Source organism: Lygodium microphyllum, chromosome 16 (assembly GCF_053477565.2).
Source record: "Lygodium microphyllum isolate KBCC chromosome 16, Lygodium_microphyllum_v1.1.10, whole genome shotgun sequence".
Lineage (NCBI taxonomy): Eukaryota > Viridiplantae > Streptophyta > Polypodiopsida > Schizaeales > Lygodiaceae > Lygodium > Lygodium microphyllum.
This window is the reverse complement of record NC_141150.1, coordinates 114,123,940-114,196,028: the sequence shown is the minus strand read 5'-3', so window position 1 is coordinate 114,196,028 and position 72,089 is coordinate 114,123,940. Positions and strand designations below refer to the sequence as shown.

Genomic DNA, 72,089 nt, shown 5'->3' with positions numbered 1-72,089 from the left:
AGCCCCAGGACCAGCATTTACAGTTGGCGGAATCACATAGCCCTCCCATATGTGTCTTCAGCATTGACAGTCACAACAGCAGCTCTCCCCCTCCATTGGCACTTGGAAAGGCTCCATTTTGGGCATATGAACATGCTTTGATGCTTGGTTTTGATGGTTGATGTGTTGGCATATCATTTGGACTGATTTAACACTATTTTGGGACTGTCATAACAGTCCACAGGTAGTTTATGATAGTGTTACACTGACATTTGATGCTACAACTTGTTTGGCATTGTCATTTGATGCCCGGTTGGTCCCATTTGATGCCTAGATGTTAGGGGAATGTATGCCTATTGTTTGGCAACCATTTGGAGCTGATTTTGGTGCTGAAATTCTCAGTTTTCAACAATAAATCACTAATGTACACAATTGGGATGAAGTCATTTCACTCATGTATACTTATGCCTATGCTTTTCGGGTTATGTTTCGGGCATATATGGTGATGTATTGACACTTGGGGCTCGAGATAGAGCTTGGTTTTGATTCAGGATCATTGGTTGAGCTTGAGCTCGCTTTGCAAAGCAATTGGATGCTCTGTCTTGGATGTACTTATGGCATGTATGTTGCTTATGTCTGACCGGTCTTGACATGCTTAGCCTATGCCATTACTACATGCTAGTTACATTGTTTGGAGGCTATTGCTACTGGAGCTCGGTCTTGGCTTGACCTTGGATTCTTAGAGATTACTTGAGCTATTTATTGGCTTGCCAGAGTTGTATCTTGGGATGTACTTGATGTCTTACATGCTTATAGATGCTACATACGGATGCTCTACCGCCTACATGTTCGAGATGTACTATTAATGTATTGTCTTGGACTTATGTCATTGGCACTGTGTCTTGCCTTGACTTGAGCTCTTGAGCTCGTACATATGGATTTTGTACCAGTGGGAGCATTCTTGAATGCTTATCAGACATTGAGCAGGTGGTACTTTTATGCATTGAGCTGTTATATGCTATTGAGTAGTTACAAACACTTGAAACTTTGGGACTTCTTACCTTTTGGGATGATACATCATATGTCTTGGTTCATTGTATGCTTATGAGCTAAGTCTCAGTTTTGGATCCGTACCTTTGTGAACTGACACCTACTTGTGTCAAGTTTTGGTAGTGGCAGGAACACTTTGCCCCGTTGCCTGGGGGGTGTGCCTACTCACTGGCAGATATTTGTATGACATACTTGGGTGTTGGATTCATGCTTATCGACCGTCATATGCTTATGCTATGCCCGCATGATGCCGGCTTTGGTCTTGGCAGTATCTGATTGCCTTGGGATCCGATTTTGACACTGTTAGCTCTCTTTTACTGAAATTTAAAATTTATTACATCAAGCATATATGTATGGACTGACATGGATTTTTCATGCTGAAACACTCTGAAATGATGTACTTTCTCTAGTACTTGGTGGGCAGTAGCTTTGGTTCCACTCTCTTCTCCATTTTTCCTCGATTTTGGTGATTTTTTTGTCATTTTCTGCAGTAAACAGCAAGCAGTTTTGAACTGTCTACAGTCTTCCTGTTTGCATTATGGCGAGTTCGTCCACTGATCATGCTATTTTCAACATCACTAAGCTTGATGGTACGAATTACTCTTATTGGAAGAGCCAGATTTGGCAGATGTTGGTGCAGAAATCGCAGATCAAACCTTTATGGTTAAGCGGGCATCCGCCTGCAACTATGCCAGATGAGGAATGGCTTGAGCTTGATGAGTTATGCAAGTCCACTATTATATTGTCTCTCATAGAATAGGTTCATTATAATGTCTTTGAGGAAGAACAAAGTGCATGGCAATTGTGAAAAAAGATAAAAAAATCTCTATGACAAGAAAAGTCCAGCGAGTGAGATGTATTGGCTGAAGCAGCTTATGGATCTGCACATGAAGGAGAATGTGACTATGTCTACTCACTTAAGCCACTTCCATGCTATACTCAAGAACTTGACTTCGCAGGACATCACTTTTGCAGAGGATGTCACTCCTCTTTTCTTGCTTGGTACTCTTAATGAGTCATGGGATGTATTCTGCACTGCATTATGTGCCTCTACTGCTACCTTAAAATTATCTGATGTTGAGAGTGCTCTTCTGCAAGAAGAGGTTAACCGTAAGAATTTGGATGCCTCTCGTGTGTCTCATGCTATGACAGTTAGAGGCAGGAATGATGGATATGGAAAGCATGGCAGTGGTAGTGGCCATGGATGGGATTCTCAGAAATTTCGGTCCAAGTCTCGTGGGAAGTCATGTAGCAAATCTCGTGGTAGGAACTTGTCACCATTGTGGGAAAAAGGGCCATATTAGGCCACAATGCCATGAATCGCGCAATGAAAGGCGCAAAGATAAGGGGAAAGACAAAGTGCAGGATAAGTCTTCTGATCGTAGCATAGTACCTGCAAAGTCCAGTGTTAAAATTGAAGAGATCAATGTTATGCAGCCTGAGAATGTTGATGATGATGATTATATCCTAATAGCTTCTTCTAGTGCTTCGCAGATGACAGAGATACACTCTATGTATGCATAGTGTTGTCCCTTGGACTGAGGTGCGCCCTTTCATGTGACACCTTGCCAAGAGTGGTTTCATTCATATCGTACTGTTTCGGGTTCTGTGCGCTTGGGTGATGACAGCTCTCTTGATACTGTGGGCACTGGTGATGTTAGGCTGCAGATTCCTTCTAGCAGCAGTTTTGTTATGTAGGACGTATGTCATGTACCTGCTTTGACACGCAGTCTCATGTCAGATGGACAACTTGATGATGCAGGATATCATGTATGTTTTGGAGACTCTGCATGGAAGATCACTCGTGGCAGATTTGTGATTGTGAGAGGTGCCAAGGCTGGCAGTCTCTACCCCTTGATTGTATCAGCTTTTTCCCTTGATTATGTTTTGTCTATGGGTTCTATCCCACATGTATCTCTTTGGCATGCCTGTTTGGGCCATATGTCTTTGAAGGGAATGAAAATGCTTTCTGGTTTGCAGTACTTTTACTGCCCCTTGATTATGCATGTTTTGATTCATGTGAGCATTGTCTTTATGGCAGACAGACTAGGTCTACACATAAGAAGTCTGGTAGGCCACGCATGAGTGAGCCCTTCGCATTAGTACATTCGGATGTTTGTGGGCCCATGCCTTGTCAGTCTATGGGTGGTGCAAAGTATTTTGTTACGTTCATAGATGATTTTTCACAGAAAGTTTGGGCTTATTCCATTAAGCTGAAATCCGCCGATGTCTTGGTTGTGTTTTAGAGATGGCTTGCATTGGTTGAGAACTAGTCTAGGTATAGGCTAAAATGCCTAAGGACAGATAATGGGGGTGAGTATGTCTCACGTGCTTTTGAGCAGTTATGTGATGAGAGGGGTATTAAGCATCAGTTGATCACCCCCTACACCCCCCTAGAATAGTTTGGCTGAGCGGATGAATAGAACCTTCTAGGAGCGTGTACGCAGTATGCTTAGCCATGCAGGCCTACCAAAGAGCTTTTGGGCTGAGGCAGTTAGTACAGCTGTGCATGTCATAAACAGATCACCCTCTAGTGCTTTGGATTTCCAGGTTGCAAAGGAGGTATGGACTGGAAAACCTCCCTCTTATGCGCATCTCCATGTCTTTGGATGTGAGGCATTTTTCCATGTGCCCACGGACAAGAGAAGTACGCTGGATCCCAAGAGTGTCAAATGCATTTTCATTGGTCATGGGGATGCAAGTGAGATGGGTTACCGTCTTTGGGATCCGCATGCATGGAAAGTCATCCGCAGTCATGATGTAGTCTTCCATGAAGACAAAATGCATAGGCAACCTGAGAGAGTTGTTGAGATCCGCAGGGTCATATTTCAGTAGGAGCCGAGAGCTCCCGCACAGCCAATTGGACAGCCTACAGCTGTAGCAGATGCTCATGGTCAGGGTGTTGGACAGGTAGTTGGGCAGGTAGCAGATCTTGTTGTGAGATGGTCTACTAGAGACAGACGTCCACCTGATAGATTTCAGCCCTTGATGCATTATGTCTTGGTTACAGATGCAGGAGAGCCTTTCACCTATGATGAGGCTATGCGTAGGGGTGACAGTCACTCCTAGGAGAGGGCTATGCAATCTGAGATAGACTCCCTGCATAAGAATGACACTTAGGATTTGGTTTCCTTGCCTACGGGCAAGAAGGCTCTGCCATGCAAGTGAGCATCCACGAACAAATTCCAACTCTTTTCTTTCTTGTTTTTATGAACCTCCATTGACCACAACTCTTGAAGCTTCTTCATGATCTCCCACTTGATGATGTCTCAAAAGCTATCAATGAATGCTGAATCTCCCATGGATAATCATTCTCTCTATTTTTGCACTTCAGTTTGTTCCCAAACAGTTTGCTACCAAGATGCATGTCTATGTTGCTTCAACATGGAGAGGAAATAGTCCACCATATAGAGCTTGCATCATGATGGTAATATGTTTGTGCCATTGTGGGATGAACTTCTTGTGGGAAGTGGTTTTGGCAACGAGAATATCCAATTCGTTAGTGGTCGAAGGAACTTTGCAAACTCCCATTGAATTCTTCTCCTCTTGGCAATGCCATTTCCTTCATTTTCATCTTGTTCTAATGCTTGTTTATGGTAGTTTTCCCTGGCTATGCACAAAAAACATGGAGCCCTAAAAGGAACACCAGGGAAATAGGGTTTCTATTATAAGAAAGTCTATCTTGTATCATCAACAACCATCTCTTTCATATTTTATATGTCCACAACAAAGAAAACAACACCAGGGAACAAGAAATCTTCACATAACATTATAGAAATAATTCTCCCACCACTTTAACTTTAACAAAATCCATCATTCTCTTCATATTCTTCATAGAATTCATTGATAGATATTGAAAACACAAAAGAATATTCCACTTTGAACGGAAAGATATCACATATGATTCATCTTCAAAGTTTCCATAGTTTTCTCTCATAATCTCTCATAGGTAGATAATTATTTACATAGAATTGGCTATCTTTGTCTCTCTCTCTCTCTCTCTCTATCAATAGTACATCATCTCCTCACTAAAATACTCAATAATCACTCATAATAAACCTTCTTTGGCCGTGGATCTCCCAAGAGGTGTGTCTGATATGAAAGGTCACCATAGCCACTACAATGACTCTTTGCAGCTCATCACTGTCACTTTACTCCAGTCTTCTCTTGAGTCTTCACTGTCACTTTACTCCAGTCTTCTCTTGAGTCTTCAGCAACTAATTCTTCCACTTCCTTGAGCTCTTTTGAACTTGCATTCACCTCTTTCCAAGGCTAGAAAACTTTCCCAAAATACACCCTCATCCAACAGAACACGTACAGAGGCATACAGAACATAACATAACAGAACAAGAATAGAGGCTCTACAGAGGGTTACAAAAGGTCAACATAAAGCATCAGGACCACATAAATCATAGTAAAATCATTCCAACATATCAAAAGCCATTCAATGGGCTTTCAAACAACCTCAAATTTTATTAATCATTAATCTATGCTTCATATAGAAGAAAAACATAACAAAACAGAAGCTAAACAGAACCTCAACAGAACCTATTAGAACATCACAAAGCCTCATATCTCTACTATAAAACATTATGAGCTTTCAAAACATAACCAACATCATCCAAAACACTCTCAAACACTTCCAAAACAACTAAAAATAATTCAACATCCATAAAAAATCAATCATTTAGGCCTCAAATATAACAAAATCAACCAAAAAAACAAGTAATTTCAGCATTCAACAGATACAATAAACAATATATGATTTTCAATAAATCAGGCTATAGGAGTCCTCACCTAGTAGGAGTTCCTAGTTTAGTTATCCTAGGTTAGGTAGGTAGGTCAAACCACCACTTAAGATTAGGTCTTTGATAGTTCTTTAGTCAGACTATGTTGGAACAGTTAGTTAGATACTAGTTTTTGACTTCTTTATTAAACTATGCTTAATCTATCCCTTGTGAACTTCAAGCCTTGATTTTGTCAGGGGATATTGTGAAGACTGTGTTATGATCTATTGTGTATTTTTATTTGAAGCAACTTGATACTTTTTATGGTTTATATTCGTGTAGATCTATTCATGGGTTTGATAGGCCTAAGTTGCCCTATCCTGTGGTTGCCAATGAGAGCTGAATTTTAGAGTCGAATTTAAAGCGCAAAAGTGGCTTGGGATCTATAAAATAGGTGTTTTTGGCGAAAAATGGAACAATCATGGATCAAGGAGCTAGAGCTTTCTTAGATGCATTTTGACACCAGGAATCCAAGGCAGGTTTTAATTTTTTGATCAGATCCCCCATTTAGTGGCCGCAAGGTTTGCCATTATAAAGTAGCTAGTGGATCGGGAAGCCGGAAAGCAAGTGACGAAGGCTAGGGTAATAGATTTCGATGCCAGGAAGCCGTTCGTTTAGTCAAATTGTGTGTCTAAGGGCTCATTTGCCCCTCCATTTGACCCAAAACCACTTGGAAATAGTGTGAATAAAAGAAAGTGAACCAGTTATTTTAAAGATTAAATAGTAATGATGCTTAACAGAAGCATAATCACCAAAAACTCAACGAATAGGGGGGGCTCCATTGTTTTCGACGATCCCTCAATCCATTAAAATTTTGCATTTTGTGACTGTTGGAATTAGGCTTCATCCTCCTAGAACTAAGATGAAGATTTTCCACGCTTTGATTTGCTCCAGATAGCAAGCAATTTGACATAGTGAATGAAAAGATAGAAATTCAATCTTTCTCTCTCGTCTTTCTCTCTTGCCATAAACACTATTCATATGGGTTGAGAGAATGAGGGAAAATGGGTGCTGGTTCCTAATGAGATGCGAGGGATGGAATAAGAAAACACAAAGGAGCATCAACAGCTATAAAAGAGCATTAATGGCTTCTCATTTTTTAAGTACGATGCGTGCGTATGCCGATTCTAACGTAAGTGGTCTTTTATTGAATTTTATGATGAATCTTTCATTCTTATCATGAAAAATGATTGAGTATGCTTGAACATGTTTGAAATTATAGAACAATTAGTAATTTTCAGCAATTCACATAATGTAAATCAAAACCGTAGAACTCACATGCAAAATTTAGTAGAAAAATGATAATTTCATGATTTTTATGATTCAAATGGTGTTCCTATGGAGTGATATTGATTGTAATGGTGAATCACAATCCACATAAGTTTCATAAATTTGAAAATAAAAAACTAATAATTAATATTAAAATAAATGATAAAAATCATTAAAAATGAGTTTTGATGAAAATATTTAGTTTTCATGCGTAAAAAATTATAATAAATTAGTTATATGTGTGTGTGTGAAGGTAGGGCATGGGGATTTTCCTTAGTCTACCTCTATCTTTATGTTGAAAGTGTTGTTTATCACTTTTTCACATGAAGAAATGACATGAAATACCCTTTTAAACTAGTGCACGATTGCAAAACCTAAACGGTAGGGTGAAACGGGTTGTGGAGAGTTTAGTATCAATTAAAATTTGATTTCCATGCATATCATGATATATAGGACTTTCTTCATTTAAGTTTAAAGGGACAATAGCACACAGATTAGTCCAGTGTTGTTTCTAAGCAATGAAGCAATACATTAGAAAGGAAACCATTGAAAAAGGTTTTTTCGCACAATATGTTGGTTGATTTGTGGTTCATTCGTTTGAGTACTATATGGCATTACACATTGCATTTGCATTATTACATATGGTATCAAGAAAGAGGAAGTCTCTTGGATGCATTGCAATTGGTTGCCAAAACTATATTTTGGGGACTGATTATATGAGGAACAAAAATACCTCTTAGAATGTGCAGCTTGGAAAAAAAGTAGAAATTGTTATGATTGTGTTTCATGTTTGAGACAACGCATCTTGGGGCTAATCCTTGGGATGTAGGAGAGCCGTTAGAGCCATAATGATCAACTAGGGTGTAATATTCTCGCCACAACACTTCAGTTTTAAAAATTACTCATCGAGCTATCACATAAGTGATCGCATGTAATTTTCTTGATATCAAGTTTAGCATTAAATCAATTCCGCAATCCAACATGAGAAGATGTCTCAATGTTCTCAGTCAACAAAAAGTAAAGACACCTCGTAAATAATATTACAATGGCTTGATCATATAATGTTTTCCACATTATATTTGATTTGGCATTCTCAATTCCATTTAATGCATCAAGAATTGCATTGATTTTGTAACCACAAGACAATTTGCAAAAGCTTAAATCGGTAGATGAAGAATGCACAAGAACGAGCATGATATTAAGTAAGTTAAGTATCAAAGAGTATGACATGACTTTATATATTAGATAAGTCATGAATCAACTAGGCCAAAAACTACCAGATGAAGTCATTTTGAAGAAAAAAAGATATTTTTGAAAAAATAGGCCAAAATACATGACGTTTTTTATGCCTAGAGGGAGAGAAAGCATTAAAAGATCATCCCCATGCCACCATCCAATAGGTAGGCAATCAAAATGTATATTTAACAAAGCTCAATTGCTCTTGACAAGTAGCCAAAAGAATCAGTTGACTGCATGCTCCCCCTCATGCCTATAAATACATCCCCTCTCCTTCACAAAAAAAGTAAGAAGGAAGACCTCTTGATGATGGAAAATTTTCTCTACTTCTCTTATCCATTGAAGCTTAAGTCTTGAAAGAACAAAATATCCCCATTCTACCTCATTTTCATTTTCTCTACCCCCTGTTATGCCTTCGTCCCATACGACCATATCACTAAGTGAAACATTGGCAATAGTTTTCTGGACAACCATCAACTCTCCCTGAACTACCACGTCAATTTCGCCTATCATCCATGGCTCCGCGAGGTCGCAGAAATTCAAAAAACACATTTGAAGGAAGAGAAGCAAGAAATGCAACCGATGGAGAAAATAATGCGGTCAGAATTGGCAAGACCCCCATTACAACAAACTTGAGAGAGGTAACATCTTGTCAGTTTGGAAAAATTAAATGTTTTATAAGCTTATTGCTTTATTTCACTTTAAACTATTATAAATGCATTCTAATGAAAATGCATATGAACTGTCACTTAGGAAAATAACCTAAGTAATATATTAATTAACTATTCAGTGAAAAGATATGCCTGTCATTTAGAAAATATCTTAATTATGGTTTATTTTATGATATTTATTGTTATTTCATTAATGACGCATATGATTATAAGAATAGAAAAATGGTAGACATTGTTAAAGAATGGAATATTTTATACTTTTTTCCTGAAAGTGACTATATCCATTTTATTTTTCTAATGATAAAAAATGCATATAAATTTTATAATAATTTATAAAAATAATTTAGATAATATCATGAAATAATCAATGCATTAAATCAACATAAAATTGTATAGAAAAATATATACTAGACGGGCATAAATTATGTGCATGAAAATATAATTGGATGCTTAAAAGATGAAGTAAAAATTACACTTATTATTTTTGCATTTCTTGGAATAAATTTTGAGAAAAATAATAAGCATTGCACTTAGGGCATAGCTAAAAGAAAATTGATCTTTCTAGATAACATTGAAAGTTTGGAAAATGGTTAGACATCGTCGATTAAACCATAGAATATGAGTAAAATCAAATAAAATAAAATATCTTACTAAAAACACACACAATGTTAATATTAATGATTATATTAGCGAGAGTGTCAATATCATGAGTTGAACCACATATGAATCACTGAGAAAACCTAACCTAAAATATCAAGAATGTTGAAGCGAAAACAACTATGAAATACTTGACAACCCTAAAACTATCAGTATGAGGAAATTAAATAAATATTGGAAGTCTATAGGACCTGTTGGACATTGATAATAATTTATCGATACAAATCCTAAACTCCAAATAGACTTGGAAAAGCATTTGAAATTCTACTAAGTGTGGGTTAGGGCAGTGCAACACATGAATTGCCTGCCCTAGGCATAAATGCCCATATTATCTTTTAGGGTGTAAATAATTTTTTTTTCATAGGGATAAAAAAGACTTCTCATAATTAATCATATTCACAAAATAACTTGCGGATCTCGAAAAAGAGTTGCAAGTAGGAAGCAAAACCCTAAGAATAATGTGGAACCTTAAAAGAGATACCCTAGATTTGGGTGGGACTGCTTCCTATGCTAAAGACACTTGCTACTATTTCTTTTTTATTTGTGCACACATTGATGGTTGCACAAGAAGATTGATTGTGCTTGCAGGAGTTAGATTTGATTGTAAATATATAATCGGAATAATAAGAGGAAAGATCACGCTATGCCTTTGTAAGAAATGGAAAATAGGGTACATAGGGTAGGTATAAAAGGTGAAGATAGTAATCATTCTGTAACCAGTTTTGACATAATAATACATCCTTTTCCTTCATCTCTCTCTATCTTCTCTTGTCCTTTCATGGCTTTTAGCCATCTCTCTTCTTTTTTTCAATCTTTCTCTCTCCTCATCACTCTATTTCTCTCTCTTCTACACTCTTTCTTCTATCTCTTTTGCAGTCTTCTCTCTCCTCTTTCTCTCTCTCTAGTTCACTTCTTGATAAGTGGTATTAGAGCATTGGTCTTTGATCCATTTTTCCTTCTATTTTAGTCTAATTTTTCTTCATAAAAACCAAGTTCAGATAAGTACTACAGGTATGTGACAAAGCAGACTAGCAGAGGTTTGCAAACTATCTACAGTTAGCAGGAGACTATATCTGAGATTTTCAAGATCAAATATGGCGGTGGAAGGCTAAAATAGTAAGTCGCTATCAAATTTTCATGCAACCTGGGGATAACTAGGTTAAATGGGAGTTAAGCAGTCTTAGTTGGAAGATAAATTGTGGTTATTTTTCAAGAGAGGCTTCTCTTTCCTCTTTCTTTAAGCTTTGGTCAAGCTTCTATGGAGTTCCCAGCCAAGATCTCTTCCGACCACACAAATCTGTGCTCATAGACTTCATCCAAGCTGAGAATCAGTTGCTTCAGCTCTCCAGCTTCAAGTCAATAATCATTGTGAAGGATCATTGTTGCCCATACAGGTCAAAACAATCCCAAAAATTGCGGCGCATGAATTAATTTCTTGGCACCCTCCAAAGTGCCCTCGGTTCTATTTGTGAGTATTCAAGGTTCAACAAGGTCAGAGTTGGATCTATAGACCTCTTACAGACTCATTCAAAACAGGATAGGCTGTAGACAGTTTCAGTCAACCAACTTTGGGCTATCATATATTTTTTGGACCTGCTTTAAAATTTACTATTAAGTGCTCTATTCAAAGAGGAAAGTGTTAGCTTCAATTTGAATCAAAAAGTTTGCCGATTAGAGCTTTCAGTCAAAAGTTATGGCTGATTTAGTACCTGTAGGTACTATAGGACTGCACTTTCCACAGACAGGGAAACATAGTTTATGGGTCTAATTAGAAATGTTGGTTCTAATAGGTTGGATATTCCTTTGGTAGAAATTATGGGTACCTTGGCACATGATTTTATGGTTTATGATGACTCTCAAATGGCATCAAAAGTAATAGATGTGAGTTTGGTTGAGCAAGTACTTATTCATCAGTTGCAACCACATACCTCTCAGTTGGTTCAGCAAAGTGTAATGTAGGCTCTTATCAATCTCTGTGATAACAGTATCTTACAAGGATGTATATGTAATGTTGAAGCTAAATGCATGTTGTTGGGATTACTAACCATGGAGAAATTGGAGCCTCTCAAGCTGATTTGTGGGCATCAATGAAGTATTTTTGCAGCAGTGGTACTACTCTTTTGCAATCTTTTCAAGGCAAGGATGCATTACATTGGTTGATATCATTACTTAATAAAAAATATCATCAATAGTTAGAATATGAATTGGTATTGCTTTCTACTATCTTTGCTGAGATTGATGCTAATCAGTGGGCTACGATGGTTCATACACCTCCATTGCTTGGTAGTAGGAGATTAGAGAATTCATTGGAAGGACAGCTAGCATGGGGAATCTTGGATGTTGGTATGGATTCATTGGTCAAACTTCTTGGAAAATGTTCTACCAAGATAGAGGAATATTTTTCTTTCATCTTGATTCGTATCTATATTTACCATGAGGAAATTTTCTATTGTGTAAAGATGACTATTAATATTTTGTTGAACATGCTTCATGGAAAAAGAAAATGCTTGCACCAATTGCTACTTGGTGCAATGACTTCAAGGATAGTTCTCTGCCTACTCTACAAGATGTGATTATTCCTTTAGAATACTTTGATGCTCCTCTTATGTCTAAATTTGTAGAAGTAAATCATGGACAACAAGTATACTTTGTACAAAGCCAGGATGAAGAGGACTATTCCATAGATCTTGGACATCAAATCAATGGGAATCAACCAACTATAGTGTTGAATTATTTGTCTCTTCAAGGTAATGATGATGCTAAAGTGGAAAATGGGTTCTATGATGGGAAAGAGGAAGAGCATGAAGAGGCTAATGACCAAGATGAAGATCAACCATATGAAGAAGACCAAGCTGATCAGCAAGTTGATGCTATAGCAGATGCCAATGTATATGAAGATCACTTGGTAAGTGATAAGCCTTTTGGACCATTTGAGGAGGACTATGCAAATGATGAAAATGAAGACTCTAAAGTTCTTGATCATGCTTATGATGGATTAGTTGAGGATATGCATCAGTTCACACTCAATCAAGAATTACATCAACTAGAAGAGGAGTTGGATGTATATGATCATGTTTATGACAACTTGGATAATGATTTTGATGATTGGTATGCTCATAATGAGGATGTACATGAGATTCATGATGCTTATAATATGATGGATGATGGATATGCTTATGGTGATGATTATGGGGATCTTTCTTCCTACCCATTTGACCTGGGTGGTCAAGATTATGAGTTTGATGACAAATCTTCTTCTCTTGATCATTATTATGATGGTATACCTTTTGATCCAAGGGTTTTTGGGCAGGATCTTACACCTTCATTAGGCAATATCCATATTGGGGTTCAAAATCTTTATCTTTCAGAGGTTTATTTGGCTAAAAACTAGTCATTTTATCTCTTGTTCTACTATAGACAGTTTATGGACAACTTACTATTTTGGCTTGGTTTCAATTTTGATTTGATTATAGAGGAGCATTACCTATATGGGCTGAAAGTATATTCAATGAGCTTTCTTTTGACTCATAGCACACTTGATTTGGATTTGCCCATAAAAAAATATCTCAATTTTACTATAGTAGGGTCTGTAGTAGATAGCAAGCTGCCTATTGTTTGCAAGTATCTTTTCTTGGAGTTATGGTGGTTTAGTTTTCAATTTTATCATTTCAAATGGATGTCCATATGGCCTATTCACTTTTCCACTTCCGATTCCATCCATTACTTAGTACATATTAGTGCTTTTTGTATTTTTGTAGCTACTTGTACTAGAGTAGTACTCTGATTTCCTTTACATTCAGCCATTGTAAATTGTCCATCAATATTTTTGAGGACACACATGGCCTAGAATCGCTTCAATATTTTTGGGAACATACACATATGTCCTACATGCAGTGAATGAAATCTACTTAGCATGCTATTGAACATGGTTGTTATGACATATGTCTAGAGATGTTTGCCATGTTTTTGAGTTGATAAATAATTGATTTTTGCAATCAACTTAATGTCATAAATCTAAAGGCTGAAACTATCATGTGTAAAGTGTATTTGGTTTGCACGGAGTCAGGTATTGTCTATTTCAGATTGCATTGAATACATAGAGTTGCAAAGATGGCAAATGCAGAGAGAACTGATAACATAACTCAAATAGTGGGTGAAATTAGACAACAACAACTATGCTATCTGGAAGTTCAGGATGGAGAATTTCCTCATTGGCAAGGGCTACTAGGATTTGGTCACAAGTGTGGAAGTTGATGAACCTAAGCTTCCTGAAAAGGCTCAACCAACTATTGATTAGCTTAGGGCTCATTGTGCATGGACTAAAAGATCCTAAAGAGTGTTACATTGGCTATCTTTATGTATCTCTAATGTAATGGTCATGCAAAATAATGAATTGCAAACCACCTAAGGATGCTTGGATTATTTTGATGAGATACTATGGCACGACTACCAATGCACACAAAATTTAGTTAAAGAAAAAGTTTAATGCAATGGACAAGAAAGGACAGTCCATTGAAGATTATGTGACCAAGATAAAGACTATTGCAAATCAGTTAACTCTTATAGGAGCTCAGGTAGATAATGATGATGTGATGGTTGTGAGCTTGAATGGTCTAGGGCCAGAATATAAGTCCTTTGATATGTCAATTTTTGGTCAGGGCTGTAATGCCTAACTTTAATGAACTTGTATCCTTGCTTATCCATGAAGAAGTGAAATTGGGTTTGGCCACAAGCTCGAGTAGCTCTAAAAACAAAGATGTAGCTCTGTACTCTAATCAAAGAGGCTGTGGTCATCATGGCAGAGGTTCTAGTCGTGGTAGGGGAACCCTGTAGCATGCATCTCAACATGGGTAGAGTTAGCAGGGATTTGCTGGTAGAGGTGGTGGATACTCCAATGTGAGGGGGAGATCTCAGTTTAGGGGTAGAGAATCCTGGCACACTCAATCTCCTCATGAAAATTCAAACAAGGATAAAGATTGCCATTACTGTGACAAGCATGGCCACATTGCAAAAGAGTATTGGAAGAAGCAAGCTAATTAGAAGGATAGACAGTAATGACACTATGCATCTTCTAGTCATGCAAAGCCTGAGACTGGTGAGAGACTCTCTGCTATGACTCATGTATGCAACAAGGGCAAGCAACCAGAAAATTCTATTGATGTATGGTATATAGATTATGGTGCCTCAAACCACATGACACCACATGGTGAGTGGTTTGATGAGCTGAAAACAAGTGTTAATGGCTATCTATATACTAGAGATGATTCTTATCATGACATAGCACACAAAAGGATTGTTCCTATGGTTGCCTAATGGCAGAAAAAAGCATTTGTATGATGTATTGCATGTTCCATCAATCACCAAGAATCTATTATCTGTAGGTTAGATGGTTGAGCAGAACCTGCAGGTACGATTTAATAGAGATGGTTGCTTCATAGCAGAGTATGGTAAAGGATGTAGATTGGTTGCTAAGAGACATGGCAAGATGCTAACAGTGGATGTAAACATACTTGAATTGAATGTTGTTATATTTGCTCATGATGGTGCAAGTATTCGAGACATTGATATTGGGAATAAGCAGATTAGACATATGTCCAAAAGTTGAAAAATATGCAGTATAAGGAGGTTGTTATAGGGCTACCAAGGTTTAAGTATGTTGATTTGGGATATGCATCCTCAACATGTCAATTTGGAAAGCAAGCCAAGTTTCCATTTTCCAATAATACATGGAATAGCAGCAAGCCTTTATAGCTTGTGCACTTAAATGTGTGGGGACCTACACATAATGCATCACTTGGTGGATCTTGATACTATGTGACCTTTGTGGATGACTATAGTAGATACACATGGATATACATCTTAAAGCATAAAGATGAGGTGTTGGACAACTTTACGGATTTTAAATCTTGTGCTAAAAAAGAGTTTAACTGTTATGTCTCATGCTTATGGTATGATGGTGGTGGAGAGTATGTCACAAAGGAGATTGACAAATACTTAGCAAAGCATGGGATCATGAGGCTATTGACTTGTAGCTATACTCCATAGCAAAATGGCGTTGTTGAAAGAAAAAGCAAGGTAATTTGGAGGCAGCCAAGGCCATGTTAAATGAGAAGGATGCCTTTGCATTATTAGGCTGAAGCAACACTTACAATTGTTTATGTGATGAATAGAATACTTACTGTAGGAATATATGAAAAGACACCTTATGAGTAGCTATATGGCTACAAGCTTGATATCTGACATTTAAAATTATTTGGTAGTATTGCATATGTCCATGTTCTTGATGACAAATGGAAGAAACTCGACCGTAAAGCAATGAAGTGTGTTTTCATTGGACACTCATAGGAAAGGAAGGCAAATAAGTGCATTGTTCCGACTACACAAGAGATATTGCTCAATCGTGATGTTGTATTTGATGAGTTGGCATTTTGGTATGGTGCTAAGCACACTGTAGTATATGATGACAATTCACAGGGCACATATACCAAAAATGGACACCAAGGCACTATTTCTATCAGTGGACCTGCTCAAGATGCATCTGGTAGTGTAAGTCCTTGGACAAGAAGGCTCCACAACCATGGGTCTCCATGTGCTGACATGGATATGTCAGTGAGGGGGAGAAATATAGGAAAAGAGAAGGGTTCTTATGATGTTGCAGCTCCATTGACTTTAGGATATGACTCTAGTGAGAGTTTGGATAGTGAGTTTGGCATTTTTGCAATGGTTATACCTAGAGTTAAGCAAAGATATATATTGCCTCATGAGAGACCAACATCTATTTCACCTTAGTTTGCGGAGATTGCAGAGAGAAAGGAAGCCTATGGATAGGCTTACCTACTATGGATACTCAGTGAGACATTATGCATACATGACACAAGTGCAGCAATAAGGATGAGAATTGTGCAAGGCTATGGATGATGAATATGAGGCTTTGTTGAAAAATAGAACATGGGATTTGGTTGAGTTACTTGAGGGTAAAATGCCTATTGGATGCAAGTGAGTCTATAAAGTAAAATGTAAGTCTGATGGCTCACTAGAGAGGTAAGCTAGATTGGTAATGAAAGGATATGCCTAGCAGTATGGGCAGGATTATGAGAAAATCTTAAGTGTGGTTGCTAAGATGGCAACTATATGGATTGTTATTGCATTGGTTGCATCCAAAGGCTAGAATCTTTATCAAATGGACATTAAAAATGCTTTCTTAACTGGTGATTTGGTAGAACAAGTTTATATGGATTAGATAGAGGACTATATGCATCTTGACTATCTATCATATGTATGTAGATTGAAGAAAGCATTGTATGGCTTAAAGTAAGCCCCACATGCATGGAATGCTAGGATTACTTCCTGCTTGTTGCAGGCACTTGGATTTCAGCTAGGTAAAGCAGATCACAACATATTTACAAGGAAAATAAAGACAATATATGTGATTTTGGTACTCTATGTAGATTATTTAGTCACAGGTGATGACATACAGGGCATTGATTAAATAAAAGCTATGTTGCAAAAACAATTTTAGATTACAAACTTGGGAGAGTTGAAATATTTCTTAGGGATTGAAGTTATGCATACATCTCATGGGATATGGATGATACAAAAACAATATGCATAGTATATGTTGGAGAAGTATGGCATGCTGGAATGCAAACCCATGGACACACCACTGGAATAGAATGTAAAGATGGCTGTTGATACAAGGAATGTGATAGAGAATGTGACTATGTATAGATAGATGGTTGGAAGTCTGATCTATCTCACTATCACTAGACTAGACTTGAGTTATGCAATTGGTTTGATCAGCCAGTTTATGCAACATCCAAGAAAACCTCACCTAGATGTTGTAAGGAGGATTTTGAGATATGTGAAGGGTACATTGTCTTATGGGTTGTTCTATGAGCATGGTAAGCATGTTGAGCTTATAGGTTATAGTGATGTGGATTGGGCTGGTTATATGTATAATAGAAGATCAACCAATGGGTATGCATTTGGTCTTAGAAGTAGCGTGGTCAGTTGGAGTAGTAAAAAACAACCTACTCTGGCTCTCTCAAGTACAAAAGTGGAATACAGGGTGCATCATTGGCTACATGTGATATTTCTTGGTTGGTTAAGTTGATGGATGACTTGGGGATTCATTGGATAAACCACTCAAGTTGTATTATGATAACATGAGCAATATGCTTCTGGCAAGGAATCCAATTTATCACGTGAGGTCAAAGCACATAGATGTACATTACCATTCATCAAGGAAATGGTGCTTGGAGGTAGGATAGACCTCATACATGTGAATATTGAAGACCAAGTGGCAAACATCTTTACCAAATCACTTGGTAGAGATATGTTCACTCATTTTAGATCGTTGCTTTGGGATACATGAAGTGGCTTGAGCTTGAGGGGGACTGTTGAGATATACAAGCTCAATCAATACTTCTACTAACTCTATCTAGCAATAGATTAGCTAGATGACATATGTTTGTAATACAGTCAATTAGACTTAGCTAGTACAGTTAGACTAAGTCTCTTTACACAACTTGTTGACTTATGTTGTAGAACATCGTACTTTGGGTTACTCAGTTAAAGTAAGTGTGATGAATAATGAAGAAGGAAAATACTGAGAGTTGATTGCTCTCTGTTGCCCCTATCTCTCTCTGATCTTTCTAACATTGTAAAAAAACCTCGGGACCATAGTTAAGAAATACACCTTCAACAAATGCATAATTAGCTAGGGAGTCTATAAAGTGGTTCCATTGGTGGAAAATATGTGGCAAGTCACTGCCTTAAATACCTCAAGGGTGTCCAAGGTTGCATGATGGTACATCCTTAGAATGGGATCTCTCACATTATAGGTCCCATTCAATCGGTTGATCACTAACTACAAGTCACCTTTCACCAATAACTGACAAATACTACCACATTTGTCTAGATTTAACCCCATAAGTAGGGCCTTGTATTCCACTACATTATTCGTAAAAGTTATTCCTAAATACACTCCCATTTTTAAAACTAGTCAACAACGGGGATCTTTAATGACCCCGACACTTGCATACTTAGTAGGTCCTCAAGAAGCTCCAACAAAATATAATGTGTACACCACAGCTTCATTGATATAACTTGCAATTGTAATCAACCTATTTGTACTTATGATAGTCGAAATCTAATCGAGAGAGGGGTGTAAGACAAGCTCAATTCATTCTTCCTCACTTAACTCAATAGGGATGCTAGTAAGAACCCCATAATAATGGTGGCAATAGACTGTAATATCCCATGTGAAAGATCCATCTTTGCCACTTAGTGATGTGATAACCCTTACTCAACCAAATCACTTTGCATTGGTGGTAACACTGCTCTAAATATGGATGCTCAAGATAAGGAATGAGTTCCTCCATCCAATAATCTTGGTACCCTTTGCAAGTTTAAACTGAATCCTAAAGGACCTGCAAAGGCACCAAGTCTAACATGTGTCCCTACACATAATAGGGCTTTAGTTTATTGAATTTTACTTTAGTTTTGAACTCTATCCCTTGCAAATTTTCTAAAAGGACTATAGAGTTATTCTTTCCTATATGAACAATCTTATAAGAACCATCCCATTTGGGTTTCAACTTGCCTAGGAAAAGCACATGATGGGCATTATAATATAGGACCAATTGACCCTTAGCAATTTTATACTTCTTAGCTTGAAGGTTCTGAAGCATTTTCATCCACTTCTTCCCTACTTCCTAATATAACAAGGCTTGCAACCAAATAACGTCAAGATGTGCAAGGAAAGTGAGCCTTTCTTGCAATGCTTTCTCTTCACCCAAAGACTGTGGTTTAGAGAAAACCTTACTATAGGCAGCTCAATCTCCAAAGGTAAAACACACTCTTCCCCATATACTAATTTAAAAGGGATATGGCATGTAGCTCTCTTTAATGTCATATTATAAGCCCAAATAGCCACATGCAACTTTTTGTTCAAATCACACTTACCTTCAAATATAGTCTTAGATAAAATCTCCACAAGCTACTTATTGGTACTCTTTACTTGCCCATTAGATTGGGGGTTATAAGGTATGGTCCTATTATGTTTAATCTTCAGAGCTTCCATGAAAGCATCAATCACTTTATTCCAAAAAAAAAATCCACAATCAAACACAAGCTCCTTAGGTGGACCAAAATGGTAAACAATCTATTCTAAAATAAAACTAGTCGTTTCCTTAGCATTATCCTTCATCGTAGCATGGGCTTCAAACCACTTCGTGAAATAGTCTATCACCACAATGATGTAATGCTTTTTCATAGTTAATGAAGGATGTATAGGACCAACAAAATCAATGCTCACTTCTCAAATGGTAGTATAGCTATGATAGAAGTCAGTGGGTGCTTTGTATTCTCCCTATTGTCATGTCTCTAACATGTCACATCCCTTGATATACGTAAATGAGTTTTAGAAAATGGATGGCCACTAATATTTAGCTCTCAAAGCTTTTTGTGTAGTTAACCATCCAGCAAAGTTCCCTTCACAAGCAAGTCATGACACTCTTCCAAGACAAATGTGACCTCATCAGGCATGACACATTGGTGATAAACATCATTGACTCCTTGTTGATATAGTGTTCTTGCAATCAAGGTAAATTTCAAGGTTTGTTGCATAATTTTTCTCTTTTCAACCTTCAACAAAGTGACTCCAACCTCTCTTGTGGATAGATAGTGCATTGTTATGGAAGCATATCACTATGGAATGGAGGCCATATCGATTTTGAATAGACCCTTGAGGTCACTACCTTCAGGCAAGACTTCCTTCGGCTCCCCAAAATCCACAAGACATTCAACAATGCTTTCCAACTTTTTGGTGGCTTACTCCTAATTTCATAATCAAACTCATGCAAAGTGGTTAGCCACTTTGCTAGGTGGTCAGACGGCTACAAATTATTCAACAATAGCCTCATCCCCTATGCCTTCATATAAAATACTACCTTTTCATACATGATGTAATGCCTAAATTTCTTTGTTGCAAAGACCATCCCAAGGCACAATTTCTCCATATATGCATAATTAATCTTGAATATCCCCAATTTTTGATTGGTAAATACAATTAGATGGTACCACTTCTTCTCCCAAATTTGGGCTAAACAACAGCTGATACTATACATCGTAGCCACTAAAAATATATAAAATATATCAACCCTTTAAGGTGCTTTCAAGAGTGGCGCTTTTGCCAATTTCTACTTCACATCCTCAAATAATACTTGACACGGATGACTCCAAACAAATAGATAGTTCAACGATAATAGATTCATCAATGGCAATGTCCTCTCAGCCAATGCATTAATAAAACATTGATAATATCCAACTGACGACAAAAAGTTATGCACTTATTTAGGAGTATGTGACAGACTCATAATGACAATAACCTTTATCTTTGTAGGATCGAGATCGCAATACCAATCGAGCTAATAACATGGCTCAACAATAATCCATAGGGCACTCCAAAGATGCATTTCCTTGGATTGAGAGTAATGCAGAATTACTTGTAATGCTCGAAACATTTTCTCAAAATAATCATCTATCTCTCCCTTGTGGTGGCTGCCCCCAGGTCATCCATAAAGACTTTTAGCTCCTTTGGAAAAATATCACCGAAATTTTCATCATCCATACATTGCCAAGACCCTGATTGCATAATCTAAAAGCCATAACATAATACACAAAGGTGCTAAATATAGTGATAAATGTTCTTTTCAATTTGTCTTCCTCTATGATAGCTATTTGGTTATAACCAGTGAAGAAGTCCATAAATGAATAGATATCTCTATCCGCTAACTAATCTAGAATCTCATCAATAAATGGCAACGGATGGTAATCTTTAACCATTTGTTTATTAAGCTCCCTAAATTTGGATTTGATTATTTTTCTTTTTCCTAATAACTACGGGCAAACACCACTCCATGTGTTGTATAGGAAATATTAAGCCAGTCTTACTCAATTTTGGTAGCTCCTCAAATAGTCCATTCCTTAGCTCAAAAGGCATATACCTCACTTTTCATCAAACATGACAGCTACCCTCCTTCAAGGGAATAGTATGCACAGCTAAACTAGGAGTAATACCCCTTAGCTCATCATACCTCCAAACAAAAATATCACGGAATTCTTGGATCTAGGACACGTAATCCTTCCTCTCTTTCCAACTAAGCATAGATCCTAATTTAGTTGTTGTGGCTCATCCAATGTGTCGAGATCTAGCTTAATCACATCTACATCCCTGATTCTTTCTTGAGCTTCTATTGGCTCATTTAGAGTCATATGGGGCACATCTTTTGTAGTGGATCCCTCTCTTGATTCATCGCTTGATGAAGTCTCACTGCTAGAAGGATCCTCTAATGCATCTAATTTTGTCAAAGATAAGGGTACTCTCTCACTTTGAGGAGATTCAGGATATGCATCCACTATTACGCATCTGGCACCTCTGCCAAAAATCAAACAGTCACCAATGGGTACATCAACTTGATAGTTGAATTGCAAGATCCATGACCTTCCTAATAATACTTGATAGCTTGGCTACCCTAAAAATCTAATAACCCTAAAGTCCAAAATGCATTCCACATTAGCAACTGTCATATGGACTTTGGTAATGCATCCTTTTGGTTGTCTTAAGTTGTCATCATCCATCTAGAGAATTGTGGAGGCGCCCTTTTGTATTTCCAATCCCAGTCTTTTCATCAATTATGAACTCATGATGTTGATAAAAGAGGATCTCGTATCCATAATGGCATGATCCACTAATATGCCATCAACATATGCTCCCACCCTTGGGCAATGCTTTTTAGCATGTTCAGACCAATCATCTCCCACATGGGCTATTCCCAAGGATTTGATGACATACCTAGTGTGAATGATATTTTTAAACTATTTACACATTCCTACAGATAATTGATCAACTGCAGGAGATTCACATCAGGCTTTACCTCCTAAAGAGATTTGGCTAGGTCAAATTCATGATAATTAGCAATGGTTCTCTTCTCCCCCCAGACCATTCTTTCTCTTGGTATCTCAATAAGCTTACGTGCCTCTTTCTTGGCTTTTGCCTTCCTTTTTAGGAGCTCCTTATTGAAATCAACTTTGCCATCAATAGCTTTTAGAGAACCAGCTTTCACATAATGGTTAAGGACTTGCATCTCCTTATCATCCCATTTAGGGTTTGCCTCAATAGGTTTTACATTATCCCTATCACCTTCTTTAATATTCTGTCCTCTTATAATGGCTTGTAAATTGAAATCTTGAGTGCTATTGGCACACACAGCTTTGATAAGGCTGACACCACTACCACTAGGCAACTCTTTTACGATACCTTTTCATCTCTATAATATTTGCTTTGGTCCCTCATCCTACTCAAGGTTATTTCCTCGTGCTTGATGATTAATTAGACTTGGCTACCTACTCCCTTTGCTGAAGAGAGTTGATCTTACTCCAACAAATACTAGATAGATGGTCAAACTTTCCACATATGTTGCATTTGACATTAGGGCAGTTTCTCAAAAAGTGTTGACCACCACACCGCTTACGACTAAATCTTGTGGACCACCCTCTTTAGGATGCCAACTCCCTATCAAGTTTTGCTACTTCTTTAGTAAATTAATATCTACAACTATTTGTCTATATTGGTCCATTATCATATATGTATAATGCTCCATCATGTTCATGACTTCACCAAGAACATTTGACGCACTAGACTCATAAATGTGATCATCTGCTTGTTGCCGATCAGCTGGCCTAACAACTTGATTAGAAATTTGCTGCTGATTAGTTGGCATGACATTAGGGTTCATCATTTGGCTTACATTATTTAGTGGAACCATTTGGCTAGCCATTGGCATAGCAATATTAAGAGGAGCCAATAGCATGGGTACGTTTTCCATTATGTTTCCTCTTCCATTCAAATTGATCATAGGTGTACTAGTCGCATTTTGACTTCCACTTATCAATGCCAAATTATTTCCAGGATGACTTAGACTCAAATTTAGGTTAGCTCTAGATGCATAGACTGCTTGTAAGTGCAACTCTACCTCCTCTGCTCATTTAATAGTAGTGTCTATATCAACAAGGGCAACACTACTCAACTGCACTTGGATATTGAAGTCTAATCCATGTAAAAAGTATTACATTTGGGTAGTAGGTGGAATAGGAATGGAGGTTTGCAATTTGCAAAACACCTCTTTCAATTTCTTGGTGTATGCTTGAGCATTCTTATGGGGCTCTTGACATGTCACATTCTTATGGGTCGTCCCAGCTTCCAAGCCTTGATACCACATTACAGCTCTTCCTTTTAGAGTCATGTTGAAAAACATCATGACATGTCCTTCATCCTAAATTTAGTAATTGAACATTAATTTTTGGAACTCATTGATGTGGAGCTCTGCATCTTCCTCTGGTAACCCATTAAAAATGGGTAGAGAAAAACCTAGGGCTAGCAAATCTAGCGTTCTTGCAAGTAGGGGCATCATCATCATCTTTTCTCCGAAATGAATGGTCAGGGCGATAGGAGCCACTGATGAACTTAATTTTTATGCCTTTGATCCATTGCTTATGCTGATTTTGCATATTTTGTGGTCCATTGGTCAACCCAAATGGAACCATGGTCATTCCCTCCAACACCCCGAGATCTTCGGCCTCTGAGGTCTCTGTAGGGACATCAACAAGATCATCCGTTGTCATAGGATCTTCTTCAACTGCACTTTCATAACCTGCTTTGTTTTCTTCCTCATCATTTTCATCCTCTTCCTCTGGCGGCTCTATCTCTGCTTCTGTAGAGGCTCTGTAGGGGAAGAACAGATATTTTGCCTCTGTGTCTGCTTGTGCTTCTGCTTCTATCTCTGGCTCTGTCTCTGCAACTACTATGTAACAGGGAGAGCAGTACATCCATGCTTCTATCTCGCTGTCAGAGGTGATTTCAAAAGTCAATTCTGGTTGAGGCAGGAGGTATTCTCCCATAAACAAAGACTTGGCTTCCTTTGGTAGTTGGCTTACAGTGCCCACTGTTAGGGACTATGCCTCTGTTTTCTTGGGAAAGATCTATTTAACACCCTCTTCGTCTCCTAATGTACCATCTGTTACTTCATTGTAGGAGTCAGTTATAATCTCAATGGGTGTGTATCCATTGCCTTTTTGCGATCCATACAATTTCAACACCACTTTGTTGGGTCCTGTGCCTAGGGTTAGGGTTCCTTTGAACCAATCCATCCTGGCTCTCGCTTCAAAAATCCAAGGTCTTCCCAACAGCAGAGGGTATGAGGTCCCATAAGAATTTGGTTTAACCATCAAATAGGTTAGCCAATAATCTTTTCTTGCAAGGGTTGTTTTTACGTATGGGAGGATGACCAATGGTTTAATTTTGCTTTGGTCTGCCAATCTGATAAGCCACTGTGTAGGTTAAATTCCTTGCAACCCTAAGTCCTTCATTGTCACATCCATCATTATGTTTACTGATGAGCCTCCATCAATCAATGCATGTGAAATAAAGCATCCTTCGATCCATACACTAATATCTCGGGTTCCAGGATCTAGGAAGGCATTAGCCACATCTACTTTCTTTACAGGCTCCGGGTCCTTAGTGGTCTTGGTCGTTGTTAAAGGAGCAAGTCTTAGTCTACGTCTTTTTATCAAGATGCTTTTGAATTTCTTTCGATAGCTGGGAGACAACATTAGCAACTTTTGGAATGTTAAGTTTGGTTTAAAAGTGTCTAGGTTTTTTACCAACTCATATTCTTTGATAGCATCCACGGGCTTTTCCAGCCTGCTGGGGAATGGGGCTACACCCATTTTCATCTTTCCTTTTTCTTATAGTAATGGCAGCATCGGCACTTCCTCTATTTCTGGAGGTACTCCTGTATCATCTATCTCCTGGACCTCTGGTCTTGTTTCTGGGATTGTCTCTGTGACTCTCTGTGGCACTGCAGTGCTATGTACTGCATTGTTTTGTCCTGTGCTCTATCCCTCTGTTGGCAGGTTGAACTTCACCGTCTTGGCAGGGAAATTATTCTCATTCTAGACAACTGGTTCCTTCTTCTTGGCACGTGTGATAGTGGCAACTTCCAACTCTACCAAATTAGAGGCAGGCTCTTGTGCCTTCTGTTGGCTATCAGTGGCATTGGCCTTGACAAGGGCTGGACTTGGACAGTCCTTTGCAGTGTGGCCTTCTCCTTTGCATCGGCTGCATAAGGGCTTGTAATCCACAGATCGTCTAGGGCTTGGACAATTTGGGGAGATATGACCCTTTTCTCCACATCTGTAACATTCCACCTCTAATCTCTGACCACCGCCAAACTGTTGTCCTCTGTAACTTTGAGAAGGAAACCTCCTTGGACCAAAATTAGGACCAAACTCCCTCGACTTGGGTCCAATATCGTGTGTTGTCATTTTGGATTCTAGCAAGTTAAATCTTGCATTTTCATCTTTCTGTCTTTGTTCGTGCATCTCTTTCAGAGAGCAAATATCCTCTGTATGGTTCTTCTGCAAACAGTAGGAACAGAAGGCTCCAGGAATGGTTGGTTTTCGGGTACATTCAGTGGCTAAATGTCCCGTCTAATGGCACTTTCTGCACCATGTATTAGAATGCATTATATCTCTCCCAACTTCAGCAGGAAGTAGATATATTGGCAGTATTCACCTTCAGCGTCTGTAGCTGCTCTGTAATCACATCAATAAGCTCTTAATACTTGCAACTAAGTTGGATAAGTAGTCCTTCAGATTTTCACCTCTTGAAGTACTTGTAGTAGGGATTTGGAAAGCTTCTGTAATTAGTGCATACACTGGTTGGGTTGATCGAGAGGGTCCTCTATTTTGGTTCTAATTCAGAACTCCTGTTGAAACTTGGGGTTGTTAATTCCAGTCGGTAGGGTTCCACTGTTGTTGAGTCACCATTGGAGGAACTGTTTAAGGCCACTATTATTGTGGTTGAACCCTCATTTGAGGCACTGTCCTCTGTGGAGACCATAATGGATTAGGTGCATTATATTGCAGCACTTTTTGCATCTCAGAATAGGGGTAGGGAATTGTCCCTAGGATGGCATTTGGTGGGTATACCATTCCTAGCATGGGAGGAGGTAAGACTCCTCTTCCTGGAGTCATTGACAACCTTGCTTCAACTTCATCATACAATCTTGCACCTTCCATTGCAGCTTGTAGATTGACTTATCTCTCAATCGGCTTTAATGAAGACTATCTTAAAGTTGCATAAACATATAAAAATTGATGACTAGTTAAGTTAGACTACTCACCTGTCAAATCTTAGATGACTTGATTGACAATCAACTTGCAATCTACATCTGCGCTAAAATACGTTGCCTCTCTCACTCTTGTACAATAAACTTCAATAATATGGATGCTTGCAAGTCGTAGCTCTAGGCTCCAGCCTCCAAATTCCAATGGACATGTGTAAGAAATTTATAGCCATTTTAGTAATTAATAAAAATTACATGTGCAATTTTCAATGAGTCACTAACTTCTAAGTTTCGGCCAAGTGGCGAAGCTTTCTTCTAGCCTCTAGGCCGTAGGGCCTAGGCTTTGAGTGAGTGAGTGAGTGAGTGAGAGAGAGAGAGAGAGAGAGAACAAATTGTGACGCTGTTGGCCAATTGGCAATGGCCATACCTGTGTCATGTGTGCATCCCTCTTTGCATCAAGTGTGGATTCCGAAACCACATGGCATTGACAACCCTTGTAGCCTGCAGGTGCTACGTGCAAGATCGTTGGCCAATGGCCCACAGGCTGCCACCTGAACCTAGGCTTCATGTACTACTTCAACCTTTTTGGGCCCTGGCCTTCTACATCTTTGTAGCCTACCCTGGTGGAGTGGCCACCGATTGGTGGGACACTGGGACTCTGGGAGTTGTGGTGTACTGTTGGGACCGCGAGAAGGGCTTAGAAATCATGAAGCACATTGTCACCATCATGCAGCCAAGCGTATTGTAGCTCAGGAGTCAAATGTTGAGAGGAGAGTCAAGAGTCTTGAGATGGAAGTATTTGGAAATTGGTTGAGTCATTTGTCACTGTCAAGTTTCCTCAGCTCTTGTACTCACGACTGTTGAGTCTTGAGTGTACTGCTTTTAGGTTTAAAATTAAGGGTTTCAAATTTCAATCCTTGGGGCTCGAGCACCCGGCACTTGATCACGAGCCTTTAAAATTTGGCCTTGGGTTTTGGGCAGGTCAAGAGTCAACAGGACTCAAGAAAGCTTGGAAGTTGGAGGTTGGCGACTTCAAGCTTGGCCCTTCAAAAGTCTAAAATTGGATCTTAATAATATTATTATTTAAGTTTTTAAAAAGAACTGCCCTTCTAAAGCAAGGTTGGAAAAAACTTGCCTTTCGTGAAGAAGGGAAATTTTTTTATCTTGGCCTTCTATAACAAGACTTTAAATTTTTTTTCCATCTCTTGAAGGTCAAAATGCTTATAGAAGGGCTCAACAACCCTTTAAAAAAAACCCTACTCCTATTGCCAGAGTGGATAGCATGCACTTCTATCTCTCATTGTACATTTATTACTGTGTTGTATAATTAATTAGCAGGCAATTTCCCCATCCTAGTTTGCATTAAATTGTTGTAAGAGTTGGCCCATACGTAGGTCCATGGCGTGAAAGTTTTGCAAGTGCGGCCACAGTTCTTGGGCTGGAATGAGAGTGTGAACCTGCATTGCTAGGCCCTGAGGAGAATGTATATTTTGGAGTGCAAATGTATGCATCATTTTTCACACTCTTCCTCTTTCATTATCTTTCTCATTCAATCACACTCATGCAAATCTATGGGATTAAGATCTTTCTCATACTTCTGCCTCAAGCTCTTTCTCACTCAACCACAATATAACACTAGATCCCATCTTTCAAAACATTATCTAATAAAAATACTCAATAGCCATAATACATCATTTTTGCTATCTAGGTAGCCTATGCAATGTTAGCTATCTCAATACATCTACACACAAGTTTACACATTTGTGTAATAATGGGAGAGCGAGGCTAAAGGACATGTATGCTTCACATGCTCCATATTAATTATCCTAACTATTTGGTTTGAACCTACAAAAAAGATTAATCACATGGTTTGGTGTTTAGAGTTTATGGTTCTAGAGCCATAAGCTATAAGTGTTTATGAGCTATGCTAAGTGTAGCTTATGGCTCTAGAACCATAAACTCTAAACACCAAACCATGTGATTAATCTAAAGCCATGGTTTGTTGTTTAAAGTGTGTGGTTCTAAAGCCATGAACGACTGCCAAGTATATAAGGTTCCAAATCCATGGTTTGGTGTTTAGAGTTTATGGTTCTAAAGCCATAAGCGATAGTCAAGTGTAGCTTCTGGATGTCCCTCCTATCAACCATCACGCACCCGAATGGTTCTAACAAAGAGCATGACATTGGTGTTGTGATATGGCTTGCCAAAGACAACGTTGCACAGCAAGATGGCCTCAACCTATACACTGTCAACTATATATCAGCCTGCATGTTGCTGCTACGTCCATGAGCCATGCTACTGATGTGGCCTGCTTCTCGCCCTGCTTCAGCACTCAAGTGTGTTGCCACATATATGCAATGAATGTTGAAATAAAAGCTACGACTAGATGCACCAAAAGCTTGTTTTTCCTCCAAAGTGTTGGTTGCTTTGCGCTAGAGAGAGAGAGAGAGAGAGAGAGAGAGAGAGAGAGAGAGAGAGAGAGAGAGAGAGAGAGAGAGAGAGAGAGAGAGAGAGAGAGAGAGAGAGAGGAGAGTACTGATGCAATGGAAGATCATGGGCGTACCAATGGAGTGGTTGGCATAGTTGTTGCATATGAACGACAAATTCGACAATGTCTTATCCTAGGGAGACAGAGTTGAGAAGCAGACAAAGATGAAGCAGCGGAGGAGACGGTTGCACCAGACGACTATGCCCGAATGTCAAATGTCCTTTTCACGATTGCATCTACAACCAGGCATCCCACAAGAATCATGTGTGTGAGTGTGAGTGAGATGTCAATAATCAAGAACCAATACACACAATGACTCACATTATACACATTTTTGAACCCCCTCCCTTATTTGCATAGATGGGGAGGAAAATTAAGGGGGACCAGCCCCTAAAATGGGTGGGTATGGGATCATGCGCTTGCTTGTGAACCACATGCCAATACATATTGAAGGATGCCCCATGCAACTATTAGTCACGATGAGTCATACTAAAGATGTTGCCAAGAAGAACGCTAGAGTGCTTAGGCTTATCCCTAATTGTGCACTTGCCACAAAAAATTAGGATCAATCCCAAGTCAATGAAATCAAATAAAAATGCAACTCTCAATGCCCATTTTAGAAGAAATTGTATATGCGCATTGAGTGGACAGTGCCTCTAGGGATTGTCAAATCATGAGCAATGTAGAGTAGCAATGTACCACCAAAACAATTCAATCGAATCCAACTCACTACAACAACGTCTCTCTTCTCTCCATCATTCTCACATGTAAATTGGTCTACACCCAGAATTAGAGCATCACCCCCTCTTGTATAAAACCCTACTCAAGAAGGAGTTGCACATAGCTAACCACCTTGAGGGTCCCAACCTCTTGATTGACATTGTTACTTATCATTGTGTGTTAGCAGTTTAAACATTCGATTTGGATCCTCTTGCTAAGTTATGTGGGACCTCCTAAGAGATGCTCCATATCAATTTTACTTCAATTCTCTCAAAGCTAAGTATGAAAGAGAGACTATCGCATTTATTTAAGACAAAAATAGATGCACCTTTACTGATGACTAGGATATGCTAATGTTTTCCACAATAGGACAAAAATAGATGTACCTTTACTGATGACTAGGATATGCTAATGTTTTCCACAAGCATATCTCAGTGTGCTAGCCGAAGTTGAGCCCAAGAGCGTTGTTGATTGGTGCTAGTGTGTAGCCACCTTTACTGATGACTAGGATATGCTAATGTTTTCCACAAGCATCTCTCAATGCTAGCCGTGAAGTTGAGCCCAAGACTATTGTTGATTGGTCCTAGTCTCAATTCTCTCAAAGCTAAGCATCAAAGAGAGACTATCACATTTATTTAGGACAAAAATAGATGCACCTTTATTGATGACTAGGATATGCTAATGTTTTCCACAAGCATCTCCCAGTGCTAGCCAAAGTTGAGCCCAAGAGTGTTGTTGATTTGTCCTAGTGTGTTACTAAAATCTTGGATGTGGAAATGGAGAGAGTCCTTGGCACCTTGCTAAAATTAGCTTGCTCTTGGATAAACCATTCATTGAAGGGGAGGTATTATTTGTGCTCAATTCTATGAAGGGGGGAAGTCCCTTAGCATTTATGGGTTTTAGGTAGAGCTCTGTCTTGCTTTGCAACTTTCAAGTTGCATGCTTCAAATATCTAGCTAGCTCAAGTTATTGGACCATGAGTACCTCAAACCCTTTGGTTCTAAGAATTTTGTATATATATGTATGAATACAAGAGTAGATGTAATGATAAGTAATGTGTGTGTGTGTAGAGGAGTGTGTGTGAGTCATGTGTATGAGTATATGTAAAGAAGGAGCAAGGATAAGTAGTATGTGACATGTGTCTATGTATGTACTATGTGTATGAGTACATATGTACATGTGGTGAATGTTTTTATATATATCCCATAACTTATAAATATTGTGGTGATTTTAATATATTTCTTTCAATATTTGTTTTGCATGAATGGTGAAAGAGCCTTCAAAATATCGATATACCTTAGAAATGTTGGTGAATAAAATTTGGGGTTATAACTCAACCTACTCGATTTTCGAAAAAAAAAATCCAAAAAAATAAAAGTATAGCCATTTGGTGACATATAGCCACTAAAATCATCCATGTTGTGGATCCCTTATATCTTTGTTCGGTCTTATGCTATAGGTGAGTTGTGTCAAGACCAAGGGTTTGTTTCAACATTACACTATTGAATAATCATTTTGTGGATTATCTCATTAGGCCAAGAGGGCCATTTGTGTTGGGTTTCAATGTTTGAATACATAAGGCCAAGAGAGTCAATCATTTTGCAGTGAAATATCACATTTCATTAGGCTAAGACATCCATGTGTTCGTTTAGTGTAGATGTGGTTAATGGGTTTTGTTTTAGTGCCGTACTAGACAAATTTAGTGGAACTTGGAGGGAGACTCTTGTTGTGCAGAAGCTCCTTGTGGCCAAGTCTAGGTGATCTCCTTCCTTTATGAGTACTTTTCTTTTCTACTATGTGTGTCTATGTACTTGTGGGGCGTTGTTCTTTTGTTGGGGACTGACAATCAAGGCATGAAGTCCTAGGGTTTGGTTGGGTATATCTGGGGGAGGTTTTAGTAGTTGTCTACCTCATATAAAGACATTTTCAGGCATTGAAAGACCTATTTTAGAAGGCAACCCTAGTGGCCCTATTCTATTAGCTTGCTAGACAACTATTCTAGGAGTCCTTGCTAGTGTGAGGTAGTTAAATAAGCCTGCCAAAATAAAAAGAAGAGAAAATTTTGAATATCTGAGATACAAATACAGAGGTGTATAAAAAGGGGTTCTAACCCCTAAAATGGAAAATAAAAGAAAGAAAAATCTTATAAACAGTTGATTATCACCTTGTGAAAGCTTAGTAGTGAGCAGAAAAGGAAAAAATTGAAGTGTCACCTCGCAAGAGCTTGATATGTTCTTCGGTATCAAGTCAGGACGACCTGGGGCTGCCCTATTCTCCTTGGGTAACTATGCTCAGCTCCCTCCTTTTTACATGCTCAAGTATAGAAACCTTAAAAGAGAAAAATATGTTGAATGAAAATCTATGCTGCTCGGATATAGGAGTCCTTGCCTAGTAGTTTCTAGTCCAAATGTCCTAATTGGGTCTATAGTTTAGGCCACCACCCAGGATGAATTCTTTGATGGTTCTTTTTAGCCATGCTGTGTTGGAGTAGTTGGTTCGAGACTCGCTCTATGGAGTAGTTGGTTTGAGACTCGCTCTAGATTTCTATTGGATTATGTTGGGCCTATCCCTTGAGGATTTTCATGCCTTGATTCTATCACCGGGTAGGGTGAAAGTTGTTCTAATGCTTTGTTATGTATGTTGTTTTGTAGCAGCTTGATGCTTTTTATGGTTGTTGTTTGTGCAGATTAGTTCGTGAGATTCGATGAGGGCTGATTTGCCCTATCTCATGGGGTCACCAATGAGAGAATTTTTGGAGCCCGATTTGAAGTGGAAAAGTGGCTTGGTAGTCGTAAACGACCAATTCTTCATGCAAAATGAATGGTTGTGGATCAATGAGTTGGAGTTTTTCTAGATGGGTTTCAATGTCAGGAACCTAACGCAAGTCTTGGTTTGTCGATTGGAGTCCGTTTGACCCCCCATTGAATCCCAGAAAGGTTTGGCATTATAAAGTAATTATGTGAGCTCTGGGAGCCGAAAAGTACGTGATGAATGCCAAATTTATAGATTTTTATGTCATAAAGTTGGTAGTCAAGTCAATTCACGAATCGAAGTAAATCAACCTATTTCTAATGCAAATGTGAATGATGCACTTATTGGTGAGAAAATAGAGATTTAGCAGTTTAGGACTATGCCAAAATGGCTAGTGCAAACATAGACAATAAGTTGGATGCACCCTTGGCTAGTTGTAGCCATTCAGGCTCTTATAGTGCCTATTATGTATCAAATTATTATGCATTTTCTAGTTTGTATGATGAGGATGAGTCTATGTCTTTTGAAGAGGCACAAAATTCAAAAAATAGGATGGCTACTATGCAAAGTATGATGCTGTTATTAAAAATGGTACTTGGTTCCTATATGATTTACCTCATGGCGAGAAGACCATTAGTACTAAGTGGATTTATAACTTAAAGTGTAAGCCATGTGGTAGTGCTGAATGCTACAAAGCTAGACTTGTGGTAAAGGGTTATGCTCAATAGAAGGGCATTCATTTTGATGAGACCTTCATTCCTACTTGTTGCATGATAACTATTTGTAGCATTTGTGCATTAGCAGCTCATAATGGTTGGAATCTATATCAATTGGACATCACAACTATACTTCTAAATGGTGATGTACATTAGGAAGTGCATGTTTTTCAGCCTTGTGGTAGTGTGTAGAAAGGATAAGAAAACAATGTATAGATTGAAAAAGGCTTTGTATGGTCTGAGGCAAGCACCTTGAGCTTGGTATGAGAATATATATATATATATACTTGACTGCATATGATTTTCAAAATAGTCATATCACTGAGATTACATTATATGTCAAACATGAGGGTGATGCACCTTTGATCATTGTGGCTTATGTTGATGACATGTGACTCATTGGTCCTAATGAGACACATATTGCTAATTTTAAAGTTGAGTTAAATTTAACTTTTAACATGTCAAATTTGGGCTTATGATATCATTATCAAGGCATTTAGTTTAAGTAGTGTGATGGATGTATTGCTTTGTATCAAAACAAAGCATGCTGAGACATTATTGCAAGGATTTGGCTTGGAAGACTATGACCTTATTGCTACTCTATGGAGGCACATTTGAAGTTGAGGCTTCATGATGTCATGAAGACTACTTTGATATCTTTCTCTATCAATAATCTATTAGATACTTGATTTATGTATGATTATGAGGCCTGATATTTAGTTTGTAATCTCATAGATGAGCCAATTTATGCATGGCCCAAGCACTAAACATTGGTAGGCAATGAAGTGGATCTTTCACTACTTAAGTGGTTCTCGGCACCTTGGGATGTTTTTTCCCAAGGGGAGATCATTATCTCTAGATTTACATGCTTTTTTGGACTCTTATTAGGTTGATTGCTACAATACTTGTGTATCCACAAGTGGTTTTTTCTTTATGCTTGGCAACTCATACATATCATGGTTGACCAAGAAGTAGCCCACCATTGGCACTTTTAATTGTGAAGCTGAGTACCATGTAGCTTTCACAACTATGGTTGAGTGTGTTTGGCTCATATACCTCTTGGTTGATTTGGGTGTTGGAAAGTCATCTACCACCACCATGATCAATGACAATCAAAGCACATTGCTAGTTGCATGGAATCCAATGTTCTATGTACATATTAGCACATTGAGGTGCACTACCATTACATTAGGTAGAGACTCTCTATAAGAGAGATTAACTTGGCATATGTGCCAATACAAGACAACCTTGTAGATCTTTTCACAAAGGCTTTACTTTGTTAAAGTTCAAAGCTTTATGTAAAGCTTTGGGCTTACTCCCCTTTGTGGATTGATCTAGTCTATGGTCATGACACTTCTCTATATGTGAGTGCTAGCTCTTGTGCACCGCATTATTCCTAGGTATAATTTATAATAATATTTTGATAGTGATGTGCGTGAACACGCTTATGACCATTGGGGTACTTTTTTTCACTCTTTAGAAGGTTTTTTTCCTTGGCCTTGTATATATACCTATTCACTTTTAGGTATACATAGTCATGTAAATCGTATCTATTGATACTTCTCAATTCACTTTGAATTGTGCTCTCAAGCTTCTTCTTCTCGAAGCTATGTACTTTTATTTTTGTATCACTCAATCTAACAATGATTGCCTACAACTCAAGTGTAATGAGTCGTGAACAATGGTCTCTATTAATACTTCTCAATACACTTTGAATTGAGCTCTCAAGCTTCTTCTTCTCCAAGCTGTGTACTTGCATTTTTGCATCACTCAATCCAACAATGATTGTCCACAACTCAAGGGAAATGAGCATGAAAAAAAACAAGAATAATGAAAGACATGCATATAGTACAAGACTTCCTTTGGAGGCTTGTTCTAAGTATTCAACTATATAAGCTAGCCATTAGGTTTAATGATGGATCAACTAGTAACATTCTTAACCATACATTACTTAAGAAACTTTTTTAACCCCAAGTTATTAATACTCATACCTATGTCATTTCTTTCATGAATAAAAACTACCAAGGATGTATGAGATATGAAAGTTTCTGCTATTTCATTAGAGATGCAAGGGCATACTATGAAAACTACCAAGGATATATGGGATATGGAAGTTTGCATTGTTTTATTAGAGATGCAAGGGTATACTATGAAAATAAAGTTATTCACATGTCTAGGGTAGATGTGATCTTAGGGCAACAGTGGTTGCATAACTTGCGTAGTACTCTATAACATAATTATAAGTATAGCACTCTTGCATTTGAGGACAATGATATGTATGTTTTATTGCTAGATGAGCTCCCCTCTTATAAGTATAATTTAACATAATTATTTCATAAGTATAATGAAATAGAATATGTCTATTTTTGTTATGTCTTGTCTCCCTTTTTCTCATCATCGTTATATATTAATCATGTTGTGTATATTTCTTTAGTGGGATCTAACAAATGAGTTAAACACATACTCCCTCTTTTAAAGAAAATTACTTATTGTAGCATTCTCTTATCAACTTCTTCTTTCTTTCCCTAACAAATGATCATGATAAGATATAACAGTTTCTTAAAGAATATATTAATCCATTAGTCAACCACCTTATTGACTTAGTATTAGTGAAGCTAGTGAACTAGACAAGTAGTTACTTGATTACCTCCAACGAGGATTTATTCAATACATATCTCAATGGGCTTCACCAATATTGTTTGTCAGGAAGAAGGATGGGTTCATGCATATGTGCATACACTCTTGTGGTCTAAATGTGCTCATAAGAACAAATGCGCATCCATTTTCTTGTATTGATGAGTTATTTTATTAACTTAAAGGAACGTAATACTCCATTAGCACTAACTTGAGGTCAAGATTGAATACACATAGATGATATGTCTAAAACAACCTTTCAATCATGTTTCGTCCATTATGAGTTTTTGGTTATGCCTTTTAGCCTAACTAATGCCCTTGCAACATTCATGGTACTTATGGATATTGTCTTACATCTTTATCTAGGATTTTTTTTTTGTCTTTCTTTATGATATCCTTATTTACAATTGTTATAAAGAATAACATTCGGAACATCTTCACTTAGTCTTTGAGTTCCTCAGGAAGTGTAAACTATAAGCAAAGGAAAGTAAGTGTGATTTTTTCAAAATGGAAGTTCACTATCTTAGCCAAAAGAAGGTATTAGGATGGATCTAGATAAGGTCCAGACTATCTTACAATGGCCTAATCCTATAAATGTTCCTTGAGTTGGTAGGATTTTACTACAAAATCTTCAAACATTATGCTAATGTAATTGTTCATATAACAAGCCAATTGAAAGCTCAAGGTCGCACTTTCTCTTAGGGTAAAGAACAAAAACACGCTTTTGATCAGCTCAAAGTAGCCATCGTCATTATTGCACCAATACTAGCTATAGTGGATCCACCAAACCATTTGTAGTAGAAGATAATGCTAGTGTCATAGCCATTGGAGTAGAAGATATGAATTCCACATAAGGCTCCTCTCTTACACGTGATGGGTTATGAGTGTCATTATAGTCCTATTCAAGATCATCCATGCATAAGAAAGCTCTATGCACATATACATTGAGTTTTTATTGGTTTGGAATGCATATGTAAATAGATCAATATGTTGTCCAATGCCAAAAGTGTCCAATGAAACAAAGATGAGTGCCTAAATGCATGTGGACTTTTGAATACTGTAAAGATTTCTAATGGCAAGAGGGAAAGTATCTCTATGGATTTTATTGTTGGACTTCTTGCTATCAATCATGGTTACAATGCCATTTAGATAGTAATGGATACACTCATTAATGCATGCAAGTTTATTTCAACAAAGCTAATAGTTAAAACTTTCAAATTAGAGAGACTATTTGTGGAGAATATAGATTGGATATAGGGGATGTTAGCCAATTATCACGAGATAAAAAGTTTAATATCTATATATTGGAGAGTTGCATTTAAAAAGTTGGATACAATTATCAATTTGAGTACTGCTAGCTACTCTCAAATAGATGGGCAAACAAAGTGGGTAAACCAAGTTCTAGAAGATATGCTATGAGCATATGTAAGAAAACAACACTTTACTTGGGAAGATTATCTACTCATCTTAGAGTTTTCTTAAAATAGTGCTAAGCATGTGACTACAATGTTTAATGTGTTTGTGCTTATGTATGGATTTCAACCCCAGTCACCAGTCACCATGAGATTGGCCAACGAGAAAATCCAACATGCAATAGATTTTCTCCAAGATCATCTTGATATGCTAAAAGTAGCACACTATTTGGGATTGGAAAGGCCTAGGCTTAAATCTATTAGGGATCAAGGAAAAGAGAAGGCAGATGGATGAAATAAATATTGGAACAAGAACTCTTGAATACACTGTAGAATACAAAAAATAGATTAACCCAACTAGAAATTATATTACTCTTCTCTACAACTACAATAAATCCCTTCAATCCAAATACACTTTGCCTAAGATGATAGCTTAGGCAAATTCTATCTGAGATGATAGCTCAGTACCACTCTTGCAGGCCAAAAGGAATTACAACAACAAGTACAAAGGAAATTTTTATTGGGCTAAAGGCACCTGAAAAGTAGAATCACTTGTCTTTTTCTTCAGTCTTGTTAATTACAACACTAGATCACTTGTTTATTCACCTAGACTTGTGACAATGGTTCAAATCTCTATTTCTAAACATATACACTTGTTCATGCCTGCTTTTCATGCTTTTTGCCTTCCAAACTCTTATTATCTAATTTTTATGTCTTTTTTTTTTCTATTCCTAGCTGCAACTTGTTTCAACCATAACTTTCACATATGAACTTATAATAGGGTTATCAAGGTACTCAAATCGAAGCCGATAGACCCGATCGACAAGCTTGCATGGGTGGAATTACAAAAATCTCTCCAAATAGCTAAAAATTCCATTTTTATAAACGTGTCGCTTTTTGATATTTTTTGGCTTGAAAGATTTTAACCACTCAAAATAAGTCATGGCACATTGGTAATGGTATGTGGCAATTTAATTTTGGTCATTTACATATTCGGCATATGAACTGGTACTTTACACTGTTTCATACACTAATTTACTCTTGACAAGTCACATAAATCACTGAATAACTCATCCTATAGGCACACACTGAAAACCTGTAACATTGAAGAATTTATTTGTTTTCACACTTTAGACACATAAAGTCTCAACAATGCTTAAATTCTTAGCAAGCTCAAGATTACTATAAGAAGTATGCAGATGAATATAGAAGTGTGGTCACTTTTGAAAAGGGTGACAATGACTATTTATGGGCTCTAGAATACTCAAAAAGTTTTCAATCTAGACTAGTTCCTAAGTTGTCTCCAAGGTATTGTGGCCCATTCATAATCCTTAAACATGTTGCCAAAGTTTTCTATAAATTAGATCTACCATCCTTAAGTAGAGTCCATCCAATCTTTCATGCTAGTTAGTTGTGAAAGTAACTTGGTAATAACAATAGTCTAGTGGACCAAGGAGTGTTGGTAAATATTATTGAAGCACAAGTTCAAGCTCATGCATTAGAATCAATCTTGGATTTTCATGAGCATCATGCATACAAGCATATTTATAAACAAGTTTTGGTAGACTTGAAGAAGGTTCTACTTGAGAAAACATTAGTGCACTCAAGTCAAGATTTCTCACTTTCATTTGGAAGAAAGAAAGCTTTTTCAAATAAGAGGTTCCCTACTATTGAAGGGCTTGGATAAAGAGCTATCTCCATAGTCTCCATAAATGAGATTATAGACGAATATATTTTACAAAGCCCTAGCAAGAAACTTGATTTTGCAATGAGATGTGCTGATCAAGGTATTTGAGGAGGCAATACAAGCAAATGACTTATTGAAAGAATAGAGTGCAAAGGGTAGCCAACAAGTAGGAGCCATCACCATCCTTGGTGAGAGACCTACTTTACGAAGTGAGCAACCAATCTATGAAACACAAGATAAAGGGAAGGGAATAAACCTAATATAAGAAATGGTCATGAGCTAAAGTTGAGATAGAAAAACTCCAAGTTGCATGAAAGCAACCCACTAGTTGATTCACGGCTATGCACTTGTGTAGATTGTGGTAGATATGGATATGAGGCTATACATAGTAGGATAGCTCGATAATAACACTGATAGTGGGCAACATGTATGCTAAGGCATTGATAGGGTCAAGGGATAGCGTACGTTAGGGTAGAGGATGCCAAATGGTCACAAGATGGGCGATTAACGTGAATGGACTCGTTAAGGACATTTTAAACATGGAGTCCATTGGTTTGCCTAAAGATACAAATGCGGTTCTAGAACACACCATTGTCTTGAGCAGATGGGAGGTTCACTGAGTTGTCCTAAGCTATGGTAGCCATGTGTGAAGGTGAAGCATGTATGCATGCATGACACCTATGTATCTAGCATTTTATGCATGAATATACATATTAGAGAGGCTAGAGACTTCTTAGAAAACTAGAGATGCTTAGCCATTGGGAAGTAAACTAATCACCAATGGTCAAAAGCTTTTTGAAGAAGTTATTGGAATTAAGGACAATACCAAAGAAAGTGGGGGTCACACTCTCTAAAGGACCACCTCCACATTCAGCCTTTTGGTTTTAATGACTAGCCACTCATCTCTCGCATAGACATGATGCAAGTTTAAAAGCCTTGATAGAGGCTGAGGGGGTCATATTCCAAGTGCTTTCACTATCATAGTTGGGTTTATAGGGTGCATGTGCATGTGTTCAAACCTCACTGTACATCCTTGACGTATTGATATCTGAATGTCTCAATAGAGAAGCCTCACTAGGAAGGTGTTTGAAGTTTGCGCATTGTGAGTTGCATGTGGAAAGGGTCTTCGGTTTCAAGGAATTGACTAATACCTTCGTAGGTTTGAGTTAGTGTTCACAAAACACATTTCTGGTAGTAGATATAAAATCCTTTAACTCAAATCAAATGACATGTGTTTGCCATATTTAAAACATAAAAAATTGTAAAATTTAAGGTTTTACACTTTCTTCGAGAAATTTTGAAAGTTCTTTTGAAACTTTTAAAAACCTTTTTTCTCAAGCCTTATGTTTTTGTGAACATTGGTTGATGGGTAAAGGATTTCAAACCCTAGGTTGCACTTCTTAGGTGGCATTAAAAAATAGTCCAAGTGGTTTCACCATCGTGGTTGGGTTTATAAGGTGCATGGATTCCTCATTGTGCATCCTTGATGGGACCAATCTACTGACAACTAAAGGCCTCAATAGAGAAGCCTTGCTAGGAAGGTGCAGGAACTTCGCACGTTGTGAGTTGCATGTAAAAAGGATCTTGGTTTTAAGGACTTGACTAGTAGTCAGGTTGGGTTGAGTCAATGTTTACAAAAAACATTTTTGGCAGCAGATATAGAATCCTTTAACTCAAAAATTTAGAGGGATTTCTCGATCAAATTACATGTATTTGCCATACTTAAAACCAAAAAAAATTGTAAAGTTTGAGGTTTATCACTCTCTTGGTAGAAATTTGAAAGCGCTTTTGAAAAGTTTGCGATTCGTATTCTTTAAGCCTCAGTTTTTCATGAACAGTGGTAGTTTGAGTGTGCATTGTGTTTGACTAGGGTGCATGAGTTCAGTCAGAGACGCTAGGTTGTGAAAAGGGTTGTGGTTCCAAGCACTTGACCAGCAGCTTTGTGCTAAAGGTATTATTCGACTTGAGTAGCACGTCTCCAACCTGCAGCTCTTTATTGTCTCCTTTCTTAAACCTTTCGGTCCTTGCCTGTCTGTCTGTCTATGTATTCCTTCCCTCATCCTTTCATCCCTGTTATTCCTTGCATCACTCTGTTTCTCTGATTACCTCTGTTTTTCAAGCCTTAAATTTTCTCTGGTTTTCCTGCATCAGTTATTATCTCTAGTTTCTTCCCTGCATCAAGTCACCCTCATTTTCTCTCTGCATCTATTCTTTGCCCCTGCTGAATATCAACCATGGCTGATCAGAGCCGTGTGCCCCCCTCCGAGAGCCTCTTCTCAGAGCATCGGGACTTCCTGCTCGACACCTCGGGCCAGCACGTCAAGGCGGACGCCATCGTCGACAAGGTCGTTGGCATATTCATCGGTCCACACTGGCTTCCTGACCCCTTGGAACGTGCCATTGAGACCATCGCGAGGCCCTATGCTGAGCTCCGGAAGCAGGGTAAGGAGATTGTCTTCGTATATGTCACGGTGGATCGTGACCCGGATCTCGTCAATACTCTCCAGAGTTATGGTCAGGGCAACCAGCTCGATGAGCGGCCGGATGCGGAGGGTTTTGCGGAGGTGCTGAGGAAATTTCCAGAAGGATGGCTTGCCGTTCCACTTGAGGATGCAGATACCAGTCGCAAGCTCGCAGGCCTTTACAGAGCCGGCATTTTCAGCTTGGCATTTGTCGGTGGCGATGGAGATTTGCATGCCAAGGATGGCATGCATTTGTTGGAGAAATGGGGAGCAGAGGCGTTCCCTTTCAATGATAAGCAGATCGATGCTCTACATAAAGCTGCAAAGGAAAGATTGGAGAATCAGAATCTGCAAATTCTTTTAGTCCATGATGAACGGGATTATGTGATTGGAAAGAATGGAGAACAGGTATTGGTTCCTGACTCGTTTCGTTTCAGTTCTTGTTATGGCACATGCACTGGTTTTGACCTGTGTATATGCAAAATTTGGTTGTTAGTAGTGCATCTTGGCATGTACAAATGACTTATCTGGTATTTTCGGCCATCTGAGCCAAAATTCTTTTGATGGATGTTTGTTCTAGCATACTGCCGCATGTCTTCATACCTGCTTATGCATAGAAAGAATGCATTGCCATGTGTATTCGATGTTTTAAGATACTTCAATATCCAAATACAAAGCTTACGAGGAATCTTTGAAAGGTTTCAGTTGCTATATGATTTTCGTTCCTTCCCAAAGCATGCATTCTCATGCATACTAGATGTTTGAAGATATTTCAATATCCAATTACAAAGCTTACAAGCAATCTTTCAAAGGATTCAGTTGCTATGTGATTCTAGTTCCTTCCCAGGACTTTAAAGTTTAGCATCGATCATGAGTGCATGATTGCTAAATGGGCCTCCCTGCTTTCCAGGTCAAAGTTGCAGATCTAGAAGGCAAAATTGTTGCATTGTACTTTTCGGCACATTGGTGCCCACCGTGTCAAAGATTCACACCAGTGTTGGCATCCATTTATAATCAGTTGAAGGAAAAGAATAAGGAATTTGAGGTTGTGTTTATCTCATCTGATGAAGACCAAGAATCTTTTGACAACTACTTCAATGACATGCCATGGCATGCTGTGCCATACAGTGATTCAAAAACGAAAAAAGTACTTAGTCAGTGGTTTGAAGTTGAAGGCATACCTACTCTGATAATATTGGATAAGCAAGGAAAGACTATGCAGAGTGAGGGCATGGAGCTTCTTTACAAACATGGAATTGAAGCATATCCTTTTACTGCTGAAAGGCTTGAAGAGTTGAAGCGAGAAGAAGATGCCAAGCGTGCGGCCCAAACCCTTGAGTCACTTCTTCTTGCTAAAGAAAGGGATTATGTGCTTTCAAAGTATGGAGAGGTAAGAGTGTGCCTCCAAGTGTGGGTTTTGGTTTTGTTTATCTATGTTAGTTTTAAACTTGTTGCAACTCATATTAGCCACTGCCAATATTTAACCAAACGTTTTATTATGCACTTGCAGGTCAAAGTCGCCTCACTGGTAGGCAAGACAGTGGGCCTCTACTTTTCAGCTCATTGGTGCCCTCCTTGTCGGAGGTTCACCCCTAAGTTGAAATCTGTTTATGATGAACTGAAGAGCCGTGGTGAGGATTTTGAGATTGTATTTCTGTCTAGTGACAGTGATGCAGAATCTTTTAAAGAGTACTTTGACGGAATGCCATGGCTTGCTCTACCTTTCAATGATAGCTCCATCAGAAGTCTTTCTCAGTATTTTGATGTGAAAGGGATTCCGAAGTTGGTGTTTGTTGGTCCAGATGGAAAGACAGTAACTACTGATGGTCGAGGGTTGGTTAACTTGTATGGAGCAGATGCTTTCCCTTTCACAGATGATGCTGTTGCAGAGGTGCAGGAACGCATTAATGCAAAAGCAAAAAGTCTTGCCAAAGAGATTGTTCCCATGCAGCATGAGCATCCCCTCAAATTAACTGCAAGTGCCTATGAAGGAGGGCTATATTATTGTGATGATTGTGGTGAACAGGGAGCTGGATGGGTATACCATTGCGGGGATTGTGGTTTTGATTTGCATCCAGATTGTGTGACAGAGAGGGTTTCATCAGAAATTGACAACCCCGCTCCACCTGAAGGTTCTGACAAAACGGGCAGTGCTGCATCGGAGATCGACCAATCCAATTCTCACACTGGATACATATGTGAAGGTGATGTTTGCAGGAAAGTCTAACCTGAAGTGAGGCATGGGGGGTGTGTTCAAAAGCAGTTTGAGGCATGCTTCGTTATAGTTAAGTGGCTAGAAATTATATCTCAACCACTTTGCATGGTATTGTGCCAGCAGGGGCCGAATGAAAGCTCATAAGAGAGTGCAAGTCAGCACATCCGTTTTAGTTGTAAAGTTGCTGGTTTAATTCTCTTCATGTTGGTTCGAAGTCACAGTACAAATATTTGGTCTTGTGTATTAGTGTGTTATGAGTTGAATTAATAGTTGTGTGATCCATGAGCCACTTGTGCAGTTTCTTTTAATGTCCAACTCCGCATATTGTTGTGGTTTGTCCTTGTTTTGTATGGAGCTTGAGCTTGAACCGCATGCCATGGTTGTTGGATGCTCTATTCCTTTCAGTTGAAAGGGTTTGACACTGAAGAATGGAAGCCTGGTTTCCATTGACTTTATTAGGAGTAACTTTACTAGAGAGGATTTTGGGTATTAGAGAGCAATTTGGGCACATGTTAATGTAGTATTGAACAAGATTAGTAGAGAATCCAGCTTCACTACATAGGCAACTTGTTTTGCTTTGGTGGCAAAGCTTTATAAGGTTGTTTAAAATCACCCAGTAGTCTCAGAATATAATATCCTTTTTCATAATATAGCCCTACTACAACCACATTAAGACGCAAATATGTTATTATGCCACTAGAAAGGAGTATCTTTGTGGTTCTATGCATATTTATTTTTGATAGTTTAAAGCGTAAGAATGAGTTAAATTGTTGCTGAATGGATTCATGAGGGCAGCAAGGGTTTCCACTTTTTGCATCTAATGATCTTAGCTTTATGGCCTGGCTATGTCTCCTGATATTAGTGGTCAGCCATACATGTTCCACATAAGATTTCGCTTTGACCTGTTACACTTTTTAATGTAAATTCTCTGGTGTAAAGGCTGTTTAGTGATTGTGTATGTTTGCTAAACCATGCTATATTTAGCCATATGCAGATTGTAAACGTATTTATAGAATATACTGAACCTCTTATAGCCTTGGAGAGTACCAACATTAAGTTGCATGTGGATGAGTACACAGATGTGTAGATTCATAGGCATAAAGGAGTGGTGTGTACGTTTATGAGGGGAGCAATGTTGGGATGTGAGGTAGAAGCTATGGAGTACAAGAAGGTTGAGAGAAAGAACATGAAACTTATGTGGGTATAAAATGAGTGAAACTCTTATTTTTTGTTATCTTCACTTATAAATGATTGTACAATGTGTATGTATACAAGGGATGTTTGTTTGGTTTTAGGCCATTGGCCTTCACTTCAACAACATCCCATTTAAAAGGTTAATGCGTCTTTATGGGTGTATAAGATGAAAGCGAATTTAAAAACCAATGTCAGCACTTTTCAATGTACAAAGTGCTTAGAAGGCGAATTCTTTGTGAGAAGACTGTAGGGTTATTATTTGTATGAATCATGACAAGCTCAATGCGTAGGGTTATTATTTGTATGAATCATGACAAGCTCAATGCGCTTGTCCTCCAGCATCTCCCTATAGAAGTAATACTTCAATGTGCTTTGTCTTTGGATGAGTGGGTAGAGTTTTGTGGCTATCACAATGCAATGTAGACAACTCTCTCAAAATGCCTAAGTCTTTCTCTACATGACTTAGTTGTATGGTTTTCTTGCAAGTGTTAGTGACTACAATATATTTTTTCTCAGTGGTAGATAAAGTTGTGCATAGTTGCAATCGAGAGAATGTACTATTTGTGAAAGTGAAGACAATTTGAAGTAGGTCTTGAGTTTGCACTCTCTATAAACTTAGCATCTATATATCCAAGAGTAGATTCATTCTTTTTTTGAAAGCATATATTCATATGGATCTAATGTTTATCTCATGATACTCTTTGCTACCTTGTAATGTTTCTTATGAAGGTTTATCATATATTTACTAACAACTCTCACTACACGGGCAATGTTAGGATGTATAGTGAACACGATGTACATCAAGCTATCAATTGTGGATGTGTATGGAACATTGGAAATCCAAAAATGATATATACAAAATCTCACCCAAAGAAGATATATACAAAATATCACCACTATTACTACTACATGCATTTATCTTCTCTCTCTTTGCCTTGCTATTCTCTTTCTTTTTACCATCATTTTCATTTTCATTTTTCCTTGTTGCTTGGTTCTCAACTTGAAGCAATCTTTTTTTATGCATTCTTTTTTATTATAGAAGTGGCATTTCACATTCTTTTTATTGCATGACTTGTTTCTCTTAAATTTCCTCTTTCACATTTGGATCTAGAGCATGGCTATGGCGGCTTATAAGCATAGACTAAACTCATAATGATATTGATTGAAGATCACAATTGTTATACAAGTGAATTAGGTTCTAAGATGGAAGCTTAGACTCATAAACACAATCTTGTGTAGGACTGATAAAGACAAGACACTTATTGAAAGTACAAAGCATCATGGCATTGTATTCATTCTATATGAAAAGTGGTAGTCAAGTATGCTTTATAGTTATTGGATGGCTATAATTTTTCTCTGTGTGTATATGGGATTCAGTCTGCTTGCATGTCTTAAGCCCAAAACTGCCTTATACAAAGAGGTTACATTAGGGGTGATTGCAAATATCTCAACACTTATCAATCACAACCAGAAAGTACAAATTGTGTAGAGGCTTTAGTGAAAGTAACACTTGCAAAGTGTGGGCACACCATAAACATGGCAAAATACCAGAGGCTATCGTAGAAAAGGTTAAGTGTGGGTACCACAAACATGATGGTCATCTAGAGGCTGTAGCAAGGGCCTTACAGAGGATGTAGTACAAGGCTACATGAGGAGTTTACAAGCTTATGATAAAGAAATTTGGGCTAGGTAATACAAGGCTAAAAAAGTCCGTAAAAAATAGGATCAAGGACCGTGAGGCCTTTACAGTTTTTAGCATTTCTTTTGATATAGAACTTTGATTCATTGCAGTTCTTTTTGTCTAGCTTCATGTACTTGTACTTCACTTTGTTTGTCACTTCAAAGTCTTCATGATTTTTATGCTTCTTTTTCTTATTCTTTTTCTCTTTGATCTTTTGGTCCTCTTGATCTGCTTCTTCATTGGCTTTGCTTGCACCAGTTGTATGCTTCTTTTTCTTATTCTTATTCTTTTTGATCTTTTGGTCCTCTTGATCTGCTTCTTCATTGACTTGCTTGCACCAGTTGTATGAGTTTATGTCCATGTCCCCCTTAAGCAAAGGTATCATAATCTTTGAGGCAGCAGAAATGTTTTCAAAACCTTCAAATAAATTCATCGATTGCGCTTCAAAACAAGTAAATCCATCTATCCCTGCAAGCGGAATAAACAAGTCTTCCATGTAGTTGAATTGAGCAACAAGAGTAATGCTACTCTTCGTGATAAGCATCTTTATAAAAGACTTGATTTTTTGGTCATTTTCATGATGGAAATCAGCTTCAAATGACTGAGAATAACTAGCAATGAGTTGATCTTTGTATGTGTCAAAAGACACAAGCAATGGCCGTGAAGTATCAAAAGATATTAGTTTGAAATTTCATGTTTGTTGCTTGAGTTTGACTTGATGATTTTCAAAAACTCTTCATAGCTTTCTCTCCTTGCTAATTTGATGGTTGAATGAAAACTTTAGATTAGAGTAGCCTTGGCTTGGTTTAAGTGGCAGGAGAGAGAAAATGAAGAAAAAATGAGCTTGAAGGTAAGTGGCTATGGTTGTCCTATCAAAACAGGGACTAGCGACTCGTAAATGAGCTCCCACGAGCTCCACAGGTTGAATCTGCTCAAACCCTTTAAGATAAAGAACCCTTACTAATGGTTCTAACTCGCCCTAAGAGGGTTTGTACTCGTTTTGCTCGAGTTGAGAGATCTAAGCCTTCAAAGTGGTTGTTGTCAAAACTGTGCCCAGATTTGGAAAAATGCAAATGCCAGGCATGGTGTGTATCAATCTCCTTGATTTTTGTGCCCAAAGAAAGCTCAAAGAGATATGGCCTGGTGGATGAGATATGGCTGCTTCAACAGAGGTAGGTAGGTGCTGTCCACAGACATAGTTATGGTAGCGACTCTGAAAAGAGGCAATACTAAAGCTATAGTTGCCCAATCTCAATGATTGAGGTGCCAACGAGGAGCTATGAAAGTAGAGAAACACTTCTCCAGAAGGAAGTTTAGAGAGAATTGTCTTGTGGAGAGAGATATGAAAGCTTCAAGCTGACAGGGTACTGCTGGCTATGGCTGCCATGGAAGCTTCATTGAAGGTAGGAATGCAAATGAAGTTGGAGATAGGGTCTAGTACTCAAACTAAGCTGAGCAGAGATGGAAAGGAGCTGACAGGAGTGAAATGAGAGTTGGGCCATGCTCATGTTCAAAATTCGGATCTAGAGCATGGCTATGGCGGCTTGTAAGCATAGACTATTCATGATGACATTGACTGACGACCACAACTGTTACACAAGTGAATTAGGTTCCAAGATGGAAGCTTGGACTCAAAAAAAATCTTGTGTAGGACTGATAAAGACAAGACACTTAACTGAAAGTACAAAGCATCATGACATTGTATTCATTATATGAAAAGTGGTAGTCAATTACAATGCTTTATAGTTGTTGGATGGCTATAGTTTTCCTCTCTGTGCATATGGGATTCAGTCTGCCTGCATGTCCTAAGCCCAGAACTGCCTCATACAAAGAGGCTACATTAGGTGTGATTGCAAATATCTCAATAGCCTTGATAGAGTCATAAAATGTGATCGTTTAAGATGTCAACTTGTCCAAATAATATTGAACTCATTTAGGTGGTTGGATATGGAAGTCATCTCCTCCATGTGAAGATCAATCTCTTCAACTAGTAGGCTTGTGAAGCTTCAAATTTTTTTCTCATAAAGTTTAAGATTTTTCCATATACCATATGCACCTTTTATGTTTTTCACATTCAAATATATGGACTTCAACATTGCCAACTTAACAGCGGAGCATGCTAGCTCATGTAATTCCTCCCATATGTATGCATCTATGTCATATATATGCATCTATGTCCTTAGATTTAATCCCATCACATTTGATTGGCTTCACTTGCTTCTTTTGAACCAAAACATTGTATATTTGCTATTTTCAATATAAAAAAATTGTTCAATCAAGCTTTTTAATATTGAACAATCCATTCTATGAACTTAATGAAGAGGCCATAATGATAAAAGTATGTCTCACCACCAAAACCAACAAGATATACCAAATTACAAGAGCTCAAAATAGACCAACAAATTGCAAATGAAGTGTCCTCACAAAGGCAAGCAATGGCTATTCAAACATCAAATAGGCATGAAACTAATCTAACAAATGATATTTTACCACTCTCAAAGACATGAAATTTCTAAAAGCTATCCCAAGTATTCGAACTATCTTATAAGTATAAAACAACCACAAAGACGTAGTACATAGAAATTGCCATCACAAATCAATGTTAGTCTACATAGTCTCTATAAAATGAGCGTAAAATAATGTGAAAAATCATATAAGTTAACAAATCGATCAAAATCTTTGTACAATCCAAGCCTAAGAGTAATCCGAGAGCCTTTGATTGTGAATGGACTGCAATCAATTAAGGTTTAAACTATATAGAAAGTTTTTGAATAAAAAATAGCCCCCAAAACAATCTTAAATGAAGCCTTAGTGGCTCAGTAGTTACTTGACTAAGATCTAGATTTTGGTACAAAAATAATATCTCTATCAATATATGGAAAGCAAGCATCAATGTCACAAAAGAAGCTCGAATCCTTGATCTTCATGAGACAAAGCTTCACTCCTCATACTCCTTGCTCCAAGCACGAGCTTCCATGAATGGTGAATGCTGCTTTGATACCAATTGAGAGAGAAGGAATGGTGGGATGTGAGGTAGAAGCTATGGAGTGCAAGAGGGTTGAGATATAAAAGAACATAAGAGAGTTTTGTGGGTAAAAAATTAATGGTACACATATATTTTATTACATGTATATGATTGTACAGTAGTGTGTACGTATACAAGGGTTGCCCATCCAACTTTAGGCCATTTTGGCCTTTACCCTAACAACCTATTCATGGGACTAAGCTCCTTTCCATAGGTAAGAAAATTGCAAGTATGTGTAAGGTGAATTTCTTGCGTGTGTATTTATGTATCTAATTTGGGAACATATCATAAAAAACACATGACTATACACGTCTGATTTGGGAACATCTTAAGAGATACTTGACTAAAATGTACATATTTAAAAGTCATGCTTATGACAAGTCAAGAACCCTATCGACAAATGCGCTAAGTTCTATTGCACATCTTGCATATGATGTGTATCTCAAATAGTAAGTCAATCAAAAGATTTAGGATAAATTAAAATAGACATGTCTCAATGGAGTAAGAGATTCACTTAGAGAGAGAGAGAGAGAGAGAGAGAGAGAGAGAGAGAGAGAGAGAGAGAGAGAGAGAGAGAGAGAGAGAGAGAGAGAGAGAGAGAGAGAGAGAGAGAGAGAGAGAGAGAGAGAGAGGGAGGGTTGGCTTGGCAGTTAAATATTTAAAAATATAGTCTTTTGGATTTACTACCTATTGGTTAAATTAAAATATTCAATTTAAGGGTATGGATGCAGTACTTAAAATTTAACATGTATGTGTATGATAGGTTGATTAAAAGCACAAAGGGTGGTCATATCAAGGATGATCTTAGAGGCTAATAAGTGTCAATTGTATATAATTTCAAAACTCAAAATGAGACTTTTAAAGTTAATTAGGTTCCATATGAGCTTTTGGGAAAGGACCACTACTTAAGAAACATGTGTGGAGTTTACTACATATTTTAAGAATAATTTGTATTTATAAATATGCATTACATTAGGGATAATTTTTGCAAAAAAAGACATTTTAATTAGAATTTACAGATGATGAGATTAGTGAATAGGCCAATGGGACACTACCATGTATGGTGAAATATAACATTTGACTCTAGACTAAATTGGCTAGACTTTATCTACCTCTAGTAAAAAGGTAAGAAGGAGCCTCCAAACTTATCTTCACAAGGCAATTTCACCCAAATGAGATGTCCTTGATATTGACATTTTTCAAGTTCTTTTTCTTGCTTTTAGTACCTTGATGTGACTTTTTGAAAAGTGAGGTTCTTAAGTCACCTCAAAATTAAAAACCCAAAAAAGATTTTATCTTGATCTAAGAGAGATTTCAAAAGTTTTTGTAACTCATGCCATTTTAATTTCCATTCCTCTCATAACACTCATTATTTTGGCATTTTAGCTTCTCCAAACTCTTTTAAGCTCATTTCTTGTTGACTCTATTCTAACCTCATTTCTCATCAATACTGGAGGCTTCTTCTTCCATAGCTTCTTCTTGTTAACCATCTAACTTTATACATATATGTAATGCTATAATGAAAGTATCCAATAATTTACAAGCTCTAGAATTGGATAACAAAGTCTTTCTCTTGTAAAGGTCCCTATAAGATTACAAAATAGAAAAGAGAAAATGTGAGATTTCAATGCAAAGGATGAATTCTAGGATTCCAATTACAAAACTAAAAATGGCATGCAAACATTCAACACATGTAATCTACAAAGGATCTTCACTTGGTACCTTTTATGCAACAATATTTTTGACCTTATTGTAGGGTAACAAAATTCACCTTTTAAGAAATGTTAACATCTAAAGTGTATCTTTTTATTTTAGTTTTTATCTACTAAGCTTGTAAACTAACTTTGAGAATCATTTTATTTTAGTTTAGCGTGTCTCAAATTTTTTCAGTACCTTAAACTTCTTCCATGGCTTTTTCTAAAAACCATAGAGCTTTATATGGATATACACAAGTCAAAATATAAGATGGAATGATGTATACAATCTTACAGCCTACAAGATCCATGATTAGATAAGAATGGTCTCCTCTTACAAACCTCTTAGCAAGATCAATAAACAAAAATGAGATAATACCAACTTTCACAAGAAAGAATAGATTCTAAGCTTCAAATTATAGGATGAAAAAATGTATAACTTATATATTCTACAAAAGACCTTCATCTAGTATCTTTTATTTGTAGTATTTTTCACCTTATTGTAAGGCAATAATTGTGTTAGTTATTTGCATTGTTATTATTGCAAGTAAAATTTAGGTTTTTTTTTTTGGTGCAAATATAGTCCTATCAGTGAGTGTGGAGTGGCAAATGTTGAAGTCATTGATAACTATATTAAGCATAATGCATGCAAAATTTGACTATGTTATTTACTCTGGCTATCATTCATCATTCTTTCTAAAAAGAAATTGATTCTTTGCTTTGTAATATAGATTTTTCCAACAAAGGTACAATCTATGGAAGGTTGAAAGAACTTTCTATACTTAATCTTAGTTTACTTACAAATGGGAATATACTTGGTGATCCAGGCCTTCAAGCCATGAAGATTCAATCAGAGATTCTTTGTCAATATCTTTCTAGGGTCCCCCTAGGGGATATCCCATTTGATACCTTCATTCATAGTATCCTCGTAGGGTCTTTCTTGGGGATGCTTAATATTTTGCCCTCTCCTTGGCTCTTTTGGACCTCTTCTCCTTGATATCCTTGGGGGCTTTTCTTATCTTTGGAGTTCACCTTTACTTATCAAGTCTAGGTGATGAATAATCCAAATCTTCAACAATATCCACATGTGGTTGTCAAGAAGATTACTAGGGTGAAGAGAGAAGTGTAGAAGAGAGAGAAAAGAGAAGAGAGAAAGAGTAGAAATATATGAGAGAGATGAGAGGCAAGAGAAGCCATGAAAACTCAAATAAGAAGGTGAGATAAAGAGATTGTAATTTAGTATTAATGAATGATGAAAAAAATATAAGTATCAATATCTTTTATACCTATGTTAGTGTGACATGGCATTATTTCTCAAACTTATTAAAAACATATATCTTCCAAATTTCTTTCATTCCATCCCCTCCTTGAGGTTTTTGTTCACAAAAACAAAATTGGAAAATTAATACAATGGCGATAGAATAGAATAATACTCTATTTAACAGCTAGAAAACTATACAAATGATAAAAATAAATGAGAAAAATGAAACCCTTGACTAAGATGAAGATGTAGGTAGAAGCCTATACAATATATAGCATCTAGATGTCTTCAATAAAGATTTTGAGCCATTAGATCTTCATGGAAATGGGGTGTGCCACACATCAATACAAAACTCTCAAAGAGTATTTTTATCCCATATAAGTTGCACTTTGTTGAAAGTAGGTTAGAATAAAATATGCTCTAAACCAAACTGTTTTTTTGGGTGCTATTTGCAATACAATGGCCCCACAACTGGAACTATGCTATAGCTACTATTAAAGCATCCTGAAGATAAGGAAACTTATCTAAGATAGATGTAGGCCTTCAAGAAGCTTCTTCAAGTGGTAATCCTCTCCACATACTCAAATACTTAGTGATGGACTTGGAGTGAAGCTTCTTTTCATGTTGTCTAATGATCTCCTCTCATGGATATACTATATGAGATCTTCTTCATCAATGGGAGATAACTCTTCCACTGTATCAACCTAGGTGCCAAAGAATGGTTCGAGGTGACTAACGTGAAACAAATTGTGAATCTTTGTAGAAGAGGTAGGTTCTAATTTGTAGGCCAAGTCTACTATGTGCTCAAATGTGTCTGAGTGTTCTTCAATGTTATACTCATTAACAATAGGTCATTGGAGAACCATCTTTCACATATGAGAAAGGTATTCGATGTGTTAAGGCACCATAGACTTTGCTAAGGAGACATAGTTCTCTTTTATACAAACAAAGGTAGAGTAGTTAGAATATATTTTCAACAAGAAAGGTATCCACGCTGACCCAAAAAGGTGGAGTGTGTTAGAGATTGGCCAACACTACAAACACTATGTCTCTTAGAGAGTTTCTTGGTCTATCATCATATTACTACAAGTTCAGTAAGTATTGTGTGACCATAGTAGTTCCTTTGATCGACAAATTGAAGAAGGAAGCTTTCTTTTAGGATGCCATTATTTGCCAATAGAAGCTTCGATCAGGTAAAGGAACTCCTCACTTCTTCTCCTATCCTAGTATGCCTAGACTTCTCAAAGGAGCTTACTACACAGCGTGATGCTAATGGTAGAGGCAAAGGTGCTCTATTGCTGTAGGAGCATGGTGTCATTGCCTTTAAGAGTTGCAAGCTTATAGATAAAGAGATAGCTATGAATGTGTATGATCAAGAGATGTTGGATATGCTCTATGCAATCAAGAAGTGGCACCATTGTTTTTATGGCAATTGATTCAAGATCAAAGCAATCACAGGGTCCTTAAGTATTTCCTCAATCAAATCTCACTCCTAAGTAGCATAGGTAAGTGGCTATATTGCAAAATTATGATTTTGACATCACATATACACGAGACAAGGATAGTATAGTGGCTAATTCTCTTTCTAGGACGTGGATATGTAAAGCTTCAACCATGACTAAGATTCATAATGACCAGGTTAAAGAGCTACATGAAGCTTATCTTTTGAATGAAGAGCTTAGTCATATATTTGAGAAATTATAGTAAGGATTAATGGAGGAAAACTCACATCTTTAGCTTGAGAATGTCCTCATTTGGTTCAATTGTAGGATTGTCATCCCCTATTCTTCTCATTTAAAGCTAAAAATTATGGAAGAGATGCATTCTTTACCCACAACTAGACACTTGGGTGTGTTCAAAACCTATGATAATATCTCCAAGAGTTCCACTAGAAGGGATTGTGGAAGGATATAGAAGGTTATGTTATGAAGTGCATTCCATGCCAATAGAATAAGGATAATACTCATAAGACACATGGTTTGTTGCAGCCATTGCCCATTCTTGAATGAAAGTGGATGCATATAATTATAGACTTTATTACTAGCTTGCCTACAACTAAGAAGGGATGGAACAATATCTATGTGGTGGTTGATAGACTCACCAAGGTAGCCCATTTTATTCCCATGATGAAGACACAATTTACTGCATCACAAGTGACTAGTCAATTCATGGAGCATATCTTCAAGTTGCATGTATGACCACAAGTGATGAGAGTAACTTTTGGCAAGTGGTACTTAGCTCCATGGGTACTAAGTTATCTCCCTCTATAGCCTATCATTTAGTAATTGACGGGCAGATTGAAAGGCACAACAAGTTTAGTGCATCACAAGTAATGGCTAGTTAATTCATGGAGAAAATATTCAAGTTTCATGGATTATTCCAAGTGATTATACATGATAGGGACTCTAAGTTCATAAGTAACTTCTAGTATGTGGTATTCAGCTCCATGGGTACTAAGTTAGCTCCCTCTATAGCCTATCGTTGGAGACTAATGGCTAGATAGAGAGGGCTGGTTGGAGACCTACCTTAGACACTTTTTCATGATGTGTAGCATGCATGGGACTCTTTGATACACTTGGCTGAGTTTGCCTATAATAATTCTATCAGTGCCACTATTAGAGTTTCTCCCTTTGAGGCCTTATATGGCTATAAAGTGCCCTTCCCATAGGTTTCTTTAGTGAAAATATTAACCCATACAAATTTGATGGTAACTTGACCTCAAGTCAATCTTCGATAAGAACTTAGCTCCCTTGACCTCATCCAACAAATCATCTACTCTAGAAATGGGAAACCTATTCTTCACTATGATATTATTTAGATCTCTATAATAAATGCACACCCTAAAAGATCCATTGTTCTTCTTTATTAACATAAGTAGTGAAACATATGGTGAAGAACTAGGCTCAATGAAACCCATCTTTAATAGCTCCTTGGTTTTCTTGGCAACTTCATTGCACTCACAATTTGATAGTTTGTAGGTGGCTTATTGACTCGCTTGGTGTGAGGCTCCAAATCAATAGAGTGATCAACTGCTCTCTTGGGAGGTAGTGATATAGGCACTAGAAATAAATCCTTGTACTCCTCAAGAAGAGCCTTCAATGTTGAATTATCAACTAAATCCTTGGGTTGATCTACTACCTCTTTATTTAGGTGTAGTACAAATATCTAAGAGCACTTTTTGTACTCCTTTTTAGGAGGGGTATTATCGGCTATTGTGCTTTGGGTGGGGACTCCTACATGTGCCCTTCTTACTCCCGCGTGTGCTCCTCTCGTGTGGCGCTTTGGGGCCATCGCAGTCGGTGCTTGGGAACAAGTCGAGCAGGTGGAGGGTGTGCTGAAATTTCTTGCAACTGGCAGTCCTTCCCTCCCGCAAGGAAACTCCCTTCGCAGACGAATTGCGTTCCTTACACGATTCCGCTAGTGAAGCACCCTTAAGAAAGCTGCTTATGAGAGCTTCTAGAAGCTTCTTGGAAGCTTTTTTTTCTTTTTGGTTTGTGACAGTCGAAATGATCTCCTCCTCCCTACCCATGTATATGATGGCAAAATGATGGTGGCAGGGGGGTATGGTGGCATTTGGCCCTGGCAGAGTGATGACGGAGCAGGGGGTGGCACGTAGGCGGAGTAGGGGGGGCTGCTACGGAAGATGACCAAGGGGAGGGACTGCTTCCCCTTATATGGTGGGGGAGGGAGGATGGCCGCCACCCCTCCACCTGGGGGGTGCATGCCCCCCTCTCCCTCTCTTAACTCCCTCTCTCTCTTTCTCCTCGACATGCTGTCGGAGGGGAGAGTAAAAAAAATTGAATTAAATTTAAATTTTTTTAAAGGAACAGGTGTTCTTATGCATAGGGGGGAACGCTACAATCGGTATCATGCGATGCTGATATCAACGTTGATAATGATGCTAATACCGACTGTTCTATGGTATCACCAATAACAAATTTTTTTGCAACGATGGGAGAAAATTTCTTTATGAACATTTTCGTCACTTTAAATGTCGGTATAAGGTCTATATCTTCTAGTGTTGCTTCTAAACAATTTGCTACCAAGATGTACGTCTCTGTTGCTTCAACAGGGCGAGGAAATAGTCCACCATATAGAGCATGCATCAATATGGTGATATGTTTTCGCCATTGTGGAATGAAAATCTTGTAGAAAGTGGCTTTGGAAATGAGAATCTCCAATTCTTCATTGGTAGAAGGAACTTTGCAAGTATCCATTGAATTCTTCTCTTCCTAGCAATGCCATTTTCTTCATTTTCAGCCACTTTTGATACTTGTTGATGGTAGTTTTCCCCGAATACGCACCAAAAACATTGAGACCCAAGAGGAACACCAAGAAAATGGGCATTCTACTGCAAGAAAATCTATCTTGTATCATCAACAACCATCTTTTTCATGTTTGATATGATCTCAACAAAGAAAATAACACCAATAACAAGAAATCTCCATGTAGTTTCATAGCAACAATTCTCTCACGGCTTTATCTTTAACAAAATCTATCATATTCTTTCATATTTTTCATAGAATTCATTGATAGACATTGAAAACACAAAAGAATACTCCACTTTGAATGGAAAGATATCACATATGATTCAGCTTCAAAGATTCCACAGCTTTCTCTCACAATCTCTCATAGGTAGATACATTGTTTGGCATACAATTGGCTATCTTTGACTCTCTGACTCTCTCTCTCTCTCTCTCTCTCTCTCTCTCTCTCTCTCTCTCTCTCTCTCTCAAAAGCTTCAAAACCCTGATTGATTGTGGCAGTACACATTCCTTCATTTCTCCAATCTGTGCAAAAAGATTAGGGATAGCCACAATACATGCACCCACTTTACTTGTGGAGTTAGCAAATGGTCGTGAGGTCTCTTGTACTAGGAAAATTGCTAAGGTAAAATTCCTACTAGGTGGGAAGCCAACTTCGCTGGGATTCAGGGTAATGAACCTAGGTGTCCATGAATGTTTACTCAGAGTGGATTGGCTAATACCCAATGATGCCCACATCCACTGTGGGAAGGGCCAAGTTTCCTTTCGAAATTCTGAAGGGGAACTAGTCACAACTCAAGGAGAGGCTGGTAAGCCAAAAATACAGCTGACAAAAGCAACATGGATAATAAAAGGTTTTAGAAAGGGCCTACTTGTCTATCTGATTAAACTAAATAAGCTAGATCAAAATCAAGAATCTAGGGAAGAACCTTCATGGTTAAAGGAATACACAGACGTATTTCTTGAAGATCTGACAGAACTTCCTCCTCAAAGGGAAGTCGACCATGAAATCAAACTAGCACCAGGAGCTGCACCAGTCACAAAGAGGCCGTATAAGATGTCCATTCCAGAAGCTATTGAACTGAAAGAGCAACTCAAGCAACTGTTAGACCAAGGCTACATCCATCCTAGTAGTTCACCCTAGGGAGATCCAGTGCTGTTCCAAAAGAAGAAAGATGGAACGCTTCGGCTATGCATTGACTACAGAGGGTTGAATCAATCAACCATAAAAAATAAATACCCCATTCCAAGAATAGATGAATTACTTGACCGTCTTCAGGGAGTGAAGATCTTCTCAAAGATAGATCTCAGATCTAGATAGTATCAGATATGGATCAAGGAAGAAGATATCTCGAAGACTGCATTCAGCACAAGGTATGGATACTTTGAATTCCTAGTGATGTCATTTGGGCTGATGAATGCTCCTGCTACCTTCAACAGGTTGATGTAGGATATCTTTAGGCCCTATCTTGATGACTTCGTACTCGTCTTCTTTGACGATACCCTAGTCTACTCTAAACAAAAAAACGATCGTGAACCCCAGCTTCACATTGTTCTTGAAACAATGAGAGCACACAAGCTTTATGCCAAGAAGAAGAAGTGTGCATTTTTCAAGAGACAGATTGAATATCTAGGATTCATTGTATCAATGGAAGGAAATTCAGTAGATCCAGCTAAGGTCAGAGACGTTTTGGAATGGCCAATACCAACTTTTGTCAAAGAAATACATAGTTTCCTTGGGTTGACAGGATGGTATAGGATTTTCATCAAAGATTATGCTTTGATTGCAACACTTATGAGACTGATCTACTAAAGAAGCAAGTAGCAATTGTATGGTCACCTACCGAGCAGACCAACTTTGACAAACTAAAGCAAAGCTTAGTATCAGCACCCATCCTAAAACTTCTTGATCTTAGTAAGGAGTTTGAAGTGGTAATAACTGATGCTAGCACACTTGCTTTAGGATGTGTGCTTATGGAAGAGGGTCATCCCATAGCATATTCTTCAAGGAAATTGAAGAGCCATGAAAGGAATTATGCTACCCATGACTTGGAGCTGTTGGCCGTCATCCATGCTCTCAAACTTTGGAGACATTACTTGCTAGGTAACAAATTTTCCTTAGTGGCAGACCACAAGAGTCTTAAATGGATCTTCACCCGGAATGAGCTCAATATGAGGCAACGTCGATGGATCGAAGTACTGGAAGAATATGACTTTGAAATCAAATATAGGCCCAGAAAAGAGAATGTGGTTGCCGATGCACTCAGTCACAATGCATTTATAAATTCTCTTATTTTGTAAGATCCATCAACAACAAGATCTCTAGCCACAAAGGTATCAATGCCAAACGACCCAATTCTTGAGCTAGCTAAAGAATTGGGGCATATCATGACCCCGTCTATCAGAATTCTCTGTTAGTAGTGGACTTGTCTACTTTAGGACAAGATTATGTATCCCTGCAAGCCATACTCTTAAGCAGAAGATTCTTTGGGAAGCCCATGACTTACCTTTCTCAAGACATCCTGGCTATGCCAAGATCCTTAATGTGGTCAAGAAGAGCTATTATTGGGATAGGCTCAAGGGTGACGTTCTCAAATATGTCACGGAATGTTTGTCTTGTCAACATATTAAGGCAGAACATGTCAAAATGCCGGGGAAATTGCAACCACTTGAGATTCCCCAAATGAAATGGGAATTCATTAGTATGGACTTCATTGTTGGCCTTCCCCAAGTTCAGGGAGGATACAACTCTATTATGGTTGTAGTAGATATGCTCATCAAGGTTGTACATCTCATCCCTTTCAAGACAAGCTATAAAGCTTCAGACATCGCAAGATTATTCATCAAGGAAATATTAAAACTGCATGGGTTACCTAGAAGAATCATTAGTGATCGCGACTCTCTATTCACATCACACTTTTGGAGGGCTATCTTTGAGGCTATTGGGACTCAACTCTCTTTTAGTACAGCTTACCATCCCTAGATTGATGGCCAAATGAAACGAGTCAATCAAGTCATTGAAGATATGCTTGGGGCATATTGTTGTCGTGAACCCAAAAAGTGGATTCAATATTTGCCACTAGTTGAGTTTGCCTACAATGCTTCTTACCAACAGAGTATTCAGATGACCCCTTTTCAAGCATTGTATGGGCATGATTGTCATACCCCTTTGAGCTTCTCGGATCCAACTTTGAGGGTAGAAGCTTCAAGGAAGATATTGAAAGACATGGATGATCAAATCAAATCAGTAAGACAAGACATCCAAGTTGCCAAGGATAGACAGAAGGCTTACGCTGACTTGAAACGGCAAGACAAATCCTTCATTGAAGGTTATATGGTCTTCATCCGCGTACGCCCTAAAAAGAGTTCACTGTCCTTGGGAGAATACAAGAAGCTAAGTCCAAGGTATTGTGGACCTTATAAGATCACTAATTGCCTAGGACCTAATGCTTATAGACTACAGTTGCCCGCAACCCTAAAGGTTCATAATGTATTCCATGTTAGCCTATTGAAAAAATATCTACCTAATCTGAACCATGTACTTGATGATCAAAAAATTGTAATGCCTAGCCAAGGAGTCCTTGAGCTACGGCCTGATAGAGTCCTAGATGTTAGGAGAGACATTTGAGGTCAAGGACCTTGAGAGAATACCTCATCCAGTGGAAAGATTATCCCGAAGAGGATGCCACCTGGATGGACGAAGATACTCTCAACCAACAATACCCCCAGGTCCTCTCGAGATGAGGACATCTCGATTCCTCTAAGGGGGAGAGGATGTAACATGCCCATGCTCCCCCCCATAGGAACTCCCCCCCCTTAATTAAAAAAAAAATTATGGTTAGTTCAAAATTTTTTAACTCCCCCTCTCTCTCCTCGCCAATAGCACATTGGGGAGAGAGAGAGAGAGGGAGTGATGTGGTGGTGATGGGGGGCATGCAGCCCCCTAGGTGGGAGGGGTGGCCATGCCACCCACCTCCTCCCCCTCCTATAAAAGGGGAGGCTCCTCCCCCTCCCTGTCTACACGGAGATAGCGCCCCCCTCTCTACGTCGTCACCTCCTTCCTGCGGCTACTGCTCCGATGGTAAAATCCTCCCCCCCTTCTCGATCGCCAGTCGCTACGGGTCCCCCCCCTAGGGCTTCCTGCTAGAGCCACCCCCCTCCTCGATCGCCAATCACTGCGGGTCCCCCCTAGGGCTTCCGGCTAAAGCCACCCCCCCTCCTTGATCACCAGTCACTGCGGGCCTCTGAGCAGAAAAGAGGAGAAGGAGAGAAGAAGTGAAGGAGAGAAGAGAAGAGAAAGAGGAGAGGGAGAGAAGAAGGGGAGAGAGAGAAGGGAGAAGGAGAAGAAGAAGAGAAGAAGGAGAAGAGGAGAAAAAGAGGTAGAAGAGGAAGAGGAGAGGGAGAGAAGAAGAGAAGGAGAGAGAGAAGAGAAAGAGGAGAGGGAGAGAAAGAGAAGAGGTAGAAGAGAGAGAGGAGAGGGAGAGAAGAAGAGAAGGATAGAGAGAGAAGGGAGAAGAAGAAGAAGAAGAGAAGAAGGATAAGAGGAGGAAAAAGAGGTAGAAGAGGAAGAGGAGAGGGAGAGAAGAAGATAAGGAGAGAGAGAAGAGAAAGAGGAGAGGGAGAGAAGAAGAGAAGGAGAGAGAGAAGAGAAAGAAGAGAAGGAGAGAGAGAAGAGGAAGAGGAGAGGAGGAGAAGAAGAGAAGGAGAGAGAGAAGGGAGAAGAAGAAGAAGAAGAGAAGAAGGAGAAGAGGAGGAAAAGAGGTAGAAGAGGAAGAGGATAGGGGAGAAGAGGAGAAGGAGAGAGAGAGAGAGTAGGAGAAGAAGAGAAGAAGAAGAGGAAGGAGAAAGGGAGAGAGAAGAAGAGAAGGAGAGGGAGAGAGAGTAGGAGAAGAGGAAGAGAAGAAGAAGAAGAATAGGAAGAGAGAGAGTAGGAGAAGGAAAGAAGAAAAGAAGAAGGAGAGGGAGAGAGAGAGAAGGAGAAGAGAAGAAGGAGAGAGAGAGAGAGAGAGAAAGAGAGAGAGAGAGAGAGAGAGAGAGAGAGAGAGAGAGAGAGAGAGAGAGAGAGAGAGAGAGAGAGAGAGAGAGAGAGAGAGAGAGAGAGAGAGAGAGAGAGAGAGTTGGTAAGAGATGAAGGTTCGAGGAGCCACACTCAAACCACCCCCTCGACGAAGGACCCCCATCTAATGATCTTCCCTACCCGAGCTTGTTGTTCTGAATGTTGTTAAGGACCGGTCTATCCAAACTCCCCGTGGAAATAGCTCCCAAAAAGAAAGTCACGGGAAGCGTACGCGTGGAAATGGCTCCCAAAAAGAAAGTCTCGGGAAGCGTAGGTGCCAAAGCTACCATTGGTACCGGTAATGCGGGAGAGGCGAGCGGAGCGACCAATGCAACGAATGCCCCTACGATCACGAATCAAACCTAGGTTCTTTAAGATTTATAGTTAAATATGTATTATTTCTCCTGGAAGAAATGAAGGGGCTAGCTACGTGCATGAAACAAGGACGAGTCTTAGGATCTTTGTTTACTTAAAGCACTAGGGTGCATACATGAAATGGTAGAGTATGGAGTTCGCATAAGTTTATATGCGTGAAATGGTAGAGTATGGAGTTTGCATAAGTTTATATGAGTGGAATGGTAGAGTATGGAGTTCGCATAAGTTTATATGCATGAAATGATAGCTTTTACACACATAAAATGATAATGTTTTTGCATTATTTCACATAAAATAATAGCTTTTAAACCAGTTCAGTGCATGAATAGTCATTTAGAATTCATGTTTCGCAATCATGATTAAAAGAAACACATGAAATGTTAGTTTTCGTTCATAAGATACATTTGCACCATTGGAAAGAAACCTAGACTTTCATATATGCAAGTCACATGTGATCCGGTGCATTAGGAATACGTATTCGTTGCCAGGTATGAAGAGAGTTAAAGGTCGTTTAGGATGTACAAATACACTAAATGCACCATGTGTATGATGGGTAAGGATGATTGGGAAACTCCGCATAGTACCACACTAAGAGAGAGATGGAAGGAACACATGCATCTAGACCGTATGTTGATGGCCTAGATGAAGAGTCTTGTGTTGCCAAGTGTTAATTGAACTTGGTTAGAACTGGAAGGATAAAAGACCCTTGGTTGGGTTGTGAATAAGGCATGTTTGTTGCCTTGATTTTCCAGTTAATGCTTGGGTTAGGTTAAGATACCATAAGGTAGAACCCAAGGAAAAGGGCAAGTCAAAATAAGGTAACTTACCAAGAACATTTTCTTGCATAATCTTGTTTGAGATGATTGGGATCTCGCCAAGTCACGAACAATCCAGGATCGGATGCTGGGAGCATATGGGAAGAAGACCCAAGATCGGATGCTGGGAGCATCCGGAAAAGAAAGATTCACACCTTAGCAGTTGGTCATACAAACAACCTTCGAAGTGTTTGTGATTATACACTTAGGTACATTATTTGATCTCTTTGTTCAAGGAACCAATTCAAGGAAAAACACTTAATGCTTCAGGTTAAAATCTTGGAGGGAGAGGCAGGAACAATTACCTCCGACTGTCTGCCTGGCCCTATCTAAGGGGGTTGTTAGCTACACCGGGTATATGGACCTAACCCACCGTGAGAGGTCTCTCCGTGGGTGCTACTTGGAGCGGGAGGATGCTTCGGTTCCAGGGGAGGATCTGGCGGTAAATCCCTTGTCTCCGGATCCCGCACAAGAGACCGACGTGACTCGAGATGGGATCTTGAGGCCCGTGTACTAGTCTACGGGTGGAACTTGGAGCAACAATCCTGTAGATTGTTGGGATAGCCTTCAGGCATGATATTGGATGTACTCCAGGATTATGATAAATAAAGAATAGATATGGGAGAAAAATGAGCTTTCTTGATATTGTTTTTGTGTTAGTACTTAAGTTATGTGAAGGAACTAGTGACTAAGTTGATTAATTAAGGAAGCTGCTTTTGCATGTCAAAACATAATGTAGTAGGTAATTAGATAACTAAAGCAAACTGAGGAAAGTGCGGTGGACATGACTTAGGTCTGTCCTATGGAAGGGTGGTCCTAGTTAGCTGGGAACTTTTCTCAAATGACGAGATAACAAGACTATGAAGACCTAGTATCAGTAGGGTTAGAATCCCGATTTATGCTATTTTAGGGGAAAGGAATGGGACTATGCCTTATGGCAGGGAGGTTGAGTTTCGCATCCCTCTCGTTTCCCATTATCCATGAACCAAGTGTAGCATGAATCCGCTTCGACTCTGTTGTTTCTACGCAAAGTGGTTCATTTGGAGCTCAATGCTAGCTTCTTCCTAGAGACTTTGCTGATAGGAAAGGAACCCTGACCTCAGGTCGATCCCAAGTGGAAATAGCCGGACACTTCTGCTCGGGCAGACTCAGGAAGACCTAGATTGCAAACCTTGTGTCATTCCTTGCGAGTGCCAGGCGGAGCCTTCTAGACCCTCCTCTTGATGGGCTGCTAAGATGTGTCCCAAAAGCGGACGAGCGGACACGTTACACAAGATTAGTTTATCTCATCGGCAAGGGCCTAACACTTGACCATAAACCAAACCCTTGTATCCCAACACTTAAGACATGATATATATAAACATAAGAGGTAGGGTTAGAAACACTTGGCCTGTTCAAATGGTTGAGGTGGACTATCGTCGACATGCTGGGTATTGAAGTCATCCATAGGAAGTACCATAGCTTGCCATAGCATGCATCTAGCATGGCAGGGACCATGCAACATCACTAAGGGAGGTAGCATTCTTGATGGAGAATCGTTAAGTTATCTATGACGAAGAATATAACACTCAACTCAACAAGTGATCATGTGAGAATGATAGATTAGTCTCTCACCCCACAACTCACATCACTCAAAGGAGGAAGGAAAAGAACCCATATCTCACACTTGGTTGAGAAATCGACAAGGGGAATGTCATAGAGGGAGTATGCTAACATGTATAGTTGATGGGGAATCAATGCATCCCAACCCATTTGGCATAGGTGCAAGAAGGCAGACCAAGGAGCCTTGCAATGCAGTGTATAGAGCTGAGTGGCATGTCCTCTGGTGATGGTAGAGACCCATCCCGTGTGTGCATAGAAAAACAAAAACGTATCTAACACTAGTGTTGTAACGTCCCTCAATCCTCATCTCTCAGAGTTGATTGAAAAAAAACCAGTCACACTCAATTGCCCTTCTATCTCACACTTTGTTGATAGATACAAATGGCAACCCATACTTACATCCCCATCCGGTTAGGATGAAAGCTTACATCACTCAAGGGTTGTTGATGAAGAGCAACTTCACCTTGTTGATGATATCAAACCATGTTAGCTAATGAAGAGGCATACCACGGGAGGCAAACAATAGATCAAGAACTTAAATGGCATGTAGAAGAGGTCATCTGTTATGGTAGGGATCGGATGGACTGATAGAAATACATGACATATTGTACCAAGAGAGGGAGGCAATAGATCAAAAACTTAAATGGCATGTAGAAGAGGTCATCTACTATGGGGGTTAGATGCACTGATGGAAACACATGACACATTGCACCAAGGGAGGTGGCTTCAAAATTGTATCCTAGGGATTTCAACTAAGGAGCCAGTTGTTCTGGACTGCGGGGTGTTATCACCTTTTTCATAGCCAACTTCCCATTCAAGGGTGTTTGCTACGTTTTCATGGGGGATTCACTAGTAGTAATAAGGAGACATCACCTGTGTGCAAAATATATATGAAAATACCCCTATTTATGGAACCTTACCTTATAAAATGTACCTTCCTTTCCTTAAATAACCCCCTCCCTTACACTCACGTGGTACCATACGGTAAACCCTGGGTACGGTCTTCCTAGGAATGAGGTTGGTTATGGCAAGAAAATTTTTCATTTTCTTCCATGAAGTTTTTTACAATTATTCTATTATTCTTTTTTTTTCTTTTTCCTACTCTCGAGGATATTTCCATCTTTTCTTGACGAGTAGGTCAGCATGATAGGGACCGAAGTTTTTTATCCTCATGATTCATTTTTTTCTTTTTTTTCATGTAAATGGTAAAAACTCCATATATCAAAACCAACCTCACCATGTTAGTTGGATCGGATAAGAAGGTAACATAATAGAGGCAAGAGATGGAGACGAGGAGCCAAAAGGACACCACCACTTCATCAAGATGAGAATGATGTGTATCAACAAGAGCATGAAATAGTGAGAAGAGATGCCCAAGAGGGAGAGAGACTATTGGCTATGATTGTCAGGATCCCTAGGGAGGGTGATACTTCTTCAGGTGGTAAACACTAATCAAGAAGGGATCATCAGAGACATCAAGTGCTTGCACTTGGACAGAGCTGTTAGGATTGATAGCAAGTATCTTGTAAGGGCTCATCCATCACTGTTGGAACTTTCTTGGAAACTTACCAAAGTGCGAATCATAGGCGAGGACTAGGTCACCTTACTTGAATTTTTTGTGCTTAATGAAGCTGCCATGGTAAGCCTTTCATCGAGTCTGTGTGGCATACACTGTAAGTCCATCCATTGAGTCTCATCCAAACATTCCAATTGCAAGAGGTGGCACTACAAGGACTCATCATCTCCTAAGTGCTTTATGATAGCCACTTACAAGGAGGGTAGTTCTAGCTCCACAGGGAAGATGACTTTCGTACTATACACCAGCTGGAAAGGTGTTTGTCTATAGTAGCCTTATGGAAGGTTTGTATGCCCAGAGGGCATTTGTAAGTCAATCATCCCAATCAAGGCTATATGCAACGATCGTTTTTGTTAGGATTGAGCCGGAGGATGCGATTGGTAACTTTGACTTGGCCGTTGGCTCTGAGGTAGTAGGTGTGGGCTTACAGTGGCAGATCTTGTAAAGCTCTATCAACTCTTCCATAATCCTATTAAGAAAGTGAGTGTCTTTGTCATTGACAAGTTCTAAGGTACTACCAAAATGGGTAATTATATTCTTGTAAGGCCACACTATTGCTGTCATCTCATTTGAGAGCTTTAGCTTCACACCACTTTGTCACATCGTCGGTACCTATCAAAATATATATGTTCTTCTTCCTTCTGGTTGGAGGGTCAATTGGGTCCACAAAGTCGATGCTCCAATTCTCAAAAAGATTTAGGGAAAGGATAGGTTGTCGTGGCATGGCACTGGATTTGGTGGGCTTTCCCATCCACTAACAAGCGTCACAACGCTTACAATAGTTGTAGACATCCTTATGTAGTGTAGCCTCACCAATAACTTGTGACAAGAACCCTTTTGGTAGTCACTTCTCCTGCAAAGTAACCACCATAGGGCTCATCATGGCATGTTTTTAGAATGATCTTAATTATTCTCATCCAATAGATCTCCTTAGTACTTCATCTTTGCCTCACTTGTACAATGCATTGCTTAGTAGAGTGTAGGAGACCGATTCAAATCAAAGCTTCTTCTTCTCTCTGCCAAAGGGGTACTGTTGTGTGTCCACAAGAGGTTGGAAAGGTCTGCATACCATGGAGTTGTTTTTTTGAGAGTGCTATTATTTAGCAAGCTCTTCATTTGGAGCTTTTTAAGTGCTTCTTGAAGCTTTTTGGTCATCACTTGGATTTTTTTTTGTTATTTTATGGAGCTTTTTGTTTGATTATGTTATCGCTTTGAATTTAATTATTATGCAATTGCAAAGTAATCGCAAAGTATTGAATGCTTTGATCTCTAACAAAAAATAGGTATAGAACTACTTCTAAAGCATGAAGTTTTAGCATAATTTTATAAGTTTATGAAGTAATCCCAATTTAAGTGAGATCCAAAGTCCATAGAGTCATACATAATTACCGAGCATCATCAAGCCCCATGGCATGCACTACCAATACAAGGCATCATTTTAAAAATAATGCAACTACAAATCATGTGAAATCATCATCGTCACTAGGATGAACAGATGGTGGTCCGCATGCCACATCAACCAAGCACTGGTTGTAGAGGCTAAAATCACCCTCAAGGCACATGCAAAAATGATGCATCTCTGTGCATGCTCTACCAAGGCTGCCACAACCTGAAAAAATATCTAGCACATAGTCGAGATCCTCTGTGAACGTAGCAAGGAGCCATCTACAAAAGAAACCATTTAGTAACATCCATAACAAAAGCATGACATATCTTAATGCAAAGTATAAACCTGTCTGAGAGTGTATAACGCACCTATAAAAAAGTAGTGATCTTTCTGCACCCCCTCGAACCTCTACACCATCCACATAAGTGTGCTCAAATGATGTGCCTTGGAGGTCTGTCTCGAAGAGGAAGCTACGAGAGGCAGGAAACCTGTATGGGCTAACCCTCTCGCCAGCCTCTCTATCATATGAAGGGACATGCATCCCTCGATAAAACAAGCCAATAGTAAGGTCCATGACCTAGCAATGCAGAATCATCTTGTTAGCTACTTAAACTTTTATTTTAAAAAGTTACAAGTTTGTCTTCAACACGCTTACCTCCTCTCGAGTATCAGGGTGTCTATATCCACCCTCACACATGAGAGTCCATGTGCGATGGAGCTTCAATCCAATGGCATGAGCTCCTCTAAGCACTTTTCCAAAGTGTTGTGCAAGTCCCAAAGTCACCAAGAACCCCTCATCTGCCAAGAATCTATGGGCTAGGTCCATGACACCTTTGACAAGTGCAGTAGAAAATGTATTCCATTCGGGAATCCCTTTCAAATGTAAAGATGTATAAGACCATGCAATATCACATGAGTTTATAACCTAAACTAATGCAAGCACATATACCTTCTGCCTCAAGGCCAACAACAAGCAAAGATGTAGGAAAATCTGCAAACAACAACTTAGCAACCTCATATGATGGGACACCATTACACTGGTAAGAGTTGATGATATTTCCCTCCATGAAGTGCTTAATGCTAAAATTGAAAACACAATAACAAAGCATAAGTAACCATTACAATAGATGTGTATATAGAGAATGGTGATAAAATATACCCATCCAATGCAAAATCGTCGATCGATGCCACGTCTACCAACAAAGCATCTACGATAGTTTGGTATTGAAATCCTATCATCAAAATAAAGTTTACTTACAAATGTTGATGTTGGCTAAATGTTAAGACTCAGAATGTAAAGCTAGAAATATACATACCTGTCTTGCGTATAGCGGGACGTCTACAAGACTCTTGTATAGGCTCTGATGACTGAGTCATGAACGACATAGCCCGAGAAGGTGTAGTATGTTGCAAAGATCCCTCAAAGTGACCCTTACTTTTTTCATTTTCTTTCCAAATGCTATGCATGTCAAAACCATCTTTTTTGCCTAAAATTGTAAAGAAAAATAGGAAGGAAAGCAAATTATTTAGTGTTTAATGTTTAGATTTTATATTATCTTCAAAAAAATATAAAAATGTACTTTTAACATGACTCCAATAATCCAAAAAATGATACTTGATTCACCTTCTAATTCTTCATCCAATGAAACAACTTTCTCTTTGTGTTTAGACCTTCGCTTTGTTGTACCAACCTCATTTAATTCACTTATATTACCTACGCAATATAAAGACAACAAAATAATACTTTAATAAATTGACTCGTCAAATGAAAATCCTAAACTCTATCATTCATGCAAATTGGCTTACCCTTGCTATACTTCAACGCATCATCTATCGTGGTGATATTCTTTCGTTTTCCCATGGACTTTTGCTTCATTGTAGTATCAACAGTTGCACCACCAATGGCACCTAAGTAGTGTGAAGTCAACACAATATAATATCATATTCATGCAAATTAGAAACAAGGCTACTTGGATCAAACTAAAAATTTGCATTCCATCCAATATACCCTTTGCCATGCTACCACCACAAGTCGCCTTTATCCCCACAACATGAGGGACCATGTCTATTGTATTGGACATTTCTAATTTGCAAAAACAACAAAGTTAAGAAAACACAAAAGTCTAAAAATTTATGATAAGTTTCATGTTAAATAAATATATTTTTAGAAAGTACCATTTCCTTCATCCTCTTCTTTGTGCGTAGAAATTACTCTATTTTGTTCCAGAAATCCTGCATATAAGGCAAGTATTACTAAAACAAATAGCTAAGAGCAAGAGTTACCACATATTTACTATGTTTGGCTCTCAAAGTACTTACTCTCTCTTAATTCAATCTCTTGCCGTGGAATGTCATCCAATGGATAGTCTATCCACCATGGACAAATACGCATTTCCCATTCCGACAAACCCCTCTCAAGCAGTGCTTTTGAGAACATACAATTTTCACATCCCAAGTCCATCCACTCCTCCACTAGAGGAGGGAGGCTTTCTAGCACTCCACTTTCCTGTAGACTACGCAACCATCTTTTCCAAAAATATAAGAACAAACAACAAAAGCACTCTTAAGTTAGAATACATTTGTACATATGGTATTTAGAAAATATGGTTTCTTTATACTAGAAATACCTGTATACCACCCTCTTGCTTGATTGTGTGAGCTCTGGAACCTTCTCAAAGTCTCCAACATTCTTCATTTCACCAAAAATATTTGCAAATGCCTTTAAAATATGTAAACGTCTTTGGCCTTTAAAAAAAGCATCAAAGCCTCCTGGAATCTCAGTGCCATCAACTTGTAAGCTCCTGATCAATAAGGAGCATTCTCCAATCATATGAAACCAATACACCTCTTGCTTCATGTAGCTACGAAATCTCCTTACATCCGCAAAGTGTGACATAGTGGAGTCCTTTGCCTTCGTGACAGCCATGAGAAGTAAAATCTCCCTTTTTCTAATATATTGGTTATTGAACAAAACATAACTTCAATATTGTTGAACCAAATTATGTTCAATTCCAAAAAATAAGAGAACATTAGTCCATGAGGAAAACATACCTCTCCGCAGCAATATTAGCACTACAAATGGCATACAATTTGTCCTTGGTAATAGCCATCATGTTCCTTTCATCCCAATTCAATGCAAACAAAACAGAAAAGAAATCCTCTCCATGTGCAGGATTAGCTATTCCAAGGTACTTGTATCCTTTGTCCCTCAATTTATCTTGCTATTTGTTTATGAATTGTTTTCTTTTTGCCTCATAATTTGCCTCTGGCAATGCAAGCTCCTTGAGGCGGGCCTCCTCTTTGAGTATGGCAGAGTTATAGTCATCCTAAATAGAAAAATCAATACACTATTCTTAGTTATGGTTAAATTCAAGATACCATAATTTGTTATGCTGAAAACTAAAATACTATACCAAACTTTTTACCTTCCACACCAAAAGCGATATTAGCAAACATGGGTTCTTGTACCATGGATCATTGCCATGGTTACTTTTTCCTTCAATTTCATACTCTATTTCAGCCCACCGTCTTTGAGAAGGGCTCATCCTTTCCAAAATGCTTTGTTTATCAGCGATGCCAAACTTTTGGAATATGAAAATTTCATGGCCTAGGTTGGGTTTGACATGTGCTCTTGTTACACTACAACATTGAAAATTGTCTTTAAATTTTAAGATTCACACATAAATAAAACCTATTCACATTCACATAACTAATAAATGAAACCTATTGGCATTCACACGTAAATGAAATCTATTGGAATAAATAAAATATCTTGACATTCACACAAAAATTATCTTTATATTTTGAGATTCACACATAAATAAAAACTATTGGCAATATTCACACACAATTGATGATCTATTAACCCATTTGAAAAAGTTAATAGTGATAAGTATACTTACGCATTTGATGTATCCAATGCTAACAATAGTTCTCCTTCTTTCTTCTTCTCCACTTGAATGAATTGACATAGAACTCTAACATGTCGCGAAATATCTTCATTATAAACTACATACATCAAATAATAAAATAAATAATTAGTCAAAGAAGGAAGTATCATCACAATAAACAAGAGAAAGCAAGACAATGCATAGTTACCTTCCTTTATCCTCTTCATCCATGTCTTCAACCTATGATTATCGTCCCATACCAAAAACTTGCGCCCTCTTAAATCAGCCCACTCATCAGTCAATTCATCTTCAAACCTTTGGTTAACTTCTCTCCAAAGAGGGCCC

The 72,089-nt window shown here is 38.4% G+C and overlaps 1 protein-coding gene across 1 annotated transcript; it reads left to right on the top strand.

The window, feature by feature from the left end:
• Positions 1–41,173: 41,173 nt before the first annotated feature.
• On the top strand, positions 41,174–44,201 carry LOC148023262 (DC1 domain-containing protein). The gene is made up of 3 exons (XM_087696304.1): positions 41,174–42,116; positions 42,619–43,098; positions 43,219–44,201. Exons 1-3 carry the CDS (start codon positions 41,481–41,483, stop codon positions 43,933–43,935), a joined length of 1,833 nt encoding a protein of 610 aa, XP_087552430.1. The 5' UTR covers positions 41,174–41,480; the 3' UTR covers positions 43,936–44,201.
• Positions 44,202–72,089: the final 27,888 nt, after the last annotated feature.

What these genes read in the sequence shown, in the direction of transcription:
- LOC148023262 (XM_087696304.1), top strand. Translation starts at nt 41,481, where the DNA reads ATGGCTGATCAGAGCCGTGTGCCCCCCTCCGAGAGCCTCTTCTCAGAG. An exon ending in TTGGAAAGAATGGAGAACAG is followed by an intron (nt 42,117 to 42,618) that starts GTATTGGTTCCT and finishes CCTGCTTTCCAG; the next exon opens with GTCAAAGTTGCAGATCTAGA. An exon ending in TGCTTTCAAAGTATGGAGAG is followed by an intron (nt 43,099 to 43,218) that starts GTAAGAGTGTGC and finishes ATGCACTTGCAG; the next exon opens with GTCAAAGTCGCCTCACTGGT.